Consider the following 72,089-nt stretch of genomic DNA (forward strand, 5'->3'; position numbering starts at 1 on the left):
ATTTTAAATCACAAAATAGACTGCAGTAGTTTCACATCAAGATTCAAAATTTTATTTGTCAGGAGAGGGTAGGTGTCACAAGGCAAGATACAATATGAAAGCTAGACATGACTATAATCCTAACACTCAGGAGCCTGAAGCAGGAGGATTTCCAAGTTAAAGGCAGCCCTATGCTACATAGTGAGACACAGGAAAGAAGTGAGAGAGGGAGGGAAGGAGGGAGGGAGGGAGGGAGGGAGGAAGGGAGGGAGGGGAGAAGGAAGAAGGGAGGACTCCCAAAGTCTGTTAAAAAGTAGCTTAAGAATAAGCCTTTGTCGACAGCAACAAGGGGTTCACATGTTCAGCCTCTGTCCTCCTCCATTTCTGCTGTGTTGGTGGAGTCCAAACCTGAGTGTGAGCCCATTCTCAACAACTGTGCTGTGTCATCACTGGAGTTTCTACCTGTCCCCACGTAAACATGGCTGTAAACATAAACATGGTCAGCAGTCATCAGGAATGTCACTGTACAAGATCAGGTAAAGGAATTCCAGAAGGAATATCTGCTCAGCCAGTGCTCACTGAGGTCTGCTTGGAATGCTGGGAACTGCGTGCAGCCTTCTACCCTGACAGCACAACTGCCGTCATTTGTCTGATCCATGTAGTTCATCTCGTGCTGTTTCAGCTCTGGCGCTAATGTTACTCATAAGAGTCAACGGGGTTGCAGCCAAAACCATGGCAATCTCACATCTCACTTTGTAGAGACGGGTTTGTGGTTGAAGATCTCTTCTGACAGCCAAGGTCATATTTTCAACTTATTTCACAATATTTCAAAGCCACTTCAGATTCTGTATGAATATATGTTTCTCCAGGAAACATTATTTATCCAGTCTTTTTGAACTGAAATTCGAAATCTATGCAGCATTGATAATTTAGTATGAATAGAAGGAAAACATTTGAGAATCTTATGGATTATTAAACACTAAAATTGTCTTTGGATGAATATTAAAGAATATCCCTGTGCCAAGTTCCTTGGCTCTTTGGAGCCAAGAATAGAGAATATTTGCTATGGTGCTTCCAGACATGAGATTCTATGATGAAGTCATAAAATAAGTACACTGAGTTGAGAAAAATTACATCTCAGCAGTCTGTGACGATGACAAAACCCAAAACATTCCAGATAAGCATTTATTGTTCACCTAAGAAATAATGCTGCGGAGGAAAGAGACTGACAGTTTCATTGATTGCAAAGATGCCAACATTGTAGCAAACGGGGGTCATTTTAACACAGAGAGCACTTAATGCAGCATTTAATGTGCAAAGATGGAGAAAGCTTTCTCGAAGAGTGGATCCCATCAGATCCCAAGAGGAACTTCAGTGTTGCCCTGGCTTACCAACAAACATTCAGTTTCGAAGATTAGGGAAAGAATCCAAGTAGGCTGACTCCAGAATCTTCATGATTAAGAAAGCACATCTTTCCATTTCTCTATTGCATCCATGTTTATGCAGCTCTAATATGTCATTCCCTTGATTAAAAGGCCAAGCCTATCTGTGTTTTCCTAACAATTTCATGAAAAAAGTCTTAACTTTTAATCATAAAAAAAATACAGCTTTGGAAAACACTCGAAGATAGTGCCAAGTTACTAAATACGAACTATACAGAAGAATATGAATACATAAACAAAGTAGCAAGATGCCACATTGAAACCTTCTGTGCTGTCTTCTAAATGACATACGGCATTTTAAAACTTTTCTTTATATTCATAATTAAAACACCAAAGCAATTTCCTACTTATATGTAACATTCCTGGGAACCTGCCTTGACTTATCAGCCTGGTTTCCATCCTGTGGATAATAAGTCAAAATTTGCTGTGTTTCCACAACAGATAGTCTGAGCTACCTTTGAGATACAGTTGGAGGGTTTGATCCTAAATGGTCTTCTCTAATCTCAGAATTGCAAGAAGGAACATCTGCTCTGTAGGACTCGTTCAAACCCCACAGCTCCAAGTTGTCTATGAAAACTGCATGGACAGACTGTATCTATTACCTTCTTGTTGCTGTTATGAAATACCCAAGGCAGGCTGCTTTATAAAGAAAATGCTTTCATTTTTTTCTCACACTAGAGGTCTGATGCCTAGGGCCCAACGTCATGATAACCTTTCTGGATAATTTCCAAGACATCACAGAATTGCAAGACCAGAGACAGGCACCACACAATTGTGTCTGTCACTCTGATTTCTCATCCTTTTGAATAAATCCACCAAGATTTAATCATGGAGGTTCTATATAATGATTTTATTTAAACCTCATCATTTCACAGAGGCCCCATCAGGAAATACTGCAATAGGACTGATATTTCAAAATGAAGTTAATGTTCCAATACATTAAGTCTTTGGGCTCTCTCTCTCTCTCTCTCTCTCTCTCTCTCTCTCTCTCTCTCTCTCTCTCTCTCTCTCTCTCTCTCTCTCTCTCTCTCTCTCTCTCTCTCTCTCTCTCTCTCTCTCTCTGTGTGTGTGTGTGTGTGTGTGTGTGTGTGTGTGTGTGTGTGTACCTAGTGCTCATCTGTCAGGTGTCCACCAGCACCCTACGAAATAATTCTGCAACTACATTATATTTTCTGCTAATGCTGTAAATTTATGAGAGAACAGGATGGCATATCCACTGGTCTATTGGATAGTTTCTTACAAAGAACAGGTCAGTTTTTCAAAATTGTGTGGTAATCCTCACAATTATCTAAAGGGAAAGAATGTTTACAACCATGATTGTACTTGACTTTCTAACACACTATCTTATCAAAGAGATTTCACTTAGAAGAAGAAGCTTTATTCTCTGATGCCATGTCCCTGAAACTTCGAGTGTCTACCTTCTTAGAAACATCGAACCCAACACCTCATCATTCTCACCCTGATTTAATATAACTTAGCTCTCTCTGTGTCCATAGGTACTCCCCCTTTCTCGTTTTTAAAGGTCCCTGTGCTGTGAAAGCAGGATTGTTTACCTTGCACTCTCTGCCTTCTGGTCATCTTTAATACCATTTACAGCAGCTCCCTCTGCAGAATCATTTTAGCTCCTACTTTCAGGTCTGTTCTCAACCTCTCATTTAGTTTGTTCTGTTTTCAATAGAAGAGTATCTCCAATTCAGCAGCATCCCAGTGATAATAGGTCCTTGGCCCAGGGCGTGTGACTAAGGACCTTCATCCACAGTAGTCCGTACAGATAGCTGGATTCTCTGTGGAACAGAATCATTCAGTAAAGAAAGAATAAGTTGCAGTGCTGTAAAAGGCAGGATCTAAATAGACCATGTTGGTTTTCTACCACTATACATTGCTTTTCTCATAATGCCTAGAGAACAAAACACAGACAGAGCTGTAGCTGAATCCTATGCAGATTGCAAGCCAGGTATTTCCAGTATTTAGATTCCAGTAGGAGGAAAAGTCTAGTTGAAAGTTCATTTGGCTTCTGAACACAGTTCATTTCCGTACAGCCTTAGGATTCATGATATTTGTTCTTTAAAACCTGCAAGGATTCAAACCTATCTAATAAAAAGGAGTCTTACATAACAATGTAATTATAGGGGTGTCAATTCACTAAATTTGTCATTCTGTATTAGTTAAGTGCATATCTGTCTTAATTAGGGTTTTTATTGCTGTGAAGAGACACCAGGACTACAGCAGCTCTTACAAAGAAAACATTTAATTGAGGTGATGTCTTAGAGTTTCAGAGGTTCAGTTCATTATCATCATGATGGGGAGCATGGCAGTGTGCAGGCAGATATGGTGCTGGCTACATCTTGACCAGAAAACAGCAGGAAGTCGACTGACTGTCACACTGAGTGTAGTTTGAGAAAAGAGACCTCAAAGTCCAGCCCCCACAGTGACACACTTCCTCCAATAAGACCACACCTACTCCAAAAGGCCACACCTCCTAATAGTGCCACTCCTTTTGGGAGTCATTTTCTTTCAAACTGCCATATTACACTCCCTGGCCCCCAAAGGCTTGTAGCCATATCATAATGCAAAAATGCATTCAGTCCAACTTCAAAAGTCCCTGTAGAATGTAACAGTCCCAAACTTGTTTCAGAGTCCAAAGTCTCTTCTGAGACTCTGAAATCTCTTAATTGTAATCCCCTGTAAAATTAAAATCGAAAAGCAGATCACATATTTCCAACATATAATGGCACAGGATACATTACCATTCCAAAACTCAGAGAAGAGAACATAGCAAGGAAATGCTGGACCACAGCAAGACCGAAAACCAGCTGGGTAAACTCCAAACTCTGCATCTCCTTATCTTATGTCAAAATGCTCTTCAGGTTTCCAATTCCATACAGATTTGTTTACTGAAATTCACTTCTTTCTCTTGGGCTGGTTCCCCTCCCTGTCAGCAGCTCTTCTCAGCAGGTATCCCACGACTCGGGCATCTCTAATATCTTGAGTTTTCCAAGACAATACAGGCTGCAACTTTACAGCTTCACACAATGGCCTCTCTACTAGGCCTCCACTCAGGGATACCCCTGAAATATTCCTGGCCTCATAGGCTGTCCTTAGGCGTGGAGGCAAATTCTGTAACCCATTTCTTCTATCCTTAACCTTAAAGCCAGAACCACATGGCCAAAGCTGCCAAGTTCTGCTGCTTACTGGAACTGGATCATGGTCCTCTTGTTTAATTACATATTCACCAGCTTTCTGTTTTCCTTTACTGCCTAAGCTTGGCTGTCCTTGAACTTGATCTTTAGACCAGGCTGGGCTCAAACTCAGAGATCTACCACCCTCTGCCTTCCCATGCAGTGTCTAGATCTAAGCTTTTCTTTAGTTCCTTTTCACAAGTCGGAAACTTCGCTGGGTAGGATTTTGCCCATTTATCTCCTTGAACACAGGATTTAGCTCCATTACACTTCCTGGTGCTCTTTTTCTCCTCAAAATGTACTTTTTGTAATTTACCATGTTCAGCTTGCTACTTTTCATTATAAATTGTCATTAGAGTTACGACTAATATCCACATGACAGAGACTATACTAGGTTGCTTTGAGATTTCTTCTGCCAATGAAATTAATCCAAAATTTAGCCTCAGGAAGACTCTTTGGACAAGGGCAAAAGGCAGCCACGTTCTTCACCAAACTATCACAAGAATGATCTCTAGGCAACATACTACAATTCTTCTCTGAAACCTCTGGAGTGAACCCCCAACAGTTCGAATAACTCTTAGCACTTCAGTCTTCCATGTTCTTATTGCTTTCATAACCCAAAGTACCAAAGTCCAAATGCCTCCAAACAAACACACAGTCCAGCCTATCACAGCAATACCCCACTCCCAGTACAACTTCTATCTTAGGGTTTTTTATTGCTGTGAAGAGACATCATGACCATGGCAACTCTTACAAAGGAAACATTTAACTGAGGTGATGACTTACAGTTGCAGAGGTTTAGTCCTTTATCATCATGATGGGGAGCATGTAGCATGGCAGCATGCAGGCATAATGGTGCTGGCTACATCTTGACCAGAAAGCAGCAGGAAGTCAACTGACTGTCACATTGAGTGTAGTTTGAGAAAAGAGACCTCAAAGCCCGCCCCCACAGTGACACATTTCCTCCAACAAGACCACACCTCCTAATAGTGCCACTCCCTTTGGGGGCCATTTTCTTTCAAATCACCATAACATCATAGATCCATATTGATGTGTATGTCCTACGGGTGCTTTTTCTCTGATTCAATTGAATTTGGCATAGCCACCACTCATATTGTAAATGGAAATGTTTGGCAATGCCAAAGTCCTAACCATAGTTTACTGCTTGGTTAATTCAATTTGGTCAGGATTAAGATAATGAGCCAACACGCTAATCTGAGTGGCCTGCACTGCCACCTGGGGCCATGGTGTCATCCAGGCCTGGGCTGCTGCTAAGAGCCATGTCTGGGTCCATGGCCATGCATGAGCCAGGGTCTGAGTTGATGTCCACAGCTTCTGTTACCACAGAGGGACGTGAAGATGCCCTGGGTCTGGTCAGCCACCTAAGACCATGTTGGTGTCCGAGCAACATGCTGCCACTAGGGTCATACTGATCTGAGAGTGGCCTCTGCTGCCACCGGGGCCATGGTGATAGCCCAGCCAGAGCTACCACAGTGGGTCATGTCTGGGTCTGTGGTCTTGCTGCAGCTGGAGTCTATGTTGATGTCCATGGCCACTGTTAGCACAGGGAGCCATAGGAACCATGCATGTTGAAATCTGAGGGCAGTGCTGAGCTGGCCCTGCCCTTCACTGGCCCTGGGATAGCTGGCATTGCCCCTCACTGGACATTGCAGCAGGAGAGCTGGCCTTACTCCTCATAGGAAAGCTACCCCACACACACACATTTGGGAGAGATGGCCCCACCCTCACCACGGGCATGGGAGTGCTAGCCCTGATGTCATGGGCTTAGGAGAGCTGGCTCTACCCCTCACCTGAGTGAGGAAGTCCCAGTGGCCCAGCCTGACCAGCTCAGCTACCACCTGGACCCATATCCTGGGCCTTGTGTTGGCCCATCCTAACATCTACCCCATCTATGACCTGCTGGAGTACTTGATGGGGCAGGTCCTATGAAAAAAGAGCCGTGGGATCCCCATGACTCTGGGCAATAGCACAATATCTGAGAGGAGTTTCTTCCATGAGGACCCAGTGACGATGGTGTGCCAGAGGCCGGGGGCCTTGAATCAGACCATTGACAGATGCGACTGCCTAGCTTGCTGATGCAGCAACATTACATATTTACATTAAATTATAAACTGCTCATTCATGAGAGGGAACCAGGGAGGTTTCCCATGTGAATGTCTTTGTCCCTGAAAATTGCCTCAGGAATATGGACCAAAATAAATAAATAAACAGTCCATTCAAGTACACACAACTATTTTCCAGATGAATAAGTTGAAGCTCCTCAATATGTGGAGGTGATGACTAGAATAATAAGGTTGTTCTTATTATCCTAGGATTTATTGCAAGTAAGATGAAACCATGAACATTTGAGGGCAAGGCTGATTGGACAAAAGGGTATTCTGCATGACACACTGCAGCTCCCAATACCGCTAAAATGAATGAGGAGGTGTTGGAGAGATGGGGAAAATGGAGGAACAAGGTGGATTTTGGTTTTGTTTTGTTTTGTTTTTAATTCATTTGGGGGGGTTATTTGGGAGAGGGGTGCTGCATGGGTGAGGGGTGGATATGAAAGGATGAGAGATGAGTGGGATTGGGGTGCATGATGTGAAATTCCAAAAAAATAAATAAAGAATTATGATATATATATATATATATATATATATATATACACAAAAGATAATGAGCCAAATGTAAATGTTTTATGTCCCTACTTAGGAATACTCCACTAAAGATAACAACCAACATTCATAGCTTTATTCCCAGAACAACTGTTTTAACATCATGCTTGTGATAAGAGATCCTGTCTCAAAAAAATTACAATAACAATATAAGTAACAATACAAGAAGATACCCAACACTGACTTCTGGCCTCCCCATGCAAACATATAGTTTGGTACACACATACACACACACACACACACACACACACACACACACACACACACAAACACACACACACACAGAGCACTGCAACAAACATAAATGACTCCACATGCACACTCCAGTAACTTTGGCAAATTCTGGAAAAATAGAATTACAAGTTTAAATTCATTATGGAAGGTAGTAAGAACAGGGTCTCACTACATGGCTCAGGTTATCCAAGAACTCACTTTGTAGCCTGCCTGGCTTCCAACTGATGATGCTCTGCCTTCAGCAGGACTGCAGTCGGAGGAATGGATAGCCACCGTTGGCCTTTAGTTATCTTTTTAAAGAGTGTATATATTTGGCATAAATTTTTACAACAACTTACCTTGACACTTTTCACCATTTTCTATTTTTTAGTTTAGAGTTTTTGTGCATTTCATACACAAATACTATATTTACATCCTTTCCACCCTCCCTCCTCAACATCAGACTCTTCCTGTGCCCCCCAAATTCATGACCTCTTCTTTAATTATTATTGTTACACACACACACACACACACACACACACACACACACACACACACACCACCCTATTAAGCCAGATGTACATGTATTTAGGGATGACCACTTGGGATTAGATAACCTATCATTGTCCTCATCCCTGGAGAAGACTGAAACTCCCTTTGCTAGCAGCCATTACTTTCCTCTGGCTTTTCACTCAAGGACAGGGTATTGTGAGATTTCTGCCATCCATAATGGCATGTCAACTGGTGCAGTCATTTTCCAGGTCTTGTTTAGGTCATCTTATTTTATATACTTTTTATTAATATTTCATAGTGCAAACAATATTTTAATGTGGGAATCCTGATCCTCTGGCTCTTACAATCTTTCCTCACCTTCTGTGATGTTCTCTGACCCTTAGGCATAAGGTTATATTATAGTATCAGTTGGTAATGGGCTCCCCATAGTCTCATATTTCCTAGATTTTGACCAGTTGTGAGCTCTGTAATAGTCTCCATCTGTTGAAAAAAAAAGAAGCGTCTTTGATGAAGAATGAAAGCTACTCTTTTTTTTTGGGGGGGGGGTGTTTGAGACAGGGTTTCTCTGTGTAGCTTTGCGCCTTTCCTGGAACTCACTTGGTAGCCCAGGCTGGCCTCGAACTCACAGAGATCCGCCTGGCTCTGCCTCCCGAGTGCTGGGATTAAAGGCATGCGCCACCACCGCTCGGCCTGAAAGCTAGCTACTCTTATCAGCAGGCATAAGTGTAAGATTTACAATACAGTTAGGAATTATACCTTAGTAGACTCTCTTCTTATGTCTATGACTTTTCCAGTTGGCTAAGTTTCCAGTACCAGGCATGAATCCCTTCCTATTGAGTGGCTGTTGGTTACCTCTGAGACAAAAGTGTCGCTATTGCATCACTTGGGCTATCTTGTGCTTTCCTGATCATGTGCTATTAGGAGTTTCTGTGAAGCCTGAATGTACTTTGTGATTTTTGACTTCTCTAACCCTCTTCAGATTTTATTCAGGACTATGTTCATTTAGCATTAATTACATAAAGGGCAAGTGATCCAAGAAAGATGTACATTCCATGTTTATGTCCTTAAACCATGTTATCACATCATCTTTAGAACTGCTTGTTGAATAGCAGTATTTGACCACAGCTATTAAACTTCACTTCTTTTGCTTTGAGTGAAGTAATAGCTAGTAACTAACCTTCTCTGTTCATTATTCAAAAATTCAAAAATTCCCATTAAGCACCACCTACTTAGTTCCATGAGCCATTAAATTTAGTACCTAAACAGTTTTTCTTTGTTTCATCAAACCTCTTCAGCCATTTTCAGTATTTAAATATTTATTCTAACTATGGATGCTTCAATGAGAGATAGGAAGGATAGTACCATGTTAGCATACCAAGAGCACCCAAGAATCCATAGTGAGCCTTTCAACCATAGGGATGGACATGGTCTAAGAAAGTCTTTTGGCTTTACATGTCTGTTCTGAGGTAGGCAAGATCAAACCTATAGCAAACTAATTGGGCTCAAGGTCTCCAGCTCCATTTCTGTAATAGTGTTGGGGCCCAAACGTGGTCATTTAAATAGGAATGGCCTCCACAAATGTGTGTGTTTGAATGTTTCATCCACAGAGAATAGCACTATTAGAAGCTGTGGCCTTGTTGGAGTAGTTATGGCTTTGTTGGAGGAAGTGTGGCACTAGGGGATGGGCTTTGAAGTCTCAGAAACTCAAGCCCAGGCTCAGTGGCTCACTATCTCTTCCTGCTACCTGACAATCCAGATGTAGAATTCTCAACTCATTCTCCAGCACCTGTTGGCCTGCACACTGTCATGCTTCCTGCCATGATGATAATGATCAAAACCTCTGGAACTGTAAGCCAGCCCCAATTAAATGTTTTCCTTTATAAGAGTTACTGTCACACACACACACACACACACACACACACACACACACACACACACGCCCAAGTAAGAGGCCAAAAAAAAAAAAAAAAACCAGATGGGAACTCAGTGAGCAGGTGTTCTTACTAGAAGCTCCCAACTACACAAGATCAAATGGAGAATAGGAACAGGATGAAAAAGCAACACAGAAGAAGAGCCCAAGTAACTAAGATGGTAGGTGTGTGATCTCAAGGTGAGCCTGAAGCCAGATCCAGGACCCAAGCCTGGGCAGAGACCATAGTAGAATTGTCTCTATTCTTTACCTGCAGTAGCACATTCTGAGGTCAGTTCTTTTTGGTTTACCACAGTTAAATCCTCAAGAATAAACGTGGGTCTAAGAAGTTAGATGTGGAGAGAAAACACATACTCATAGATTTTAATGTAGTAATATACCTTTATGTAAAATATATTAATATATCTTTGTATTTATCATTTATTATAAATTACTGTTATTCAGTCCTTGTAGGCCTAAACTATAAGTTAAATTTGTTATATCAGGATGGATGGCGGTGACACAGAAATAAGGGAAGGACACAGGCCTCTCTAGAAGCAGATATCAGTCTCTCCATGGAAGTGACACTGTGCACATGGTGCAGGGGGAGTCAGGCTTTATAGGGTAGAAAAACAAGAACTGGGGATGGAAGCGTTCATCTGCAGGTCAGTCCTCCTGCAGTCTCAAGTGGTAGATACCAGCCATTGCGGGTTGGTATGCTGGTCTTACCAGAAGTTTCTGGATCTTAACTGCCTGCAGGTGTTATTAGCCAAGTCAACTTCCCTGTCCAGAGTTTCTCAGCCCACATGAGGCCTTCAGGTCATTAAGCCTTCAAATTTTACCACAGGTAAAACATAGACTATGGTTTATGTTTATGTTTATGGTGTTTAGCATTATCTATGGTTTCCAGAATCCCTGGGGATCTTAAAATGTATCTCCTGATTGTAAAGGAGTGAAATATAGTGTAAATGTGGGTTGTTGTAAGGGCTGGGATACTGAAAGCAGGTCAACATGAGTGAATGTCTATGTGCCTCATGTAGAAGACAGCAAGCTCATGTCCTGGAAACACAACTTCTCCATCAGGACTTTGACTTCAACTTCAATCAGAAGTGAGGAAACTGAGAGTGTGTGGGAGCGGGTCAAGGTAAAGTGGGATGAAAGGATGGGCTTGGTATAAGCTCAGAGAAGTTAAGAAGGGGACCAGGAAACATGGCAGTGGCAGAGTCTGCAGAGCTCAAAGTATCTCCAGAAAACTAAAGAAAAGGCAGGTGTAATGGGAAGACACGTTTAAAAAGTAGTTTCATGGAACTGGAAAAAAAAAATATGGTGAGTAGCAGAGCTGCTCACAGCCAATAGAAGCGGAAATAGAGACACACTGGTGTAGCAGCCATTGATGACAAAGGAGCATATTGTTTGTGAGTAAGGTCAGTAGGGTAGTGTGCCGCAGCTTGGAGCTCTCACAGGTCCTTCCCCCAAAGCACAATCACCCTGGCTCTGAGTAACAATAAGATATCCAAGATGAAGAATAGTTCATTTTCTAGATTAAGCCTCCTCAAAAGACCCCCATGGTCCATGCTGCCACTGGAGGCCATGTTAGTGTCCATGGTCCATGCTGCCACCAGGGATCATGTTAAGGTCTGTGTTCCAAGCTGTCACTAGCTGTTATGGGCAAGGATGCTACTTTTGCAGTAGTATCAATGATTGCAGACTCATAATTGAGAATGAGAGACATTTAAGGCTTCTGTGACACACGCGCGTGTGTGCACACACACACACACACACACACACACACACACACACACACACGCACAAAAGAAAGAAACAGTCCAGATAGGAAACTGTTGAACAGAGTCCTTTAAAATTGTGATAAATCGATGTTAACGCTTGTGCTCTGCAGTAGGTAGAAGCCAGGCTGGGGCTCGCCGGTCAGGACAGCAAAGGTCAGTGGGAGCAGCTGTTTGATGGTGGGTTTGATATTGTTGCTAGAGTTACAGGCTGGAGTGTGCAGCAGTAACGTCAGTAGCCCTAAGGTTATTGTGACCTTCCTGTGCTTGGGGATTTTAGTGGTTTCCTTTCTCTTGTCAGAGGTAGTTGGAGCCCTGGAGTGAGTGAGGAAGCTGAGACTTGGGGTGCAAGGAAAGCCCCACCACCTCTGTCCTGGAGTCTCCCTAGCCGTAGGGGCGAGTCACTGTGGATGTGGTGCTCAGTTCTCATGTTTGTGTTTTTAGAAGAACAACCGTTAATAAATAGTGGATGTTTTACAATAAAGTCATTTGATGTTTTCCTAAAGCCTCAAAAAAAAATTGTGATAAAGATACTGGAGAGTATCTCTTCACAGATGATGGCTTCTGGGAGGTGGGGGAGAAGGACTCAGTTTTCTTTAAGGGGCTGGCCACTCTAGTGAGTATATGGGCAACACAAATCGGACTTAGCATATTTTTTCTTTGGTGGAGGAGGCATAAGGATGGGAGGGTAGACCTGGGAGGAATAGGAAGCAAGAGTGTGTGCACTGCTTGAAATTCCCAAATAATTAATATAAATATTATGTTGACAGGGAGACCAGACCTGAGGCTACAATGGAAGTCAGATGCAAAGAGCTGGCAAGGCAGGGCCAGTATTAAAAATGGGACTGGGAAGGCTCATCTGTGGACTTTTCTTTTGTCTTCCAGTCCAACACCCTAGTCTTCTTACACACTTTTCTACTCCTGTGATTTGGACAGATTACCCTCCTTGTAGTCCTGCTGCTCAGTGTTTGGGGAGAGGCTAGTCATAGTGCCTCAGACCTGACTGAAAACCTGTTCTCCAAAAGATATCACAGCAGATGCTATGACAGAACTTCACAACATACCTTTTCTAAAGCTGAGACATATTCCCACTGATGGAAGGAGAGCACAGGTAATATCTCAGACTTCCCTTACCATTTGGGGCAATCGGTTTTAAGCCCTCCCAAGTACCAAATTCAAATTCGGTACTGTAAAATATTATGGTATTACTATATAACTTACATTCCACCTCTCAGATACTTTATAAACAATCTCTATATTTATAATGCCCAATTCAATGTAAATGTTATGAAAATGGTTTTTAAAACCATATTGTTCAGGGAATAATAGCAAGAAAATAATTGTACTTAATTTTTTAATGTTCTTGATCTGACATTGGTTGGATATGTGGTTACAGTGGACCAACTGTATAGTACAGATCAGTTTAGAAAGTCTTTCAAGTCTAAACTTGATTTATGAATTTGACCACATGTGTGCTAATCAGATTCCAGGACAAACACTCCTCCCAACACAGCCTGGACATGGAGATGTCAATGGTAAGTCCAGAAGCAACTATGTTCATTGTCAAGTCAACTTGTCTTGTCAACATTGTCAAGACAACACTAACATGGTAGAAAGAGATTCTGCCCAACAATTAAGGTAGTTGTACTATCTTAGAGGGATGCCACTGGGGCTGGCACAACAGATTATCACAGAAGTCCATTGTCAAGTGGCAGCAATGTTGGTTCGTTCTGGAATGCCTATGGGAGCAGTTCTCCCAAGCTCTCTCCTAGCAGAGTTTATGCTAGCAGTCCTTGAGATTGCCTGGTTTACAGACTCATCACTCCACTCCTTCCCCCTTTCTTCATAAAGCCTTCTCTGCCATTTGTTCCATGTCTATTCTCCTTCTCTTATAAAGATTCTTATCACTGGAGTTATGGTATACCATATCTAAGATCATTATATTGGTATTCTCAGCCTAATAACATCTATAAAGACCCAAAGGGTTATATTTATAGGCAATGTCAGATCTTCTGGAATCACAATAGTCAGGCCCCTTTACCTCAACCATATATGTTCTCACAGGACACAGATAAGACCTAATGCTATAAGGACAAAGCTGCTCTATGTTCTAATTCTGAATGGCACTTTTTTATGATCCATGCCTTCCCTGAGGCAGCTGCCTCCAGAGATTTAGAGAGAGAAGTTTAACAATCCTTCCAGGTAAATCTAAGAGGCCAACGTCTAATCAGAAATAAAAGTGAAAGCAAGTGTCTTATCCCGTTACTAGACTGGAGGGGGAGTTCAGTGCTACAAGTATGGCAAATGTATTTGAAAATGTTCAGTAGTTTAGAATTATGAGCTTGTCATTGGGAAGAAGGAGGAGGAGGAAGAGGAGGAGAAGAAAAAAAGGAAGAGGAAGAAAAAGGAGGAAAAAGAAGAAAGGAAAAAGGAAGAGGATGAGGAAAAGGAGGAGGAAGAAGAAGTGTTATTTCCAGAAACAAAAACACATGAGCGTCTCTCACTATTGGATTAAGAGACAGAGAAGAAATTTCTACTCCACCCTAGGATTTTCATCCCCACCTCTGAACTCTGAGAAGAGTCACCATTCTCAATAGAAGAAGATGTACTCTACTTTGGAAAAATACCAGAACTAGTGAGGTAGAGAAGTAAATTTAAAGATATCAAGCAGACAGATCATTTAAAGAATGGTATAAACAACAAAAAATAATGCAGTCAATTGCTGTCTGGCAGCTGATTCTACTGTCCCTCTTCGAGACATGGGACAGTTAGAGTGTTGCCAGAGCAGCAAGCTTGGTGGGGGAAGGAGAGATTCTTCTGGGCTGACTGTAATACCAAGAACCATGGGAGAAATATCTTCCCTCTGGAATGCCTTAACCCTTGTTTCTCAATGATTCCCCCAGGAAACCAGTCTCTTATTTTGGAAATGGTTGTTTGGAAAATCAAGAATATTTTCTTGATGAAGTCTTTCTTTGGTGGGGAGTTAGACGTCTTTCAGATATTCATGTCTGTGGTGTGGTATTGGGTGAAGTATAAAATGACTTGACTGTTCTCCAGAATTTATAAGTTAGTTTAAAGGGTAAAAAATGCATGTTCTTTTTAAAGGGAACAGAGATGCTACATATTTTTTACTCAGTCTAGAACACTGTGTACCACAGTCCCATGTGATCCTGTATAACTGAATGTGTGGACTGTGAAAAATTTAGCAAGAGTAAAAGATATATATTTCTGAATATGTAAGAACCAAAAAATAATTCAAAATTCAGTGCATAATGAATCCAAGGTATTTCTGACAGTGTTTACCCACATTGCATCAGGTGACCTGCAGTGTTAGTTAACTGTGCTCTCTGCAAGCCTTCAGCCTACACAACATAATGCTGACTGATACACCTTGTCTCAAATCTCTGACTACTGTTTGTTTTGATCTGTGAGTTGAGAAGGAAAAAGGATTAGGCTATTGACACAAGGAAGGTACAGTGTTTACTTAGGTAAAGGAAATGAAGATGGTTAGTGATTATAACATTAATAGTTGGACTTCCCAAAATGCTATGCAGGCTGCTGGGGAGAAAAGATAATAAACCCTGTTTGTTATATTAACCTACCAGGCAAGATGTACCCGTTGGTAATAGTGACAAGTTTGTTACTGGAGTGAGCAACCACTCTGGGCTGGAGAGATGGCTCAGCCATTAAAGGCTAGGCTCACAACCACTCTCTGATTGAATTTGAGGCCTGCTCTACAGGAGGGAATTTATTCTTGGTACTGTAAACCTAGTCAAAAGCCCATAACTGGAGGACAAGGGAGAGTGTAAGCCATAAGAAAGAACTACAACTGTTGTTTTTGCCAAATAGTCATGTTATCAGACTGCCTCCTAAATGTTAATATTTATACCCATAGATTAGTGCTGCTCTAAACCTTGGTCAGAGAAGCTTCTGTTTGCAGTGGACAGTAGTCAATGCAGTGGTTCAACTGATCATAGTACTGATGTCTGTTGAGTTCTCAGCCATAAATGGTGCATGTCTATCACCTCCACTAAGGCTCAGGAAACATCTTGGGTGGGGTAGAGATAATATAAGAACTAGAAGGAGAGAAGTATAGTAGAAAGCTGTCTTAACACAGCCACTACATTCATGAACTCAGCAGCTGTGGCTACCTACAGAACATATGCACAAGACTGAGTCCATCCACATTCTTTCCAGGAGAGTGGAAAGGCTCATGAGGCCCCACCATTCCCTGGGGATCTAAAGTCAATTAATAGTTGCTAAGGGAGAAACATTTTCCTTTAGTGATGTAGCCAAGATAGAGAGCCCACATCCCTGTAAATGATTCCTTCACATATGTTCATATAAACAACCCAAGTTTAACTCATTGATCACAAAGAACAGGAGAAGGAAGAGGGAAAAAAGGAGAGTACATTTGAAAGCAGAAGGAGAAATGATTGGGACAAGGAAGGAGATCAGCAGGAGTCAACCTGGAACAGGAGAGTAATGAGGATTGTATATGAGCAAATACTTCATGTTCATGTGTCAAAATGTCATAATGAAACCCCTTATCATACATAATTTATTCCAAAAATTACAACTGAAAACTGACTTCTCAAAAAATTATTTGCATCATGTGTCATTATTAGGAAAAACTTTGACATTCATTGTGAATAGTATACTTCTTATGAATTTAGATTTTAAACTTTGGGGAAGGGCTTTTTATTATGAAAATATTTTGAATGTATATTAAAGAAAAAAAGTGACATGGAAATAATCCTATAAAGATATCTCATTATACCCACAGTCCTGGGTTGTTTTTACAGCAAAGCAAAGGCGACTCCACTTTGGGCTCCTTTGAAAACACGGCTATTCTTTGCCTGCCCCCTAGTGTTCACATCAAGTAAGCGGAGGCCTGAAAATACCAAGGAAAGAATAAGAGCTGTTTCAAGTTCAGCCTCCACTCCTGTTTTCTGGGCCCTCGGGGGCCACATGCCGTTCTCCCTTCACTGATCTAAAGTCATTTCCACATGTGTTGAAAGATAACCTTTTATTTTCAGATGCTTCCACAACTATCGCCTGAGCAGCATTCACCACCATCACCAGGAAAACTACCCCCACTCACCGTGACCACCTGACGAAGTGAACAAACACGGATTTTCTCTCTTCTGAGGATGTAAGAACTGTGACAAAATGCTCAAGGAGATAAGCCTTTAAAAAGAGAAGTTTGTTTTGGTTTGTAGTTTTCTTGATTTAAGTCAGTTACCAGCAGCGGTTGGAGACCAGGGATGAGGCAGGACCATAATGGCAGAAAAAGCTGGCAAACAACGAGAGACAGAAGTGGTGAGGGTCCTACTGCTGCCTTCAAGGTCCCACTGCTGAGAGCTAACTTCCTTCCGTTAGGTCTCCTAAAGGTCTGCTACCTGTCGATAGCACCACAGCATGGCCTAACCGTTCGTCACACAGGCTTTTGAGAACACTCCAGACTCAAACTAAAGCAAAAGATACTCACGCAAAATGCTAGACTACGGCAGACATAGGCACAGAATTCCACAGTTACCACCAAACCCTCGAGTTCACGTTTCTGCTCTCCTTAGCACGCACTAAAGCAATCTTGAGTAACTTGCTGGCTCCCAGCACAGTGACAGGGCTTCCCTGTTGCAGACAGCACTGCTCACGATTCAGTCCCTTGCGCGCAGCTCACCATTTTCTCTGTGGATAATATCTCGTAGTCTGAAGCCCTCTGAGGGTTTGAATGGAACGCCATACTAGGTGGCATTAGCAAATGTTGGGTTACATTTTCCTCCAGGGCTCTGGAAACCAGTGATAGAAAAGGACTCTGTTGTTTTTGCTTGCTTGCTTATTCAGGAATTCTTGTTGTTTGTCCCAGTAAGATAAGCAGCATCTGCTCATTTGAGTATCCCGCTCTTCTCCATGTCATGCTACCGACAATGACATTATAATAAATTCCTCTTTTTGCTAAATGATTATTTTTGTTATTTGTACCCAACAATCTCATCTGATACAGAAATTACATCATTTCACTTCATCCCCTAAAACTTAATTCTTAGAATATTTACTCAAATCACTAGGTACAGAAGAACTCAGTCAGATCAGTGTTTGCTTAGTTTTAAACATTCAGATAATCTAGCTTTATTTCTGAACTAAAATGAACATCTGTGATAATTTCTCTAAGAACAAGCCGAAGAATTGTCCCTCTGGTGTTCTAAGATACTTTAGATCAGACATAACCTTCTAGGGCGATTATTTAATTGAGTATCTAAATATCTAATTAGTCTCAATCTGTTCATTGACAATATTGATCAAGCATGGAGGTGTTTATTATTAATCTCTCTTCTCTCATGCTTCTGCCTAATGGGTTTTGTAGTTAAAAATCTGTTTTTGCAGACAGCCTCTTGGTAGTCCTCTTAGTTGCATACCAGATAAGACCCCATTGCTGAATGAAAATACTACACATCTGGATTGCAAGTTGTAGAGAAAACTAGCTGGACCTGAGCTAGAAGCGTCTCCCCTGTTGGCTAGCTTCCATAGAGCCAGAAAGTGCTATGCAGACTGATGGAGGAGAAAAGCAACAAGTATTTTGCCCAGCTGTGAACCCTTTGAACTTCAGTAGCAAAATTCTTCCAGGCAAAATGCAAAAAAACTAGCAAAAATTTAAATTGATAAGAAAAAAAATGACATTTTACTAACTTAATGTGACATTATTCCTCTGTTGCTAATATTTACTCTGCATTTTCAGATGAATATAAAGTTATGTGACAGTGAAGGAAACCAGACGTGCCCACTGGCACAGCAGTGGCATAATTGCTACAGGGGTAGCCAACCGCACTCTGGTTGGATTTGAGGCTCCCTCCATAGGAGGAAATTTATGCCTGGTACTGGAAACCCAGTTAAAAACCCATGGATGGGAAGGTCTTAGGCCCCAGGGTAAATCTAATTGGTATTGTTAAATTGACATGGCACCAAACTGCCTTTTAAATAGTTAGTTTATGCCCATAGAAAATTATACTCTCCATCTTAATGGGAAAAACTTCTCTCTGCAATGAGCAGTAAGGAATGCAGAGACTCATGATTGCTCAAAGTGCCGAGAATAAGGGGCAGTAGAGTGCTCAGCCCTGAACAGAATATCTATATCACCCCCTCTAAGGCTCAGTGAACATGTCGGAAGAGGAGGCAGAAAGAATGTAAGAGCCAGAAGACAGAGAGAAGGGCTATGAAATGCTTTCATCTGAGCTGACACAGCCACTGTAATCATGATCTTGCAGCAGCTATGGTTGCCTGCACTGACCCAAGATGGAAATCAGCCTCATGTGGAGGGGCTCATGGAGGAGCCCCACTCCACCCTACAGAATTATCAGCTACTGATGGATTCTTGGAAAGAAATAGTAAAATGTCTTTGGTTGTTACCTGCTGGTGAGTCCAATGGACAGTTTCAAACACAGACAGCGCTTGTTCATCTCAGTGGGAAAAAAAAATGACACTGATGTGGGAAATGGATTTGTTGAAGGTGTTGACAGGAGTGAGTGAGTGAGAGTAATCATAATGTTTTATACATATGTATGAAATCCTCAGAAAAAAAATTTAATAAGAGCTATAAAATGCTGTTTTCATAAAACTCTCCAAATACCTTGTAGAAATACATACATTGAAGTTTGTTTACTTATAAGTCTGATTGTCTTTAAAAGTCTATCAGGACCAAAAAGAAAAATATTAAGAACAATCCTTTCTGAAAGCGGACCATTTTCTCAAACCACAGATCATAGGGGATCCACACACCTCTGTGCTTGCCTCAACAACTAAGGCTCCTCTTCCTTAACCCTGAGGGCTTCCTGAACCCAACCTGCTTTCCACATCCCTCATCCAGATCCCCATCAATTTAGTGAGTTCCTGTGGTAGTGTTCTAGGAAAATTCTCAACATTGGCTAACAAATTGTCTCTGCTATGGCATTTATCAGCTCACCTGATATACACATTGATTCTCTACTGAGTTGTTGCTGTGAGATGTTCTGTATGGCAAATGTGTTGCTAATTAGTCAATAAATAAAACACTGATTGGCCATTGGCTAGGCAGAAAGTGTAGGCGGGAAAAGGAGGAGAATAAAGCTAGGAAGTGGAAGGCTGAGTCAGAGAGACACTGCCAGCCGCCACCATGACAACCAGCATGTGAAGATGCCGGTAAGCCACGAGCCATGTGGCAAGGCATAGATTAATGGAAATGGATTGATTTAAGCTGTAAGAACAGTTAGCAAGAAGCCTGCCACGGCCATACAGTTTGTAAGCAATATAAGTCTCTGTGTTTGCTTGGTTGGGTCTGAGGCTGTGGGACTGGCAGGTGATAGAGATTTGTCCTGACTGTGGGCCAGGCAGGAAAACTCTAGCTACAAATGGCGTCCAACGTGGTGGCAAGAGTTTCCACCTAAAACCTGAGAAAAAAGATTCTAAAACGGAGCTAAAAACAGTTCCTAATTGTCTCTCTCAGATGAGTGGCAGCTGCTGGTTTGAGCTACTGGCGGGTTCCTAGCATGTGTGCTCCATCTGCAGTTTGGCGGGAATGAGACCTCTGCAGGTGGCACATTAAGCTGCGTGGTGGATTTAGTCTTTGCTAGTACAAAGCAGAAGAGGTTTCTGGGCTGCACGCTGCTTGGATAAAAGCATAGACCCATCATAGCTCCCAGAGCTGGCGGTAAACTTACTGTACCATACCACCATGTTGTGAAGCTGAGGTGGGCGGAGCCAGCAGCCACAGCTGCTGCAGTTTAAGGCAATAGATTCACGATAAGACAGATTCAGATGTAATAGTTTACAATGTGTGTAAAAATGTACGTAGGCTTGAAAGAGAGAGAAAAAGGAATATATACAGTTATATAAAGAAATAGAGTTTTTAAAAATAAAGTCTTTAAAGAGACAGTAAAGGTAGTATATAAAATAAGCCACGTAAAGATGGATATTACACAGAGAATCTGGATTGTGTTGTCTTTGGGATTTTTAACTGCAGAAAAACATTTGATTGTAAAAGCTGTTGAGTTATGCCAAAATGTATATTTTAAAGATACCTTGACTTCAAAATTTGGATGTAAGGATATGTTACTTTGGAAAGGAGACTCTGCTTTTCTTCCCACAGAAAGCCAAAGGCTATGGAATTGTTCCAGATTAAGATACATCAGGTTTGACCAGCCAAGACCCCCTGAAAGGTCTCTGATGACACCATGCCCCAGATGATCCAACATCCAGAACCATTTGAAGGCAACTGGCTCAGACAATACAGCCTCATGGACTATTCCATAATCCTAAAATTTTCTTTGTGTCCCCATAAGATACAGCGCCCCCCTCCAACAGGAAGTAGTAAGAGAAGCTACGCCCAAATTCCCAAATTATATGTAATTTTACTTTGTTAAGGTTAAAATCTTCCTTTTTGAAAAAAAAAGGGGGGGGGAGTGCTGTGAGATGTTCTGTATGGCAAATGTGTTGCTAATTAGTCAATAAATAAAACACTGATTGGCCATTGGCTAGGCAGAAAGTGTAGGCGGGAAAAGGAGGAGAATAAAGCTAGGAAGTGGAAGGCTGAGTCAGAGAGACACTGCCAGCCGCCACCATGACAACCAGCATGTGAAGATGCCGGTAAGCCACGAGCCATGTGGCAAGGCATAGATTAATGGAAATGGATTGATTTAAGCTGTAAGAACAGTTAGCAAGAAGCCTGCCACGGCCATACAGTTTGTAACCAATATAAGTCTCTGTGTTTGCTTGGTTGGGTCTGAGGCTGTGGGACTGGCAGGTGATAGAGATTTGTCCTGACTGTGGGCCAGGCAGGAAAACTCTAGCTACAAGTTGTAGTTAATCTGATTTCAAGAAAGTAAGGGAATTTAGAGCTAGTCATTTGTCTAAGATAAAGCCCAAGACAGTGAAAGGATATCATAAGGCAGATATAAAAACTAATTAAAATATTCATCTATGGCTACCCAAAAGCAATGGGTCACTGCTTTTGAATGGTTGGGTCACTGCTGACATGAAGAATCCAATAGACTCAAAGACCTCAGAGCATACAAACCCAAAGAGAAAAATGGAGACCAGCCATTATTATCTCAGTAAGTGCCAGGCAGCCACGGGGTAGTCCTATGTTCTGAATCACACAGTAACGTAATTCTTATCTAAACAGGACTGTCCTGGAGTAATATAGTTAAGCAACCCAATAAGGCTGTGTCTGTTTGTATAGGGGACAGAAGGGGACTAGAGATAGGAAATAGAAAGCGCTCTTCAGCCACCACAATGGAGTATTGTTCTCTTGAATAAAGAGGAAGCTGGCTACTCCAACAAAAACTCTTCAGTCAGTGAATTTGGAATCTTCCCCACATCCCTTTAGGCAACCTGGCATCTGCAAAATAGCAGATACCTTCTTATGCCATTATGGCGGTGCTCACAGCATTCATTGTCCCTAGGAACTCCACTTGATGATAGAAAAAACAAGGCATTGCTTAATGTCTGTTAAATTTGAATGTATCCTTATTAACTAGATGTAGCTAGCTTTGTCAATGTCTGAAACCTTCACAGTACATGCTGTAATTTTAAGTATTGGGCCCTCTCTTGTAGAGAGTTATCTGAACTAGTAAATACTGTATAACATTATAATGCCTTCTCCCACATCCCAAATGTCCTGAACCCGGAAGCTGAGGCTTGGAAAGGAAATGTGCAATCTCCACCATTTAATCTAATATAAAGTCTATAAAAACACTTGCCTTGTATCCCAGAGGCTCCAGACACTGCTTTTAGAGATTATAGTATTTACTCCGCTGATCTGGCTCAATATGTAGGGGCTTTTTGAAAGGTTAGGAACATTTACTTTCCCATGAATATGTAGTTTAGATGAGGCTTGGTGGGAAGAGCATCAACCCAAGGGGCCAAAAGAAATCACTTGAAGGCCCACTCATTCACATCTGAAATCCTGACTGTGAAGACTCAAGCCAGGATCCTGATGGGATCTCTGCTGACTCTGCACAAACTCACTAGTAACATCTTTAGAAACAGATTAGACTTCAGTCAGATGTGGCCAACTTATATGTTGTAGGCTGTGTGCATCCAAACATAACTATGAATGCATTGTAGGTGATGTCATGTTGGAATATCAAAAGATTACACATTCCTGCTGCATGACTCATTTTGAAAAGATGTAAAATTAATACTTCACCCTGGTAGGGACGGCATCAGCATTCAAAGAAGACCTTATTCTTGAGAAGCAAAATGAGTTTATCAGGGCTTACTTCAGAAACAATAGTCAACTACATAGAGCTTCATTTTCCTAAAGTCATAAACCCTCCACACACAATTACAAATTTCCCATTTCACCTGGCCCTGAGTCTGCCACAGGATTCATGCAAACCTGGATTCAGAGTAATATACAGTAGTAAAGCATTAAACATGCCTTTGCTTAGGCACTAGAACAGACAAATAACACCAAACCTTGAGAAAGGCTTAGATGGACTCCATCCTTGGCCTTTGCTGATTCTGTTGGTCTGGAAAACCACCATTACACTAAGGAAATGATGGCTTCTTTGCCTGCGGTTTGACATGTGGAAAAATTAAAGTGTGGCTTGCTGAAAAGTGGAGTTGCTCTGGTGAGTATTCAGAGCACTGGTCTCACTATGTGTGCTTCACTATAGAAAAATATCTCACTCCATTAGGCAGAAGTAAGTTATATTTTGAAGGACAAATATGTGAAGATGGGGGCATGGATTTTTCACTGGCAAATGTGAGGTCAACAAGAATTACTGATCAGTTTCTGCCTCCCCATCCACCCACTTCTGCCAGCATCTCAAATCATCTGAGGAATCTCCCACGGTGGGATTCTGGTTGAGAATGTGGTCACTTCCCATGTGGAAGCCAATGCTGTGAACCGTATCCTCTGGGTATGATTTAAATGGCTGAGGGAGGAAGCAGTGGGAGGTCTAATCCTGTAGGCGTGTGCAGTAAACTCAAGAGTGTACTCTCTGTTCCTCCATAGCTCCCGGTGCTTTGTCCAGGACATCGCTCTCAGCCTGAGTCTCTGGTCCCTAATAATTTCAGAATCCTTAGCTTATAAAACTCAGAGCTCATATTTCACATTTGCAGCAAAGAACACTCGCTAATATACAAGTCCCTATTTAGAGTAGGAATAAATTATATTTACACTTAAATGATCTGAAAATAGTCATTTTTTTTATTTTCACACATTTTTTAAATCGCTTTTTAATCTTTGTCCATTCTTGCAGCTCAGGTTTTAATTGAAAAAAATTTTTTTTTTTTTACACAGTGTCATACAGCCAAGTATAACACTAAATTCCCGATCCTTCTGTCTCCACCTCTAGGTACTGATATTACAAGCATGTGTCTCCACCCCTAGTTTATGTGGTGTTGGGGATCAAATCAATGGCTTAAAACAAACTAGGCAAGTACTCTGCCAACTGAGTTACATGCCCAGCCCAGCATTTTTTATCATAAACAGAACTTTTAAAGATCTGACAGCAGAATGTCATTAGGAGTCATTTTCTTGCTGTGTGTGTTCCTTTAGCAGAACAATAATATTTGGTTTTCCTTTTTCCCTAGATCCATGGTCTATCCAGTCTCAGATTCTTGGCCACCCTAACAGTATCAAGTATGAGTTCTATCTCATGGAGTTGACCTTAAATCCAATCAGAGAGTAGTTGGTTACTCCCACAACATTTGCACCACAGTTGTACCAGCGTATCTTGCAGGGAAGTCATGGTTGTAAATCACAGGGTTTGTAGCTGGCTTGATAGTTACCTTTTTCCTCTGGTGACATTCAGAGTACCTCCCCATACCATGAATATTAGTCAGGAGAGGTAAAGCCTCTACTTAGGCACCAGCTCAACTTCTCAGTGTTCAGTAAGATATATAGCTATGTCTTACCATCAGTATGTGGAAAGAAATCAACAGCTTTGGCAATAGCTGGAGATGTTTGGGGTTTCCATGGGGGTCTCTTTGGCTAATAACTCAACTAGATCTGACCCATTCCTGGCACTGGAGGTTTCACTTTGTGGCAAAAGATGTCTAGTTGGGGCATTGTCTTCCCCATTATTTGTTGACTCCTTTTAAATTCCTTTCATATATGTTTATTTATTAGGAAGCTTCAACAGTAGTAGGTTTCTATATGGCCCCTCAAATGGCCCTTAGTGTTAGTTGTCCCTCCCCATACTCTCTCCTTTTCTCCTTCTCTTTAATCTCCCTCTCCATTTCATCCTCCCATTCCAGTCTCCCCCCTATCTCTCCATACCTGTATAATCTAGTTCCCCTTCCTTTGAAGGTCCTCCCCTTCAAGCTACTTACTCTCTACCTATCCTCTTATACAGATTGTAGCACGTATATCAAAGGCTTAAACATAAGAGAAAATATACAATATTTGTCTTTGAGGGTCTGAGTTACCTTACTCAGGATGATTTTTTTTTCTGGTTTCATTCTGTTACCTGCAAATTTTGTGATTCATTTTTTAACAGCTGAATAATGTTCTATTGTGTAAATTTATCACATTTTCCTGATTTGTTCTTCTGTTGGTGGACATCTAGGTTGTTCCCAGTTTCTTGCTATTGAGAATAGAGCAGCAATGAACATGGATAAGCAAATGTCTCTGAAGTAGATGTAGAATCCTTCAGGTATGTGCTCAAGAGTTCCCAGTTTCCTGAGAAACCACCATACTGATTTCCACAGTGGCTGTACAAGTTTGCACTTCTACAAGCATCAGATAAGTGTTCTTCTTACTCCATATCCTCTCCAGTACAAGCTGTCACTTGTTCTTCTGATCTTGGCCATTCTAAGTGGTGTAAGATGAAACCTGAAAGTAGTTTTGATTTGCATTTGCCTGATGGTTGAAGATTTTGAACAATTCTTTAAGTGTTTCTCAACCATTTTGCTTTTTTTAAACATAATTTCTTTATTGATTCTTTGGTAATGTCACATCATGCACTCCAATTCCACTCACTTCCCAGTCCCCCAATATCCTCCCATCACCCCTGCAGCAACCCTCAAAAGAAAATTACTAAAAAAAATTTATAAAAATTAAAAAAACAAAACAAAATAAGCAAACAAAAACCTCTTCATTTCTCCAATGCCTCCTCATTCATCCAGGGGGCATTGGGAGCCACAGTGTGTCACATAGTATACCCTTTAGTCCAATCAGCTTTATTTGCAAATGTTCATTGCAGCCAGTCATTGGTCTGGTTCAAGGCCTCTGGTTTCTGGTAAACCATCATCACTGGATCCTCATTGGAACTCCTCTGGGGTATCCTGCGGCTACCCCAAGCCATGGAGATCCTGCAGGTATCATTCCACAGGACTAGTCCCTTCATGAGTTCCAGCAAGCCAACCTAAGGCCCAGCTCTGGGCCTGGGTGGTAACTGAGTTGGTCAGTCTGTGCCATTGGGGCTGCTTGCCTCAGTCAAGGGGGCAGAGCATATACAGACCTCAAATACAGGGACCAGCTCTTCCATGAGGGCAGGGACCAACTCTCTTGCCACAATATCCAGCAAGAGGCAGGGCCAGCTTTCCAAGGGCTAGCATGGCTGTTTCATTTCATTGAGTATGGTTCCCATGGTCCTCTGAGGTGACATAGGCCACAGACATCAATACAGACCCAGCTGCAACTGGACCACAGACCCAGATGTGGCTCTTGGCAGCAGCTCCAGCCTGGCAAACGTCCTGGTTCCTGGTGGAAACACCAGCCACTCATATCAGGATGGCTCTGGCAGCTGCATGGCCCCATGACACCAACAAGGTCACAGGTTGCAGCCCCAACCCCAGGCTTCCATGTGACCTTTGGTGGCAACACAGGCCTCAGACTTCAACAAGAACCCAGCTGCAGTAGGGCCATGGATCCAGACATGATCCTCAGTAGCAGCCAGGTCTGGATGTCACCATTGTCCCAGGTGGCAGTGCAGGCCACTCAGATCAGCAGAGCCCTAGTGGCAGTGTGACCCTCAGACACTAACATGGCTCCAGACTTTGGGCATCCTCATGTCCTTCAATGGTAACAGGAACCTTGGACATCAACACAGATCCTGACTGTAGTAGGTCCATGGACCCAGACATGGCCCTCAGCTGCAGCTCTGGCCCAGACATCACCATGGCATCCGGTAGCAGCACAGGCCACTCAGATCTATATGACCCTGGTTGCCCCATGGCTCTTGAACACCAACATGTACTCAGGTAGCTGACCTGACCCCAGGCATCCACATGGCCCTCTGTAGCAAGAGGAGCTGTGGACATCAACCGAGATGCTAGCTGCTATAGGGCCACAAACCCAGACACGGCCCTAGACTGCAGTTCTGGCCTAGACATCACCATTGCATCCGGTAGCAGAGCAGGCCACTCAGATATGTATGGGCCCAGCTGCAGCATGCCCCGAAGACACCAACAAGGCCAGAGGTTGCAGCCCAGACCCTGGATTGGCCTTTGATGGCAACACAAGCCATGGACATTAACACAGACCTACATGCTGTAAGGCCATAGACCCACACATGGCCCTGGGTAGCAGCTTGGGCCTGGATGACACCATTGCCTCATTCTGTTTTCTGGAGCTCTTAGCTAACAAATCCTTATGGTCAGCATCCTTGTAAAGCTAGATATCTTTCACTGTTCCACGTTGTTACTAGAGTTGTTAGGGCCAGAGTCTGTGCCTTGGCAGCCTGAACAAACAAATCGAGGGTCAGCCATCGATTCTCAGGAGGCCAATTAAACAGAGAATCACATGGAAAACAAAGAAAGGAGATTTATTCAATGTAGCCACAGTGGTAAGAGGAATAAATAAAAATGTCCAGTACCTCTACTTTCCTGCACCCCAAGACCATTCTCTGTCACGAGGTTCAGATTTAAGTAGAGGGCAGGCAGTATACATAACCAAATATCCTGGTCAAGGTTTGGCTCCACCCATCACTTACTCTCAGCTCTTCTTTCCTGAAAGGTGGTCTGACAAACTGTCAGAATGGGGTGAAATCTCTTCCTGAGAGACAGAGTTCTCCCAGGGCTGCTACCTGACTTCAGCCTTCTCCTCCCAGCATGAGACTGGTTTCTTGAGGGTTGTTGTTTCAATAGTCTTGAGAGTCTAATGGAGGGGGTACAGATGTAATTGTCCTTGCTGGCAGGCAGTGACAAAGTTACCACAGTTTTCATTTTATATTTAGAAATAATTTGAAGCCTTGGATAAGACATCTTCTTCTAGAATATTTTTTATTCCCTCACTAGCAACCAAGTAGTGTTACAGTCTGGAGTACTTTAGTTTAAAAGTTAAAGATTGGAGGTTCTTTTGTACTGAAAATAAAGATGGCAAGTCAGAGTGTGAGCTGTTTTATTTCTGGCTCAGTTTCGCACCTGGGTACGCGTCTTCAGAATCTCAGCCTAGTATGTGCTTGTTTGCTTTGGAAAAGGAGACGATGCACCATCGGACTTCCGTGATTTCAGCCCCTTAAATTATCTTCCACTCTTCTTACAGTCAAAACTGTTTCTGTAAATCCTTGCTCAGTTTTAGCTTGTCTTTCCCTTTTTGAAGCATTCACTCTCCATCTGCTTAGATGTTATAATACCACAAGTAAATACTTTTCATACTTTTCTGCTATTTCAGAGGTTTCTCCAGGTGAGTTGATCCAAAGAACCAATCCTTCCTTCCATAACTTTTATTTGATTTATTTGGTAACAGAGTACTGGAGCCCAAACCTGGGTCCTTACATAGGCCAGAAAAGTGATCTTCCACTAAGACATTTCCCCAATCTGCTTTCTATTTTTAATTTTGAGACAAGATCCTATGAAGTTTCCCAGACAGGTCCTTAACTTGCTCTGCAACCCAAATTGGACTTCCTGTGGTCTTCTTATTGACCCTTAAAACTGAGACCACAGGCTTCCCCACCAGCTCTGCCCTTCTCTATTTTTGGACTCTACAATGACATACTGTTAATATCTGCTCAATCTTTAATCATTTTATATTTTAAAGTCCTCATGAGAGAAAGAAAATTTTACTTTTTTGTTTTTTGTTTGTTTTGGGGGTTTTTTTTTGGTTTTTTTGTTTGTTTTTAGAGACAGAGTTTCTTTCTGTGTAGCTCTGGCTGTCCTGAAACTTGCTCTGCAGACCAGGCTGGCCTCAAGCTCACAGAGGTCCTCCTGCCTCAGCTTCTCGAGAACTTTACTTTTGTTTTGCTGTTTAACACATCAAGTCAAAGGACTGGAGAGATGGCTCAGTACTTCAGAGCACTTTCTGCTCTTCCAGAGAACCCGAGTTCAGTTCCCAGCTCCCACATTAGGCAGTCTACAAACTCCTGTAACTCCAGCTCCAGGGGATTCTACACTCTCTTCTGACTTCCATCAACACTTACACTCATGTGCTCACACTCACACACAGACAAATACATGTAACACATAATTTAGAAATAAAAATAAATATTTTTAAAAGATCCAGTCAAATGAAACAGGTAGTTGAGTATCCTAAACACTTCATTATCAGTAATATAATAGAGTGTTTTTCTCCATTTGTCCATGTACTAAATATTATCAGACTGAAATCAAGCATTATTTAATGTAAAATTCAACTCTTGAATTAGTGTAAAATCCTTAAAATAGAAAGAAATTAATTTTCTTATCCCTATACAGAAGACAGGAAGATAGAAACCTAGATTTATACATGTATAGATAGACAGAAACAGGAAGAAAATTTGGATTATATCACATGTATACACACATAAGAGATCTGGAATAAAAATGACTTTCTGTTCTATTTTGAGACTGAGAATCAATAAAAATTTGTCCAAAGATTTTTTACTGCTCACTCAATGCATTTTATTTCAGTGCTTTGAAATTATGGCAGAGAAAAGTTTATTCTTAGCCTCTGAGTAATCAATCAATATTATCAACTTGGACATAAAAGTATTTTATTGCTAGTAATGAAATTACAAATGACTGCATTACATATATGACTATATAATATAATACGGAGGAAGTTCATGTGTTTATGCTGTGATTTTCTTATGCAGATCAATGGCAAGTCTCCAGGTTCTGATGTATGGCTACTTCTTCACCAAAAATATTTGTATATTTATAATTTGCTGAAACACTTTTGATAGTTAAATTTTTAAATTATTATTATTTGAGAAAACCCTAACTTTATTTCATTATTTCTCCTCAAAACAAAAATAATATGAGTTCAACAAATCCAAATTTTTTTGTGAAACAACTTAGAACCTCACTGTAAAGAGTACTTTTGTGAAAATGGAAAGGGACCTTCTGGATCAACCAACAGCAAACCGGCGTTGTGCACACAGGCTGATGTTCATCATATTTAGAGGTTTCCAGCCCCACAAGCTCTGGCCAACAAGAAGTGCCTCTTAGTGCTTGGTGAGTAATGAGTTCACATCTAGGGCAGTGACAAAGATAGATGGCCACCATGATTATTATGAAAAGTAGGGGAAACTGGTCATTCCCTCAATTTCCTCACTCTTCTCAAAGCAATAAATATACTGTCTAAAAATCTGTGCATTTTAAACTTACATCATTAACATACTGATAGACCCCAGACCCAGGGTACTACCTTCTCGAGGGGGCGCCCCAAGAACCCAGACTCCAGTCCAGTTGATGCAACAGTATGAGGTTTTTATTGAAGCGGCTGTACAGACGGGCAAACTCTGCTCCTAAGAGCAAGAGCCGCATCTTACTGCAGCCCCATGGGAGCTTTTAAAGGAAAAACCCACAAAAGCCATAAGATTACAATTCCCATACAATTTCGTTTGACAAGACCATGGTCTGATCACAGAGTGGGTACAGTCATGTCCGCATGTACATTTTTCTTGAAACCTCAAGGGGCGTATCAGGGCGGGAGTCGAGTTTACACAAAGGTCACAGTGGTCCTTCCTGGAACACTTGCAACTATCCCAGTCACAGTTGAGCACATATCTTAACAGAAATCTTTTTACATTGTTACATTGTTACAGGTTGAATAATGGCTGAGTCAGGTGGCCCTTGGAACTAGTTTTCTTTTTAGTTCCTTATTTCCTGGGGCTTGGGGTTGTAAGCCTGAAGGGTTAGGGTCTTTCAATACAACTTACATTCAATAAAATGGAGCAACTTTCTTACTGCAATTCAAAGACCTTTAAAAACAGTGTTTACATGGCCCAGTGTCTTAGGTTGCTTTTTATTGCTGTGATAAATATGATGGTAAAAGGCAACTTGTTTATTTAATCTTACAGTTTACATTAAGAGATGTCATGGCAGGAACCCAAGGCAGAAATCTGGAGGCAGGAACTGAAATAGAGACCATGGAGGAAAACTACTTATGGACTTGCTCTCCATGACTGTTTTTTATACAACTCAGGACCACTTGCCCAGGGCATGGCACTTCCCACAGTGGCCTGGGCTGACTCACATCAGTCATTAAGCAAGAAAACTTCCCACAAACTTACCTACATTTAAGTATTTCTCAATTGAGGTTCTCTGAGGGACTCCCAGATGGCCCTAGCTTGTGTTGATTTGGCAAAACAAACTAACAAGCAGCTGGTGAGATACTTCAGCAGGTCAAGCACTGCCAACAAGCCAGCCTGCCTGACTCCAATCTAAGTCCATTCTAAGGACCCATGTGACAGAAAGAGAAAAGCAATTTCTACAAGTTGATCTCAGCCCTATACTTGAGCCCTGAGGTGTATGTACACACACACACACACACACACACACACACACACACACACATACACACACTAAATAAAATTTCATAAAAACATTTTAATGTTTCTATCAATGAATTTACCAGTGTAAAAAAAATGCAAAATGTTCCAATACTTGAAAAAGTTTCTTCAGACCTCTTGGCATCAACACTTTACAACATGGGATGCAGCAAATACTGAATTGTTTTCTGTTACTGGGAATTCTGTTAGAATGTAAACATGAATGAGGAATAGGTATGTTTATAAAGAAATTGGTGAAGACTAGTAGAAATGTCTTACCACCCATCTAGGGAATCAGGTGTTCATTTCTGAATGCATTTTGTGTCTGTGCTACTCACTGTAGGGAAAAGGGGCCAGCCAAAGAAACTCATCCTGGCCCTGAAACCAGAGCTAGTGAAAGAAACCCACCATGGCCCTGGAACCCAGAACCAGTGAAAGAAGCACAACCTGGATCTGGAACCCGAGTTAGTGAAAGAAACATTTTAGCCCTGAACCCAGAACCTAGGAATCACACCTTGACCCTGAAGCCAGTGCCAAAGAAACACACTAGAGCTGGTGAAAGAAATATGCTCTGGCCCTAAAATTAGAGCCAAAAAGCTAAAAGGGGCCAGTGAGAGAAACACAGTTTGACCCTGAAATCAGAGCCAACTCTGCCTCTGACCAACAAAAGCAACCAATCCCTGAGCAGAAAGTCTTCTCACTGGTGAAATTCTGCCCCTAAGAAGTCCTATTTTAAAAAAATCCCTTTTCCTGTTCAGTTGAGGGCTGTCCTTTTCCACCCTGGCAGAGGTAGCCACTCTCCTGGACTCCTCCTCCTTCCAAAATAAATCTTTCTTAAAAGAGTCTTAGGTGAAGATTTTCATTGGCCAGCTCAGAACAGATGAACCTGGCTGAGATGCTCATTTAGAGGGACTAAGCAGAAAAGCCTCGCTGGGCTGCAGGGTTTCCCCTTTAGCAGAGTGAAGCAGAGGAAGAAACGTCTTGGACCTCTGAGAGAAGAAGCAGAGCTCTGCTAGGAAGCCTCCTTAAGGGGGGGGGGGGTCGAAGCTCAGCTACAACGGCTCTCTCTAGGAGAGGAGCAGGATTGCTATATCCTGTGGGGAGACCATCCCCCACCACATCCCAGCTTCAGTTATAGCCTGGCTTCCGGACAGGATATCTTTCCCTCCAGAGCTGAGCTGTCCTGTTACAGGTCTACCCTCCAGAGCTGAGCTGTCTTATTGTGGCTCCACCCTCCAGAGCTGTCCTATTACAACTCTACCCTGTGGTGATGTATTGTGTCCCCCAATATACTGTGTCTCCCAATAAAATTCACCTGGGGATCAGAGGAAAAAGCCAGCCACTACATTCACATAGAAGTCAGGTAATGGTAGCACATGCCTTTAATCCTATCACTTGGGAGGCAGGGATCTGTCTGGATCTCTGTGAGTTCAAGGCCACACTGGGAACAGAGCCAGGCATGGTGATACACACCTTTAATCCCAGCACTAACTATACAGGTCTAGAGGTCTGTACAGACAGACAGGAAGTGACAGAGCTGGGCAGGAAGAGGAAGTGATGTAGCTGGGCTGAAAGAGCAAATGAGAAAACAGAACAGAAAGGCATATAGGTGTAGGTAGACAGGAAATAGTTCGCTTTGGAAGCTGCGGAGTTGGTGAGGTGAGGTTAGCTGTGGCTTTCCCTATTCCTCTGGCCCCTCTCAGGCTTTAACCCCAATTTCTGGCTCCAAGTTTTTTGTTTTTGTTTTTGTTTTGTTTTGTTTTTTGTTTGGGTTTTTTGGGGGGTTTTTTAGTTTTGGGGGTTTTTTGTTGTTGTTTTGGTTTGGTTTGGTTTGGTTTTTGGTTTTTTGAGACAGGGTTCCTCTGTGTAGTCTTGGTGCCTATCCTGGATCTCGCTCTGTAGACCAGACTGGCCTTGAACTCACAGAGGTCTTGCTGGCCACCCCGAGTTTTTTATTAATAAGACCGTTTAGCAATTTGTCTACACTACCCTCCAGAGCTGTCCTATTGCAGCTCCAGGTATAGCCTAACTTCCCAACAAGTCAGGATTCCTTTCCCTCCAGAGCTGTAACACTCACACTCAGCATACCAGACCACAAAATATTTGTTCTCTGCTTATTTAAGAAATATACTCATGATGTACAAGAAAGTCTCCTAGCCAATATATACTCTTCTGGCATCTAACCTCACAATTTGCTTCTCTTAGAAGATTAGTCTTGCTGTATTTCACAATGGTGTGTATCAAGACTAGGGTGCAAAGAGAAAAGACAAAGAAAACCCTGAGCTTCACCACAAACAGGAAACTGTCCACATGTGCGCTGCTCCTCCACTAACCTCCAGCAGTGTGCTTTTCCTTCCTCTGTTCTGTAAATAATGACTTTGAAAGCATGTGCTTAGCTGAAAACAGGAAACACAGAGGAGTATTGTTTCTGTATTGATTAGAATTTTATCTATGTACACAATTTCCACTACAACTCACCCATATCCCTAAAATGCACCCCATCCAAAATTCCTGTCTTTCTCTTTTTCATAACCTACTAAGTCAGAAAGTATTCCTCCATGACTCATGTAACTTTAAACCAAAACAAGAATGCAAGCAGGAAAGATGTCAAACATAAAAAAGGCCACAATTCCATTTGTGCTCACTGGTTGACTTAAGCTACTGGTGCAAGAAACATCAGCTTGACTGATGGATGGGAAGGGACACTGATAACTGAGGCATTGAAATCACCCTGGACACTTTCATCACAGAAAAGACTCAGAGATAAAGATGGTAATAAGTTTTGTTTTAATTAATGCTGTACAGATCATTAAAATGGAAGCAAGATACAGGAATAATTTTTAACAGTAATAACTAATAAATTATTCTTAAAGTTGATAGTTTTTCCCATCTTATTAAATAATGTACTAATATCAATACTGAGAAACACACATAAGACTTCTCCATTGAAAGACCCCGCTTATAGCAAGCTTTTACTTAGCCTAAGAAACGCCATTCTGCAAGGCAAGTACCAGAAAAACAGGAGTTCATAACTGTGGTCGGCCACCCAGCCTTGGGAGAAAAACAGGAGTTCATAACTGTGGTCAGCCACCCGGCCTTGGGAGAGAAACCGTTGAGTCAAAATAAGATATCTGTGGTTGGCCACCTGGCCTTGGGGAATAAACAGTTGGTCTGGGAAAACACCCTCAAGGCCAAGTCAGCCACACACATCAAATTTCCGAGAATTAAAAATATGTCCCCAAGTTCACCCTGGCCTTATTTGAATCAACCAATGGGAACCCTGTAACTATGCTTCTCGCTTCTGTAACCGCGCTTCTGCCCCTGGGATCCTATAAAAAGTCCCCCTTACCCTAGGAAGGCGCGCAAGTCCTCCGAGAGACTTTGTCGCCCCAGGTACCTGTGTATCTGAATAAACCCTCTTGCTGTTTGCATCTGATCCGTGGTTTCAGCGTGTTCCTCGGGTTTGGGGTCTCTCCTGAGGGAAGATCTCCTCCGGGGGTCTTTCATTTGGAGGTCCCACCGAGATCGAGACCCCTCCCTGGGACCACCAACCCACCGTCAGGAGGTAAGCCGGCCGGCCTCGGTATATGTCATCCCTGTCCTGTCTGAGTGTTGTCTGTCTGTCTGCGCGCATCTGGTAATCTGTCTGTGGCGGTGGGGGCTGAAGGAGCTGACGAGCTCGGACTTCGCCCACCGTAACCCTGGAAGACGTTCCACGGGTGTCTGAAGTCCCCTCAGGGGCACCGTTTTTCAGGGCCACTCATGTATCCGAGGGATACGTGGTGTTGGTCGGAGACGAGGGGTCCGGACCCTCGCAGTCTCCTTCTGAGTTTTTGCTTTCGGTTTGGAACCGAAGCCGCGCAGCGCGTGTTAGTCTTATTTGTGTTTGTCTGTCGTTCTTCGTTTTCTGTTTAACCATTCTCCTCCTAGAAACAGCCATGGGACAGACTGTCACCACCCCCTTGAGCCTCACGCTTGACCACTGGTCGGACGTGAAGGCACGAGCCAACAACGAGGGAGTTGTAGTCAAGAAAAATGAATGGATCACCCTTTGCGAGGCCGAATGGGTCATGATGGATGTAGGATGGCCTCGTGAGGGAACCTTTAACCTCAGTCTTATTTCACAGGTGGAGGGAAAAGTTTTCGCTCCAAGTCCCCATGGCCACCCGGACCAGGTCCCATACATCGCCATATGGAAACTCCTGGCAACCGAACCCCCCCCCCCCGGGTTAGGCCGTTCCTCTCCCCTCCAGCGCCCCAGGCCTGCCCCCCGACGGCACCGCCGCCCCCTCTTGCCCCTCCTGCCTCCTCCCTTTACCCTGTTCTCCCATGAAAGGATCCCCCTAAGACCCCTGTCCTTCCCCCGGACCCCAGTACACCTCTTATTGACCTCCTGACAGAGGACCCACCGCCATACCCGGGGAATCGGGCACCAGAGGGACTGGCGGCCCCCGTGGCGGCATCAGAACCGCCGGCGGCCCCCGAACATCCTCTACAGAAAGAGCAGGAGGATGAGGCTCCGGCCCCCTCCCCAATTGCAGATGAGGCTCCGGCCCCCTCCCCAATTGTCGGTCACCTCTGAGGAAGGCACGACGAACCAGCCAAAGAATCCAAGGCCTTCCCCCTCCGGCCATTTTCGGCCTCTGATCTTTACAACTGGAAACAGCATAATCCTCCTTTCTCTAAGGACCCTGTTGCCTTGACTAACCTGATTGAGTCCATTTTAGCGACCCACCAGCCCACGTGGGACGACTGTCAGCAGCTGTTGCAGACCCTCCTGACAGTGGAGGAGAAGCAGCGAGTCTTCTTGGAGGCTCGGAAGCAGATTCCTGGAGACTATGGAAGACCCACCCAATTGCCTAATATCATTGATGCAGCCTTTCCCCTCACCCGCCCGAACTGGGACTTCATGACCCCAGAAGGTAGGGAGCACCTACGTCTCTATCGCCAGTTGCTCTTAGCGGGTCTCCGGGGAGCTGCTAGACGCCCTACCAATTTGGCTCAGGTTAGAAATGTGATCCAGGGAAAGGATGAGATGCCAGCAGCATTCTTGGAAAGACTTAAAGAGGCCTATAGGATGTATACCCCGTACGATCCAGAAGATCCAGGACAGGCACTGGGCGTCATCTTGTCTTTCATCTATCAGTCAAGTCCAGATATAAGGGCCAAGTTACAGAGACTAGAGGGATTGCATTCGTTCAGTTTGTCAGATTTATTGAGAGAGGCAGAGAAAGTGTTTAATAAGAGAGAAACTCCCGAAGAGCGGGAGGAGAGGATGTGGCAGAAACAGGAAGAAAGGGATAAGAAACGTCATAGAGAAATAAGTAAAGTCCTGGTCGCTGTAATATCTCAGGGACAGGGCAGAGAGGGAGTTAGGACGGGAGATCAAAGAAGGATACTGCTTGACAAAGACCAGTGTGCTTACTGCAAAGATAGAGGACATTGGGCTCGTGATTGCCCAAGGAAACCTCAAGGGTCTTGGAAAACTAAGCCAAGGGCCACGGACCTCCTCAATCTGGAGGATTAGGGAAGTCAAGGCCAGGAGCCCCCCCTGAGCCTAGGATAACTCTCAAGATCGGGGGGCAGCCAGTAACCTTCTTAGTGGACACCGGGGTTCAATATTCAGTCCTGACTCATACCGAAGGCTCTCTCAGTGACCGCACAGCTTTGGTCCAGGGGGCCATGGGTAGCAGAAGGTATCGATGGACCACCGAGAGAAAGGTTCAGCTGGCATCTGGACAGGTAACCCACTCTTTTTTGCATATACCTGATTGCCCTCACCCATTATTGGGCCGAGACCTGTTGACTAAGCTCAAGGCTCAGATCTATTTTGATGACAAGGGGTCGACTGTTACGGGACCCAAAGGGACCCCCCTACAAGTCCTAGCCCTAAAATTGGAAGAAGAATACCGCCTGTTTGAATCCGAGCCCTCTAAGGGGCCACCACAAGAGATGCAGGACTGGTTGAGAGAATTTCCCTCGGCATGGGCCGAGACTGGCGGCTTGGGGCTGGCTCACGACCAACCCCCACTTGTTATTCAGTTAAAAGCCTCCGCCACTCCCGTTTCAATCAAACAGTATCCCATGTCCCGGGAAGCCCACGAGGGCATTAAACCACACATCCAGAGGCTCTTGGACCAGGGGGTACTTATGCCCTGTCGATCCCCTTGGGATACCCCCCTCCTGCCTGTAAAAAAGCCTGGGACAGGGGATTACAGACCGGTTCAAGACTTGAGGGAGGTTAATAAACGAGTTGAAGATATACACCCCACGGTGCCAAACCCTTACAACCTCCTCAGCACTCTTCCACCAACCCACATTTGGTATACGATACTGGACTTAAAGGATGCCTTCTTCTGTCTGAGATTGCATCCCCAGAGCCAACTGCTATTTGCTTTTGAATGGAGAGACCCAGAGATGGGACTTTCAGGACAGTTGACCTGGACTCGGCTCCCCCAGGGGTTTAAGAACAGCCCGACCCTCTTTGATGAAGCCCTACACTCAGACCTGGCCGAGTTCCGGGTCGAACACCCAGCCTTAATCTTGCTCCAATATGTGGATGACCTCCTCCTAGCGGCCAGAACCCAGGCTGAATGTTTAAGAGGCACTCGGGCCCTTTTGGCTAAACTGGGACAGAAGGGCTATCGGGCTTCGGCCAGGAAGGCCCAGATTTGCCAAAGCAAGGTCATTTACCTGGGTTACACCCTGGAGGGAGGACAGAGATGGCTCATGGAAGCAAGGAAGGAGGTCATAATCTCCATACCCCCTCCAAGGAACCCCCGCCAGGTGCGGGAGTTCCTGGGTACAGCCGGCTACTGCCGCCTCTGGATCCCGGGTTTTGCTGAGATGGCTGCCCCTCTGTATCCTCTCACCAAGCCCGGGGTCCTGTTCCACTGGGGAGAGGAACAACAACAGGCCTTTCAACGAATTGAGAGAACTTTACTCAAGTCACCAGCCCTTGGCCTACCAGATCTGACTAAGCCCTTTGAACTGTTCGTGGACGAGAACTCAGGTTTTGCAAAAGGAGTGTTGGTACAGAGACTGGGGCCATGGAAGAGACCTGTAGCCTATCTATCCAAGAAATTAGACCCGGTAGCTGCAGGTTGGCCCCCTTGCCTGCGCATGGTAGCCGCCATTGCTGTCTTGCTCAAGGACGCAGGGAAACTGACTTTGGGACAGCCATTAACTGTGTTATCCTCCCATGCGGTGGAAGCTCTGGTCCGGCAGCCCCCAGATAAATGGCTCTCAAATTCCAGGATGACCCACTACCAGGCTCTATTGTTAGACACAGACCGAGTGGTGTTCGGACCAGTTGTCTCCCTCAACCCCGCAACCCTGATGCCCTTGCCAGACCCATCCGAGGAGCATAACTGCCTCCAGATTTTGGAGGAGGCCCATGGCACCCGCTCCGACCTAACAGATCAACCGCTGTCGAAACCAGATTTCATCTGGTTCACAGATGGGAGCAGCTTCCTCCAAGAAGGAGAATGGAGGGCTGGAGCAGCCGTCACCACTGAATCAGAGGTAATTTGGGCCTCACCGCTGCCGCCCGGAACATCGGCCCAAAAGGCAGAGCTGGTTGCGCTGACCTAGGCCCTCCGGATGGCGGAAGGTAAGAGACTCACGGTCTATACCGATAGCAGATATGCCTTCGCCACCGCCCATGTTCATGGAGAAATCTACAGAAGGAGAGGCCTCCTGACCTCGGAGGGCAAGGAAATTAAAAACAAAAAAGAAATTTTAGACCTCTTAAGGGCATTGTTCCTCCCACACCAGCTCAGCATTATACATTGTCCCGGGCACCAAAAGGGTGACTCTGTCGTAGCTCGGGGAAATCGGCTGGCCAATCTGACGGCCCGGACAGTCGCCTTACAAACCCCCAGGGGCGGCCAGCTGCTGGTCGTGCAGGACCAACAGCCAAGCAGGGACCCCATGCCCTACAGCCCAGAGGACCAGGAACTAGCAAAGAAAATGGGGGCGGAATGGAGCCCCGAGCGACAAGCTTATATCATGGATGGCAAGTTAGTTATGCCAACATCCCACACCAAATACTTGCTCAAGTTCCTTCACGCGCTAACCCATTTAAGCAAAAACAAGATGAAAGCCCTTCTGGCTGATGAGGCTTCGGACACTGTATTACTGAATCAAGAACAGGTCCTCCAACAGGTGACTTCCAGCTGCCCTGCTTGTGCTCAAGTTAATCCAGGAAAAGCCTGTCTGAGCGGAGGGAGCCATCTGTGAGGCCACCGCCCTGGAGTCCATTGGGAAATTGACTTCACTGAGGTAAAACCTGGACTGTATGGATACAGATACCTTCTGGTTTTTGTAGACACCTTTTCAGGATGGACAGAGGCCTTCCCTACCAAGAAGGAGACCGCTAACGTGGTAACCAAGAAACTCCTAGATGACATCTTTCCCAGGTATGGAATGCCCCAGATATTGGGGTCAGACAATGGGCCCGCCTTTGTCTCCCAGGTAAGTCAGAAGGTGGCCAGGCTATTGGGGATCGATTGGAAACTCCATTGTGCATACCGCCCCCAGAGCTCAGGACAGGTAGAACGCACGAATAAAACCATTAAGGAGACTAACCAAATTAACGCTTGCAACTGGCACTAGAGATTGGGTGCTCCTACTCCCACTAGCCCTTTACCGAGCCCGGAATACTCCTGGGCCTCACGGCCTAACCCCGTTTGAGATTCTATATGGGGCTCCCCCACCAATTGTAAATTTCCTTCACCCTGATAGCTCCTCTTTTGCCACTAGCCCTACCCTGGAGGCGCACCTCCAAGCCCTCCAACTGGTACAGAAGACGGTGTGGAAACCCCTGGCTGATGCCTACCGGGAGCAACTGAACCGCCCGGTGGTGCCTCACCCATTCAAGATTGGAGACTCTGTCTGGGTTCGACGCCATCAAACCAAGAACCTAGAGCCAAGATGGAAAGGACCGTACACCGTCTTGTTAACAACTCCCACCACACTCAAGGTTGACGGGATAGCGGCTTGGGTCCACGCGTCGCATGTGAAGGCCGCCAAAGAACCCGACGAAGCGGAGAACACCGAGACGTCTACATGGAAGGTTCAACGCTCTCCAAACCCACTAAAGATAAGACTTATCAGAGGGGAGGGACCCTAATCCTGGTATGGATACTCCTGGTCATGGAGCAGGGGCTAGCAGAGAATAGCCCCCATCTTGTAAAAACTCTCACTTGGCAGGTTATCTCGCAGACAGGGGAGACAGTTTGGCAAACGACTGCCAACCATGCTCCTAACACTTGGTGGCCATCCCTTACCCCTGATTTTTGCGAGCTTGCAGCTGGACTTGACACCTGGGATATACCTGAAGCCGAACATACTCTTGTTGGCCCAGCCCCTAAACCCGCTTTTGGAAACCCCCCCACTCAAGGACCCGGATGTGCCACCCCTGCCACTCGCTGTTTACTGTCCTTGTATGATTTTTATGTTTGCCCTAAAGACGGCAGAAGTCGTGCCCTCGCGGCAAGATGTGGGGGATATGAAGAATTTTTTTGCAAAGCCTGGTCCTGCGAGACTACTGGGGCAGCTTACTGGAAGCCTTCCTCCTCATGGAACCTTATAATGGTTTCCCGGTGCTATGTAAAAAGGGGCCAATGCTATGCTACCCAAAAGGAACTACAACCACAGTACGGCAAGTCCTTGCCATTAAACATTTCATTCACTCCAAAAGGCAAGGGCTTCACAGGCTGGCCCGCAGGAAGGACATGGTGCCTTCGCTGGTATTTAGATGGCTGGGATGCAAGGGTTACATTCAAAATATGATTAAAAATAGAAAATACCCACGCCACACCTATTGGACCCAGTCGGGTCCTCCCCGACCAGAAACCTCCCTCATTGCCTGCTCTAAGACCTGCCCAAGCTAGACCCCTGGTCACCCCCTCTCCTGGCCCTGATAATAATGCTGGTGAAGTGACCACTTCCCCTCCACCCTCACAGGCCCCCGCCACAGAGATTTCCCCCTACCCAGGAACCGGAGATAGGCTGCTCAATCTGGTCAAGGGTGCTTTCCTACCTTTAAACTTTACCGACCCAGATAAAACCCAGGAATGCTGGCTGTGCCTAATCTCCATTCCACCTTACTATGAAGGGATAGCAGTGACTGGCAACTATACTAACCAGACTTCTCCTCCCGCGAGCTGCATCTCCGCCCCCCAGCACAAGCTAACTCTCTCCAAGGTCTCCGGACAAGGGCTCTGCTTAGGGGTCGTTCCCTCCTCCCATCAGAGTCTTTGCAAATCCACCCAGACCCTTCCATCGGGAACTTACTATCTTGCAGCCCCTAACGGGACATATTGGGCATGTAACACGGGACTCACTCCCTGTGTTTCTGCCACGGTGCTGAACCAGACCTCTGATTATTGCGTGCTGATAGAATTATGGCCCAAGGTTACTTATCATGAACCTGAATATATTTATAGTCACTTTGAAATGAGAAACACCCGATTTAAAAAAGAGCCTGTTTCCCTAACTCTAGCCCTGTTGTTGGGAGGGATCACCATGGGGGGAATAGCTACGGGGGTAGGTACGGGGACTGCAGCCCTCATGGAGACCAGTCAATTTAGACAACTTCAAACAGCCATGCATACTGATATCCAGGCCCTAGAAGAATCTATAAGTGCCCTAGAAAAATCCCTTACATCTCTATCTGAGGTTGTTTTACAAAACAGGAGGGGGTTAGACATCCTCTTCCTACAAGAAGGTGGCCTATGTGCGTCCCTTAAAGAAGAATGTTGCTTCTATGCAGATCATACTGGAGTAGTCAGGGATAACATGGCTAAATTGAGAGAGAGATTGAAACAGAAACAACAACTATTCGAGTCGCAACAGGGATGGTTTGAAGGATGGTTCCAAAAGTCACCCTGGTTCACCACCCTTGTCTCCACCATTATGGGCCCCCTAATCATCCTCCTGCTCATTTTAATGTTTGGGCCATGCATCTTCAATAGATTGGTACAATTCGTCAAGGACAGGGTTTCTGTTGTCCAGACTTTGGTCCTGACCCAACAATATCAGAGACTAAGACAGTCAGAGATGGAGATGACCCCTTATTCTCCATCCTAAAATGAAAGATTCCATTTTGGGACCATAAGAAAATGGGGGAATGAAAGACCCCGCTTATAGCAAGCTTTTACTTAGCCTAAGAAACGCCATTCTGCAAGCAAGTACCAGAAAAACAGGAGTTCATAACTGTGGTCGGCCACCCGGCCTTGGGAGAAAAACAGGAGTTCATAACTGTGGTCAGCCACCCGGCCTTGGGAGAGAAACCGTTGAGTCAAAATAAGATATTTGTGGTTGGCCACCTGGCCTTGGGGAATAAACAGTTGGTCTGGGAAAACACCCTCAAGGCCAAGTCAGCCACACACATCAAATTTCCGAGAATTAAAAATATGTCCCCAAGTTCACCCTGGCCTTATTTGAATCAACCAATGGGAACCCTGTAACTATGCTTCTCGCTTCTGTAACCGCGCTTCTGCCCCTGGGATCCTATAAAAAAGTCCCCCTTACCCTAGGAAGGCGCGCAAGTCCTCCGAGAGACTTTGTCGCCCCAGGTACCTGTGTATCTGAATAAACCCTCTTGCTGTTTGCATCTGATCCGTGTTTTCGGCGTGTTCCTCGGGTTTGGGGTCTCTCCTGAGGGAAGATCTCCTCCGGGGGTCTTTCACCATGAACCACTCAAACTGGCACATATGTTTGAAAATTATACCTTTACCACAGAAGGCATTAGATGATGGAGTTAGCAGGGGGAAAAAATGTCAGTGCTGCACCCAGGGTATTTTCCTATGAATTTGTGATATCATTTATTAAGTTAAACCATCAAACAATAAATTATTTTTCTTTCCTAGAATATTTTCTCAGTGGTATTTGGCAATCGTGTTAGAATTGCATAATGTTGTAAGAATTGACTGAAGTCTAAAGGAAAAAAATAAACTTTGAAATAAGGCTAAAGGTCTATTTTTACATTCAAATAACCATCCACTTTGAGTGTCATTTAAGTCCATTTGCTTTGATGATGGCATGGAGTTTATCTAGCCAGATTGCTGGTGTTATCCTGCACTTCTGAAGGGGCAAGACTCCTGTCCTCTGCACTCTTCTCATTTATAAATGATTAGGGTTTGTTTATGTCGTATCAGGTTAATACAAAAGTGCTTTGAATTTTACATGCCATAGCAATTCTAAAACTTGAATTTTTAAGTCAAATTCTTAAGGGCTTTAGAAAATTCAAAGGTTACCATACGTCCACTGACATGGTACTTACTACTTCGTCAAGGAAACTGTATGGTTTGAGTGTGGAATGTCTCTCACAGGATCATATATTTAAATACTTGGACCCCAGCATGTGGCACTATTTTAGGAAGTTATGGAAGCCTTGTGACATATAGTCAACCTTGCAAAAGTGGGCAGACATTGATGGATCAATATCTACCTCTAGGGTTTGTTTCACCTTCCAAATTATAGTTTATCCTCAAAGGAAGCCAAAGCACAAGCTCAAGGCAGGAACCTGAAGACATAAACTGAAGAAGAGGCTATGGGAGAATGGCACATACTGGCTTGCTCCTCATGGTTTGCTCAGACAGCTTTCTTATACAACCCAGGACCACATTCCCAGGGACAGCACCACCTACAATATGCTGGGCCTTCCCATCCCAATCATTAATCAAAAAAATTACCAGAGACATGTGTGGTGGTATGATGTTCCCCAAACTATTGTACACCCTAATAAACTTATCTGGGGTCAGAGAACAGAACAGCCACTAGATACAGAGGCTAGAAAATGGTGGCACTCACACCTTTAATCCTAGCCTTCTGGAGGCATGGATCTCTGTGAGTTCAAGGCTACACTGGAAATAGCCAAGCATGGTGACTCATGCCTTTATTCCCAGAAAGTGAGCCTTTAATCCCAAGGAGTGATGGCAGAAAGCAGAAAGGTACATAAGGCATGAAAACCAGGAACTGGAAGCATTTGGCTGGTTAAGCTTTTAGGCTTTGAGCAGCACAGTTCAACTGAGATTCATTCTGGATGAGGACTCAGAAGCTTCCAGTCTGAGGAAACAGAATCAGCTGAGGAACTGGCGAGGTGAGGTAGCTGTGGCTTATTCTGCTTCTCTGAACTTCCAGCATTCACCCCAATAACTGGCCTCAGGTTTGATCTTATTAATAAGACCATTTAACAATTTGTGCTACAGACATGCCCACGGGCCAATCTTATGGAGGCAAATCCTCAACTGAACCTTCTTCTTCCCAGGGGTCTCTAGTTTATGTCAAGTTGCCAAAAACTAGCCAACACAACATCCCCAATGAAAAGAAAGCAGATGCAGATTTTTGAATTATAAAGAAAATAAACTCAGAGGTTACAAAGCAAAATCTGAAAGGCCCATTAATTTCAATTGAAAACGAACCTAAGACAGACTGTGCAATGATAAAGGCATAGTACCATTTTCCACACATGTTTTCCATTTAGATGATTGCAAAACATCAGGTGTAAATGTCAAAACATTTCCCTCTGAAGATGTGATGCCTATTCTTGACAAAGACATCAGAGATATCTATACAAAAGGTTAGCAACAAGCTAGTCCTGTAAATATCTTTCTGTGACAGCTAAAACTTTCAGTTACCAGCTGAGCATCTTGATGTTTGCAAGGGAGCAATTTTTCCACAATGCACAGAATACCTCATGGAAACAAGGGATGTTGCATGAGAGATGATGTAGAGAGGGTCAGAAGTTCACAGCATCACATGTACTACTGCCTCCTGTACTCAGTTGATGTCTTATAGAAATGATAAAAGCACATTATCACCTACTGCTGTTAACACCAGCATGAAAGCATTAAGATGTTTAAGCATTTCTTAAGAGAAAAATCAACCACAGCCTTTCTTTAAATGATTTCCCCACCTCTGAATTTATCTCTGTGTATCTGTTGGTCAGTATGGTGTATCAATGCTACTAGCTTATTTTATATAAAACAAAGCACAAGACAATGCTAGTCAGTAGGCATAGGCAAGACTAACACTTATATGGTTTATAAGCATCTACCTGCATATATAGTGTAGTATTAAATGCTCTTAAGAAAGCATCTTTGCCCTGAGACAGAGCCTGCCAGCACTGATTGGACTAAGAGGTGAGTCTTTGTCCTTATAGCCAAACACCCCAGCCTCTAGGCTTTGGGCTGAGAGGCACAAACCTGTGTCCCCACACCACCCATTGCAGTCCCAATTTCAGGCCAGTAGGCAGGCTTCCTGCAGACAGGTCAGACTACCACCATCCCCCACCAGATCCTGTATCCCATAAGCCCTACCTCCCCCAATCCCCATCCACTCTCCATGACTGCAACTGCCCCTTGAGACAGAGCCTGCCAGCACCAATTAGACTAAGAGCTGCCCCTGAGACAAAGAGTCTATCAGCAGCAATTAGACGAAGAGCCTCAACTGGATCAAGAACTCACAATGGATCAAGAGTATCGATCAGACCAAAAGAGACTCGCTCAGACACAGACACTGCTTGCACCAAGTGGAGAAAGAGATGGGTAGACACCAGTACAAAAATACAGTCAACAACATAAAGACTAATATATCACCAGCAGAACCTAGTGGTTCTACATCAGCAAGACCTGAAGATCCTAACACAGAAGAAGCAGAAGAAATTGACCTTAAAAATGACTTTAAGATGATAGAGACCTTTAAAGAGGAAATGAAAAAATCCCTTAAAGAAATCAAAAAGACAAACAAAAAATTGGAAGAACTCAATAAAGAAATTGAAGAAAAGACAAACAAAAAATTGGAAGAAATCAATAAATTCCTTAAAGAAAGCCAAGAAAAAGCAATTAAAAAAGTGAAGGAAACATTCCAAGGTTTGAAAACTGAAATAGAGGCAATAAAGAAGACACAAATTGAGGTAATGCTGGAAATGGAAAAATCTGGGTAAACAAACATGAACTACAGATGCAAGCATAATCAACAGAATGCAAGAGATGGAAGAGAGAATCTCTGGCATTAAAGATACAATAGAGGAAATAGATTCATCAGTCAAAGAAAACACTAAAGCCAAAAAAGCCATAACATAAAATGTCCAAGAAATTTGGGACGCCATGAAAAGACCAAACCTAAGAATAATAGGGATAGAAGAAGGAGAAGAATACCAACTCAAAGGCACAGAAAATATATTCAACAAAATCACAGAAGAAAACTTTCCCAACCTGAAGAAGGAAATGCCTATAAAGATACAAGAAGCTTACAGAATGCCAAATAGACTGGATCCAAAAAAAAAGTCCCCTTACCACATAATAATCAAACTACTAAACATACATAATAAAAAAAATATTAAGAGCTACAAAGGAAAAAGGCCAAATAACATAAAGGCAGACCCATTAGAATAACACCTGACTTCTCAGTGGGGACTCTGAAAGCCAGAAGGTCCTGGACAGACATTATGCAGACACTAAGAGACCATGGATGCCAAGCCAGACTATTATATCCAGCACAACTCTCAATCGCCATAGACAGAGTAAACAAAATATTCCATAATAAAACCAGATTTAAACAATATCTCTCCACAAATCCAGCTCTACAGAAAGCACTAGAAGGAAAAATCCAACCTAAGGAAATTAGATACACCCATGAAAACAAAGGCAATAGATACTTCCACACCAACAAGTACCAAAGAAGAGAAACACACAATACTACCAATAAAAAATAACAGGAATTAACAATCACTGATCATTAATATCCCTTAATATCAATGGACTCAATTCACCTATAAAAAAGACACAGGCTAATAGAATGGATATGAAAACAAGATCCATCCATTTGCTGCATACAAGAAACACACCTCAACTTCAAAGACAGACACTACCTCAGAGTAAAAGATTAGGAAAAGACTTTCCAATCAAATGAACTTAAGAAGCAAGCTGGTGTAGCTATCCTAATATGTAATGAAATAGACTTCAAACTAAGATCAATCAAAAGACATCAGAAAGGACATTACATATTTATCACAGGGAAAATCCACCAAGATAAAGTCTCATTTCTGAACATTTATGCCCCAAATACAAGGGCATCCACATTTGTAAAAGAAACATTACTAAAGCTAAAATCAACAAGAAACCCCACACACTAGTAGTGGGAGATTTCAACACCTCACTCTTGTCACTGGATAGATCTGCCAGACGGAAACTTAATAGAGAGATAAGGGACCTAACAAGTTATGACTCAAATGGACTTAATAGATATCTATAGAACATTCCATCCTAACACAAAATAATATACCTACTTCTCAGCATCCCATGGAACCTTGTCTAAAATCAACCGCATACTCAATCACAAAGCAAATCTCAGCAGATACAAAAAAAAAAATGGAATAACCTCCTGTATTTTATTGGACCACCATGGCTTAAAGTTAGATTTCAACAACAACAAAAATTACAGAAAGCCTACAATCTAATGGAAATTGAACAATGCCCAAATGAATCACCAATGGGTCATGGAAGAAATAAAGAAAGAAATTAAAGATTTCCTAGAATTAAATGAAAATGAAAGTACAACATACTCACATTTATGGGAAACTATGAAAGCAGTGCTAAGAGGAAAATTCATAGCACTAAATTCCCACATAAAGAATATGGAGAAATCTCACACTAGTGACTTAACAGCACACCTGAAAGCCCTAGAACAAAAAGCAGCAAACTCACCCAGGAGGAATAGACACCAGGAAATAATCAAATTGAGGGCTGAAATCAATGAAATAGAAACAAAAAGAACAATACAAAGAATCAATGAAACAAAGAGTTGGTTCTTTGAAAAAAATCAACAAGATAGACAAGCCTTTATCCAAATTAACCAAAAGGCAGAAAGAGGGCATCCAAATTAACAAAATCAAAAATGAAAAGAGAGACATGAAACAGACAATGGAGAAATCCAGAGATCATCGAGTCATATATCAAAAATCTGTATTCCACAAAATTAGAAAATCTGAAAGATATGGACAATTTTCTGGATAGATACCCCATACCAAAGTTAAATCAAGATCAGGTAAACTATTTAAATAGACCAATAAACCCTAAGAAAATAGAACATTCATTAAAATTCTCCCAACCAAAAAAAAAACCCAGGACCAGATGGTTTCAGCACAGAATTCTACCAGATCTTCAAAGAAGAGATAATTCCAATACTCTTCAAATTGTTCCACACAATAGAAACATAAGGAACATTACCAAACTCTTTTTATGAGACTACAGTTACCCTGATACCCAAACCACACAAAGATGCAACAAAGAAAGAGAATTACAGACCAATCTCCCTCATGAACATTGATACAAAAATACTCAATAAAATACTTGTAAACAGAATCCAAGAACACATCAAAAAAATTAATCCACCATGATAAAGTAAGCTTCATCCCAGAGATGCAAGGTTGGTTCAACATATGAAAATCTGCCAATGTAATACACCATATAAACAAACTGAAAGGAAAAAAACACATGATCATCTCATTAGATGCTAAAAAAGCCTTTGAAAAAATCCAACACCCCTTCATGATAAAGGTTCTAGAGAGATCAGGAATACAGGGAACATACCTAAATATAATGAAGGCTGTTTACAGCAAGCCGACAGCCAACATCAAATTAAATGGAGAGAAACTCAAAGTGATTCCACTAAAATCAGGAACAAGACAAGGTTGTCCACTCTCTCCATATTTATTCAATATAATACTTGAAGTTCTATCTAGAGTAATAAGACAACATAAGGAGATCAAGGGGATACAAATTGGAAAGGAAGAAGTCAAACGTTCATTATTTGCAAATGATATGAGAGTATACATAAGTGACCCCAAAAATTATACCAAGAAACTCCTACAGCTGATAAACTCCTTCAGTAAGGTGGCAGGATACAAGATTAACTCAAAAAAATCATTAACCCTCCTATATATAAATGTTAAATGGGCTGAGAAAGAAATCAGAGAAACATCACCCTTTACAATAGACACAAATAATATAAAATGCCTTGGGGTAACTGTAACTAAGCAAGTGAAAGATCTGTATGATAAGAACCTTAAGTCTCTGAAGAAAGAAATCAGAGAAGATATCAGAAAATGGAAAGATCTCCCATGCTCATGGATAGGTGGGATTAACACAGTAAGAATGCCAATCTTACCAAAAAGCAATCTACAGATTCAATGCAATCCCCATCAAAATCGCAACACAATTTCTCACAGACTTGAAAAGAACAATACTCAACTTTATATGAAAAAAAAAAAAACAGGATAGCTAAAAGAATCCTGTATAATAAAGCAACCTCTGGAGATATCATGATCCCTGACTACAAGCTCTACTATAAACCTACAGTAATAAAAACAGCTTGGTACTGGCATAAAAACTGACATGTGGACCAATGGAATTGAATTGAAGATCCTGACATTAACCCACACACCTATAAACATCTGATTTTTTACAAAGAAGCCAAAACTGTACAATGGAAAAAAAACATCTTCAACAAATGGTGCTGGCATAACTGGATGTCAACATGTAGATTATTGCAAATAGATCCATATCTGTCACCATGCACAAAACTCAAGTCCAAGTGGATCAAAGACCTCAACATAAATCCAGTTACACTGAACTTCATAGAAGAGAAAGTAGGAAGTAGTCTGGAACACATTGACACAGGAGACTACTTCCTGAAAATACCACCAGTAGCACAGACACTGAGAGAAACAATTAATAAATAGAACCTCCTGAAATTGAGAAGCTTTTGTAGAGCAAAGGACACGGTCAATGAGACAAAACGACAGCCTATAGAATGGGAAAAGATATCCACCAACCCCACATCTGACAGAGGGCTGATCTCCAAAATATATAAAGAATTCAAGAAGCTAGACATCAAAATACCAAACAATCCCATTTAAAAATGGGCTACAGAGCTTAACAGAGAACTCTCAACAGAAGAATCTCAAATGGTAAACACATTTAAGGAATTGCTCAACATCCTTAGTCATCAAGGAAATGCAAATCAAAATGACTCTGAGACACCATCTTACACCTGTCAGAATGGCTATGATCAAAAACACTGAAGACAGCTTATGTTGGAGAGGATGTGGAGCAAGGGAAACACTCCCCCACTGTTGGTGGGAATGCAAACTTGTACAGTCACTTTGGAAATCAATATGGTGGTTTCTCAGAAAATTGGGAATCAATCTACCTCAGGACCCAGCTATACTATTGTTGGGCATATACCCAAGGAATGCTCAATCTAACAAGGACACATACTCAACTATGTTCATAGCAGCACAATTCATAATAGCCAGAACCTGAAAACAACCTAGATGCCCCTCAACCAAAGAATGAATAAAGAAAATGTGGCACATATACACAATGGAATACTACTCAGCAGTAAAAAACGATATCATGAAATTTGCAGGCAAATGGATGGGCCTAGAAAATATCATCCTGAGTGATGTAACCCAGACTCAGAAGGACAATCATGGTATGTATTCACTCATAAGTGGATACTAGATGTAAGGCAAAGAATAACCAGACTACAACCCACAGCTCCAAAGAAGCTAGCTAACAAGGAGGACCCTAAGAGGGACACATAGATAGCCCAGTGAAGGAGAAATAGATGAGAGCTACATAAGCAAACTGGGTGTGAGAGGGGGTAATGGAGGGCAAAGAATGGGGGATGAGAACATAAGGAAATGGGAGGTTCAAGCTAGAACAGTGACAGAGTGGAAAAGCAAGGAAAGAGATACCATGATAACTGAAGACATCATGGGAATAGGAAGAGGCAGGGTGCTGGGGAAGTTCCCAGGAATCCACAAGGATGACTCACCTTGGACTAATGGCAATGGTCGAGAGGGTGCCTGGACTCGTCTATTCCTGTGACCGGATTAGTGAATATCCTAACTGTCGTCAAAGAGCCTTCATCCAGTTACTGATGGAAGCAGATGCAGAGATCCATGGCCAGGCACCAGGCCAAACTCCGTAATCCAATCGATGAGAGAGAGGAGGGATTCTGAGGGCAGGGGACGTCAAGATCATGATGAGAAAACATGCAAAGGCGACCAGCCACAGTAGGGGAAACCCATGAACTGTAGACAAACAGCTGTGGAGCCGCCATAGGACTGGACTAGGCCCTCTGCATATGTGAGACAGTTGTTTAGCTTGAACTCTTTGGGGGCTCCCAGGCAGGGGGATCCGGATCTGTCCTTGGTGCATGGGTAGGTTTTTTGGAGCCTAGTGCCTAGGGGCCTAGGGTGTGACACCTTGCACAGCGTTGGTGCAGCGGGGGGGGGGGGGGGGGGGGGGGGGGGGGGCGCCTTGGACCAGCTTCAGTTGAGTGTTCCAGCCTCTGCTGACTGCACATGGGAGACCTTGACTTGGGGGAGGTGAGAGTGAGGGGTGGGTTGTGGGGCGTAGGCTGGTGAGTGGAAGAGGGAGGGGATCTGTGGTTGGTATGTAAAGTGAATAGAAAAATTCTTAATAATAAAAAAAGAAAGAAAAAGAAAGCATCTTTGTAGAAATAGGACAAAAAGACCAAAGATATGTTTTTAAATTGTAAAATTAAAGATACCATTGTTATCATTATTCACATTAATATAAATTAATTAAACTTGTGAGGCAGTCAGAAGTAGAGATTGAAAGAATGGACTTATGGTAATGCTTTAGCCACATATTCTGCATAAGAAGTGCATGTGTAGATCCTGAAAGCAAAAAGCTGGAAAAGTACATATCATCAAAATAGTACTCGAGTGGATATAATGTCAAAATAGCAGCCAAATGAAAACTAGAGTAGCTGTAACCATATTAAACAAATAAACACACACACACACACACACACACACACACACACACACACACACACACTGTTTCCTGGAGATTAAGGAAGACATTTTGTGGCTGTATCTATCAAGAAGACAATATTATGACAGATGAATAAAATAAAAGTAAAATCTGTACAATGGAAGAAAATGTTTGCAAATCATACCCAGAAGATACAAAATGTTTACAACTCCACAGTAAACAAATATCAGTTTGAAAAAGACAAAAACATTTTAATAGACATTTCTCCAAAAGGAAAAAAAGGGTGCACACAAATCTGCAAATTTACATGCCAAATGATGCTTAGCAGTTGTCGTTATAGACGTGTGAATCAAAACCATCAAAAGTTATATAACTAGAATCATAAATATAAAAAAGACAGGTTTTATAGCATTACTATATAACCCAGAAAGTTCTACTTTTGATATATGCACAAAAGCATTAAAAACAGATATTTCAAATAAAATTATGCAAGTGCCAGCAGTACTCATAATAACTAAAAGACGAGAACAACTATATCTATGAACTGATAAATGGAATAAGCAAACCATGATATATTTATATGGTGAAACATCATGCAGTTACAAAAAGGAATGAAATACAGATTGATGCTGCAACCTGGATATATCTTGAAAGACTTATGAAAGAAACTAAACACACAAAAAACTGCCCATTGCATTAATATTTGTAATCTCATGTTCAAGGATAGCCCATATCTCTATGCGATGCACTTGGTTCAAGTTAGTCCTGAAAAGAAATAAACAGATTAAAAATACAAGCTGGGCATGGTCCTCTATACCTGTAATCCCAGCTTGCAAGAGGCAGAAGCCGGAGGGTCTAACAAGTTCAAAATGAACTTGGTCTACACAATGAGTCCCAGGGTCAGGTAAGATCCTTACGTAAACAATAAATACCTTCAATGAAAACGTCCTAGCAATGAAAAGATGGAACCTTGGCAGACAGAAAAATATAATAGGTAACAAATTTTTAACAATTTTAACAAACTCCTTGCGGAATAATATATGTCAAGAACCATTTGCTGTTGTTATACATTGACTTATTACTAAGGAGATGGCTCAGTGGTTAGGAGTGCATACTGCTCTTTCAGAGGACCTGAGTTCGGTTCCCAACACCCACATCACTACCTTACAATTTCCTGTAACTTCAGCCCTAGGGAAATCTGTGGCGGTCTGAATGAGAATGTCCCTCATAGGTTTCAGGATTTGAATATTTGATCACAGGTTGGTGGAACTGTTTGGGGAGGTTTAGAAGGTGTGGCCTTACCAAAGGAAGTATGTTACTGAGGACAGGCTTTGAGAGTAAAAGAAACCTCATACTACTTTCGGTTCTCTCTCTCTCTCTCTCTCTCTCTCTCTCTCTCTCTCTCTCTCTCTCTCTCTCTCTCTCTGATTTGTGCTTGAGGTTCAAGGTCTGAGCTCTCAGTTTCATGCTGCTACTACCATGTCTGCCATCACCACCATGCTTCCCTGCCATGATGGACTCTGACCCCTCTGCAACAATAAGCCAAAATAAACTCCTCATACACATTGCAGTGGACATAGAAATTTATCACAGCAACAGGGAATAGCTAATGTAGGATCTGATGTCCTCTTCCAATCTCTGGAGCCCTCTGCATTCACACATGCACACACACTTCCAAGTAACAACAATACATCTTCAGGATCGGGGAAAACATGAGGTGATAGCATTAACAGTAAGTTGTTGCCTGGCAAGTATGAGGACCTGAGATAGGTTCCCAGAAATAACAAGCCAGGTACAGTAGCATCTATTTGTTATCTTAAGCCTGGAGAGGTGGATACAGGCATGCCCCTGGGGTTCACTTGCCAGGCAGTAGAACATCTAGCTTACCCAAAGACTTCCTGACATCACCAGAGGATCAGATGGACACACAATCTGATCACCAGAGAGGGTTAGAAGTGGAGCCTCCATCTTCAACTTTCCACAAAAGAGGAGCCTCTACCTCCTATGTTCCACCTTTCATGAGGGATAAAGTAGCTCCTGAATACACATACTCTGCCCCCAGGACAGCACTTTTTATGTATATGAAATGCTTAAACCCACCACTTTCTTTCCCCTTGGTCAGTCTGAACTGGAACCCCTGGTCCCCAGTCACCCCTCGCTTATCTTTTAGCCGCTTATCTCTCAGAGACTCTGAATTGATTGTTTTCTTTTTTCTTTTCCCAACTCCCTTCATATCTATTTCCAGGAATCCTTCTGTGTGCCCGTTGGAGCTCACCATCCATCATTACAAACATCATTCGAAGTCTTCACCTTATCTCTAAGTGTTCATTCGCCACTATAAGGAATAAAGCTTAGCTCTCCATGAAGACACTACTTCCCTGAAATCCTCTCTCTCTCTCTCTCTCTCTCTCTCTCTCTCTCTCTCTCTCTCTCTCTCTCTCTCTCTCTCTCTCATTTCCTTCATTTCTCCTTATGTGTTCTTGCCCATCTCTGTAGCTCAACTTCTTCTCCCACAATAATTCACAAATCTTTACTTACTGGGTACCATAGACCAAGACTGCAGCCTCTGCTCAGACTTCTGTCTGGAGTCCCAGGTATGGGAGAAGATAGCTGCTCTAGTCCTGAGCAGAAGCTCCTATGGTACTTTCTGTTATTGTTACAAAATATCTGACAAAAGCAACTTAAGGAAAATACTGGCTTACAGTTCAGAAGGATACAGTCTAGCATGGCTGGGAAGGCAGTGTCCAGGACAGGAGGCAACTGATCACATTGCACATGTAGTCAAGAACCAGAGGCAAATACTTCTGCTCGGCTACCATTCTCCTTTCTGTGGAGTCCAAGACTCCAGCCCAGGCTTAAGAGGGGTCTCCCACCCCAATTAACCTCATCTAGAAAAATCCCTCACAGATATGCCAGAAGTTTGTTTCCATGGTGATTCCAAATGCCATCAAAGTGGCAATCAAGATTATTAACCACATGTGGTCAAACCTAGTAATAAGTATCCAAGTACTCTGAGGTGCTAGTGTGTCCAATTCTAATTTCTCCTACTTGAAAAACAAACAAAAAATGGAAGAGCTTTCTGTTCCACATACTGAAGTCCACAAAAAGATCACCATCTGGGCTTGACCATATTCCTCTTAAGCAAAATGTGTCTCCTGCCATAATCCCCCAAGAACTTTTTAAACAAGTAAACAAATATAAAACTGTAAATAAATAACCAGAAGCTTCCAGAGACAACAGTATGAAAAGCAGAAGAAGTGGAAGTTCATTCCATAAGGTCAACTCTACCACACCATGGTTTTTAATAATTGTTTAATAGTCCATGAGATTGACCTTCTATGCTGAGGTAGAACTATCATTTCTCTAGCTTAGCTTAACTTCAGTTTTAAATACATGCCATTAACAAAACATAAAGGATTTAGTTCGCTCCAGCAAAATAGCATTGTTTGCTAAATATAGGCTTAGTGTTAAATGAAGTCTTGCTTCTCCACAGTCATCAGATTTGGAACCATGTCTTTATTAAGTATCTACAGCAGGATTGCCTAATTACACCAGGGTTCATTGGGTAGCCTTGGCAGGTGTTCTGGACAGCTCTGGGACAACCAGTTAAGGCTTTATAGGGCATGGACATCCACTCAGGATCATCTTGGTTTCAATGTGGGAGACCTCATAGCTCATAAATATCCACGTATATAAATACATGCTAGGAGTTTTTCATCTAACTCCCAACAAGGAGCCCCAGCACCTGCAAGGAAGGTATTTGATCAGATTCTGTCTCAGGAAAATACTGCAAAGGTTCACACAGAACTCCATGACTAGGGGTACAGCTTAGTTGGTAAAGCTCTTGCCACACAAGCATGAGGACCTGAGTTCAGTTCCCAGGATCAGTGACATAAAAAGCTGAACATGGTGATACCCAGTGCTGGGAAGATGGAGACAGAAGGATCCCTGAGGCTCACTGATCGGCCAATCCAGCCTACTTGGCAAATACCATGCCAGTAAGAGACCCTGTCTCAAAAAACAAGGTCAATTGCTTTGGAAGAATAACACTATAGATTGTTATCTGTCTCTACATGCATGCACTCACACTTGCACACACATCTATCTATACACACATGTGCACCCTGGTGAATATGTACATGCATGCACACATACATACACAAACACACACACACACACACACACACACACACACACACACACACACACACACACAAATCCTAGACAATTTTGAGGTTTCTGAAGTTTACTGTCATGAAAGCAGAAAGTTACCTGTATGACCACAATCAGTGTTTTCATCTCATTTAAAAAGTAATTAGCTTGGTTTTTTCTTCATTATGTCACTTGAAATTATATTTTGCAGGATTGTTTATACTACATAACATATGAGAACTGAGAAATGACAAGTTCCCTCTTATATCAAGACCTGGTTGTTCATAATTGAGCAAGTGGCACCCTGACAGCCATTTCTGTGTATCAAAGGAGAAAAAAGAGCGGAGCTTTGTCTTCTGAAGTTTGTCCTGAACTGGCATACTTGAAGGGATAACTGTGTGGCAGACAATTGACAGATGGCATGTTTGCACCAATCTGATTTGTTAGTGCAGATCCCTCCGTTCTTCCCATGCCCAGGGCATACAAAACAGTTCCACACATACATGGATTGCTCCAAGGTTCAGATGGGGCACAGTGTTGGAATGAGCAGGTCTAGTCTTAACTCTGTATTTGGAACCAACGTTTGGCTTAGCATAGTCTGTATCATCACTAGACATGTCCTTCAGAGCTATGGCTGTAGCTCAGTGGTAGAATGCTTGCCTGGCATTCTTGAGACCATAAGTTAAGTTCCTAGTCAATCCAAGGAAAAAAAGGAAAGCTAAATTTCCTTTCAGAAGATCCAGAAGCAGTCCTGTGAGTCAGCTGTAGCCCCTGTCACCTGCAGCCTAAGAGCAAGCAGTTCTGCTACCCAGGGATCTGGAAGAAACCATTCCTACCTGGGACTCTTGTAGCTAAAGAACTCGATGTTGGCTGTCGACCTTGTGGGAATGCATCAACCCCCCTCAACAGAGAGAAGGGGGGGGTGTTAATAGATCTCTTCCCATCATTCTGACAAGACAACAGGAAAGTAGAAAGAAATACCAAGCCCAGAGATGAAACTCATTGGTGTGGCTCCTGCCTATCATGTGTAAGACCCTGCATTTGGCTTTAACTCTGAAAGTTCACACAACAAACACAAATAGTTTTCAAAAAAATATTTTACATCAACAAAGACATCAATTAACAAAGTGTATAGGTAGCTCTCAAGTGAAGGCACACAAATAGCCAGCAAGCCGGGCAGCAGTGGCGCAGGCCTTTAATCCTAGCCTCAGGAGGCAGAGCCAGGCAGATCTTTATGAGTTCGAGGCCAGCCTGGTCTACAGAGTGAGATCCAGGACAGGCACCAAAACTACACGGAGAAACCCTGTCTCAAAAAAATAAATAAATAAACTAACAGACAAATAGCCAGCAAGTGTATTTTTAAATGCTTTACATCTGAGTGTATACTTTCGACTTGTCAGTCATTTTTTAAAAACTCTTTTTCCTAGAACAAAGAGCTTCTAATATTAATTTTCTCTTCTTTGAAGTTGAATTATTCCTGAAAAATAGTGTGTGTGGAAATCTAAGAAATTTCATGTTTTGGGCTGCAAAATTTAGAGAATATGGCCTTATTTCCCTTCCACTCCTTTTCTCATGTTACTGTCCTTCCCACCATTTCCCCATTGTGCTTTAGCCTGTCGGCTCCCCTCCCCCTCATGCCCCACTCACATACTACTCCTCTGAGTAAAGATTCTTTGAAGAAAGTACTGGGGTTCAGTCACCGTGAACTCCTCTTATCCAGCATAACACAAAGAACATGAAAGTGTCTAATATGTGCTTACTAATAAATTGTGAAGGGACCATCTGATATCAAGTAAATAAAGAAGCTCTGTCTTTATAACAGAATTCATATCCTCAAAAGAGATAAGCTATGTTCATATAAAAAGTTCCATGTGTTGGGTTGTTAGGATCCCCAATAAACTACCCTCCCTGTGCAATGTTGCTGCTGGTCTTCCCAGCAAAAGGCTGGGTCAATTCTATTCCCCACAATCTATACTGACATTATAGAGTATTTGAGAGATGGAACCTGCCCCCTCCTGCTGCTCTGAAATGTGTCATGACAGGAACATCCTCTACCACATTTATGCCATTGTGACTAACGTGACTCATGATCTGATATGCCCTGCCTTCACGTTTGGATGTGACATGCCTTCACCACCATAACGAAATAAGCCCTCTGAAACTGTGAACTAAATAAATCTTTCCTCTGCTTCTGCCAGGCATTCTGCCATGATGGTGCATGATGGCTCTGTTATGTGTTGACTTGAATAGTAATCTGCTAAGTACTCATTTTAAAACTTCTGATGGGGGCTGGAGAGATGGCTCAGGGGTTAAGAGGGCTTACTACTCCTTCAGAGAACCAAAGTTCAGTCATGAGCACCCACATAACAATCATGTTACAATAAAGGCTCTGGTCTGTAACATTTTTCACTCTCCACCATTGGTCATTTGACTTTGCAGAGTATTAACACAGGTCAAGGCTTTTTCCTGTTCTGGGATTTTCAGTTTACAATGGAAATGCTTTCAGCTCAGTTTAGGGAACTGGGAGATGTAAGAGGGAGCATGCTACTGGCACTGCTGAAGGCCTTTGAGCTGTGTCATCTTATGGTGGAAGGCAAAAGGGCATGAAGAAAGAATGACAGATGCATGTTTACCACAGGCAGACTCTCACAGCAACTAACCCACTGCTTCAAGGGCTTCAGTTGACTATCCAGCGTGACTCCAAGCCTCAGAGCTAATCACCGCTTTTCCAGCCCCATTTCCCACTTTGCTGGATTGGAGGGTTATGTCTCCAACATAGTCCAACCATAATGAACATATACCAGCTTGTTACTAGATTATGTTTCTTAATTTTTAAACAATATCTCTTGGGAAATGTCAGGACTTGTTTAGAAATCGTTCTTATGAACACTATATAGGAACCAATCCAAATGTTCTCTTGTGCTTACCCCTAATCAACATCTGCTCTGGAATCAGCCCACACTGCTGTCGAGAAACACAGCTGCCTGCCTGGATTCTAAATTAACCAGGAAACAAAATGAAAAGAAAAATATATCGAGGCTAAAAAATTAGTAGTACCTTCAAGATATTATTTTATTATGAAAAAGCAAAAAAAAAGGAATAGGCCATTTTAATAAAACAAACACATTTTTAGAACCATTTAATAGAATACTAATGCCTAAAGTAAGAGTGAGAGAAAGTTACTCCCATCACAAACCTTCTGTACCTCTCACCTGGGATTTTGTCTTAATTGTGGGTCAAATATAGAACTGAATATAAAATGCAATTTGTATCCCAAAGGAACAAATCTAGTCTGGCAAAGCAAATCGGTGGTTTCTTGGGCTGGGGCGTGGTGGTGGAGGACAAGTGAGAGAGGCCAACAGAGCTTCTGGGGTGATGGAACCGGCATTTCAAGATGCACACATTTGACAAAACTCACTGGGTTCATCCCTTAGAAGAAGTGCATTTTATTGCATGTAAGTTATATTTCCCTGAAAATTACTAACAAAAAAAAAGAGATGTTCATTTCCTAAAACATATTTATTATTTAAAACAAGTTATATCTCTCAGTTACTTTTAGAAGTTATGCATGAAAAATCCCACTTTGTGGTTGAGTTCATTTTCACTGTTTTCATAGCTTACTCTTCCTTTACCACGTTCCAGTACTGACCTCTACTGAGCATTAAGTAGATTTTACAAGAAAATTTAAAGGCCTTTACAAGTTTCCTTCCTCCTAATTACTGACTCTGCACCAATATATGTTTATTAAGCTGTGACGTCTGAGCAGTTCATTTCTATGAGAACAGGCAGAAGAGGCACACACAGGATGTGGGCAGGCAGGCACGTCTGTTCAAGGTGCTCAGTAATCCCATGTGTCTTTGCTTTGAAGGAGAAGCCTGCGGAGACAATGCTGCCACCTACTGCCAGAGCCTTGAAATTCTTATTAGATTTGTAAATTCATTTCCTGTCTTCAAATAGATTGGACATTTTTCTCTTGCTGTTACAGCAATTTACTACATACTTCATAGCTCCAAATAATATGAATTTATAATATTGTAGTTCTGGTCATCAGCAGCTCTAAGGAGTTAAAAATCCACATGTTGATAGACTGCATTTTTCTGCGAAAGCTTCTAGAGGCTGCACCTGTGGCTCCTTCCTACATTACCAAGCCATATCCTTTTAGACATGTTTCCATTATTTCATTTCCTCCCTCTCTGACACTCTTGCCTCCACTCATGAAGACCTGTGCTATTGCTGTGGGCTCACACACATAATCCATGATAATCTTCCAACCTTCAGACACTTCCCAGACTTAATCACAGCTGCAGAATCCCTTCTAATAGGTAGGGGTTACACACACCAGCTATGGAGATACAGACATGAACAGCATTGGAAGGCCCAGTTCACTTACCTATTAGAAGGAATTCAAATATAATACCTATTAGAAGATCATTCAAAAATAACAGGCAAAAAAAATCTCCTTTAAAAAGTAAATGAAATCAACAACAAAAGACAAAAGATCCAAATGAAAACCAAGCAATTGATTGGAATATACATTGCTCCAATTATGATATATAAGTGATCAATAACACATAGAAAGATTCTCTGTACAATTAGTCAAGTTTGCTGCAGTAGAGTACATTTGTTTTTTGCAAATAAGCCATTGTGTGTTGTTTTAGTCATTTCTGTGTATGTTTTCTAAAGATACCACTGTATACTGTTGAAATTACAGATTCTTTTTTTTTTTTTTCAAGACAGAGCTTCTCTACATAGCCCTGGACTTCCTGGAACTCACTCTTTAGATCAGTGTTGTGGTGGTATTGTGTTCCCCAAAATATTGTGCATCCAAATAAACTTATCTGGGGTCAGAGACAGAACAGCCACTAGATACAAAGGCTAGAAAATGGTAGCACCCACACCTTTAATCCTAGCACTCCAGAGGTAGAAATCCCTCTGGATCTCTGCGAGTTCAAGGCCACATTGGAAACGGCCAGGCATGGTGACTCACGCCTTTAATCCCAGAAAGCGAGCCTTTAATGCCAAGGAGTGGTGGTAGAAAGCAGAAAGGTATATAAGGCGTGAGGACCAGAAACTAGACTGGTTAAGCTTTTAGGCTTCTAGCAGCAGTTTAGCTGAGATCCATTTGGATGAGGACACAGAGGCTTCCAGTCTGAGGAAACAGGATCAGCTGAGGAACTGGCAAGGTGAGGTAGCTGTGGCTTGTTCTGCTTCTCTGATCTTCCAGCATTCACCCCAATATCTGGCCTCAGGTTTGATTTAATTAGTAAGAACTGTTAAGATTCCTGCTACAGAGTGTAGCCTCAAACTCAGAGATATACCTGTCTCTGCCTCCTAAGAGCTGGTATTAAGAGTGCCTCTGGCTATGTTACAGATTCTTATGGTCTGCTCTCTTATTCCCTTCTTGTTCACTTAGTTTAACGATGTAAATGTTACAATAATCTAATGTGCTCTGCTTTCTTGTAAATCCATCACCACTTTTCTTACAGTACTTCTCTGTGATGTCGATTAGTACAGCAAAGTCCTTGCTATAGTAAAAGTTCTATCAACCTCACCGTGTTCTTAGAAACTCCTTTATCTGGGAAGACACATGTTGCTATTCTGATGCAAGGAATTTCTGAATTGTACAAACAAAAAAGTTCACTTCATTGTAAATGGTACTTAGATTTTTCCTGCAGTACACTCTATTTTGCAAATAGGTCACTGTGCAATGTTTTAGTCACTTGTGCCTAAGTTTGTCAAAGATGACACCGTACTGCCTCAGTGTCCTGCTGCAGTGGTACAATAATGCCATGATCTCTGTTCATTCACATCTCTCCAATGTCCATTGGAATAACAAAGGGCTTGCTTTTGTAAGACTAATACCATCTTCACTGTGTTCTTACAAAAACCCTTTACCTAGGAAAAATACTTGCTGCAGTTCTGATGCAGAAAACTTAGGAGAAGGACAAGCAAACTGGTCCTCTTGATTTTAAACAGGATTTAAGTATTGCTGCAGTAGAAGTACACTGGTTTTACCAATAGCCCACTGTGCTGTGGTTTAGTCACTTATACATGAGTTTTCCAAAGATGATATTGTGTACTGCTTAAGTTTCCTGGTGCATCAATTAAATACTCTCATGTGCTCTGCTTTGTTGTAAATCCGTCACAACTTCTGCTCCAGTACATCTCTGTGAGGTACATTGGTATAACTAAGTTCTTGTGTGTGTGTGTGTGTGTGTGTGTGTGTGTGTGTGTGTGTGTGTGTGTTGTTGTTGTTGTTGTTGTTGTTATTGTCGTTCTTAACAATCAGATTTTACCTTGAGGTGTATGCCCTGCTGTTCTAATGCAAGCAACTTCAGAGCTGTAGGAGGAAAGCCGTCCACTTCACTGTACACAGGCTTTAGTCTTTGCTGCTGTAGAAGTACATTGGTTTTTGCAATAGTCCACCATGTGATATTTCAGACACTTGTACGTGTGTTTTCTAAAACTATCACTGTGTGACACTAAAGTTACTGATTCTTTTTTGAGATAGGATTTCTCTGTGTAAAGAAATTTCCTGGCTTCCCTGAAACTCACTCTATAGACCAGGCTGGTCTCCAACTCAGAAATCAGCCTGCCTCAACCTCTTAACTGCTGTGATTTTAAAAAGTGCATCAAACTATGTTACAAATTCTATGATCTGGTCTCTTATTTTTTTTTCTTGTTCACTTAGTGTCCTGGTGCAGCAAAACAATAATATCACATGCTCTGGTTTCTTATACATCTATTCTCTTACAATCCATCCCTGTGATCAGTTGGTATAACAGTTCCTTTTTTTCTTTTAAGATTTATTTATTTACAACGTATAAAGTTTTCTGCCTGCTTATATACCTTCATGCCAGAATCGGGCACCAGATCTCATTATAGATCATAGATGGTTGTGACCACCATGTGGTTGCTGGGAATTGAACTCAGGACCTCTAGAAGAGCAGCCAGTGCTCTTAACCTCTGCGCTATCTCTCCAGCCCCCAATATAACAGTTCTTAATTTTGCCACAACCATCTTCACTGTGTTCTCTTTTTTTAATTTCATTTATTCTATGTGTCTTTTACATCGTGTATCTTGATCCCATTCATTTCCCTGTCCCTTTGCATCTGCCCTCCACCCCTACACACACCCCAAGTAAAACAAAATTTAGGTGAAGAAAGGAAAGAGAAAAAATAATAATAAAATACAATAAAAAGGGAAAGACTTAAAAATCTCATCATGGAACTGGCAGTGTCATACCATGAGTCCTGCCATGTACCCCTTTGTCCATAAATCTTTACTTGCAAGTGTTCATTGCAAAGAGTCATTGGTCTGGTTCGAGGTCTCTGGTTTTTATTGTCCTATTGATGCTGGGTACTCGCTTAGGCTCCTCCTGGATATCCTGTTGCTGCCTTGTGTTGTAAAGATCCTGCAGCTTTGGGTCAGCCAATCAGGTCCCTTCACATGCTCCAGCAGATCATAGATCAGGTGGATGATGGGGCGAGCCAAGTCATATCCTTTAGTCTGGGCCTGGGAAGCTGTAGAATTTGACTGCCACATGTGAAATGGGGACTGCTCTCCCATGCTTACAACTTTGGGGCTGACTCACCCCACACCTGCACTAACAGGGTTGGCTCTCCCACTTTTATGACCATTAGGGCCAGCTCTCCCACCTGCCAGATATTGATGAGGGGGAGCAATTCTCCCCTGCCCGTGCCACCAAAAGACAGAAGGGTAATGGGAACAGCTCTCCCATGTTCACAATTTCGAGGCTGGCTCACTCACACTTGCACTAACCAGGTTGGCTCTATTGTGCTTCCCTGGTGAGGTGTAGGACCTGCTTTCTCAAGTGATGCAGCTGGTGAGGGTCAGGGATAGTTCTCTCACTCTTATGATCACAGGGCCAGCTCTGTCATCTACCACAAACCATGCCACCACAAGACAGTTGAGAAATGGGAAGAGCTCTCCCATGCTCACAACTTCAAGCCCGGCTCATGCACAACTCCACTAGCAGGGTTGACTATTGTGTTGCTCTGGCAGGGCTTGTTCTCCTGCATCTTGCAGGTTGTGGGGAGCAGGGGCAGCTCTCCCACTCTTGTTACCTCAGGGTCAACTCTCCCACCTGCCTTAGATGTTGATGGGGCGGAGGGAGGACATCTCTCCTCAGCCCATGCTACCATGTGGGAGATGAGAGGTGAGGCTAGGTTTCCCATGGTCACTTCCTCAGGGTTGACTGACCAGTGTTCTCATCAACAGGGTGATCTCTGCTGTGCTGCCCATACAAAGTGCAAGGCAAGCTTTCCCTTGTATTGCTACTAGTGAAGAGTTCAGCTCCCTCACCATCTCAGCCTGCTCCCTTCCTCTCTCATCTCTTCAGATATGCCTCTGTTCACAGGACCTGAACCATTTTGTCTCTCTCTCTCTCTCTCTTAGAAAACCACCATACCATATTTCTACTCACACCAATAGTGTCTATCTGGCCTAAGGTACTACAAGGTACCAGGTGGGCCTGTGCTCTCCCCCTGGACCGAGAATGGACAGCCCCAGACCTGCACCAGCATGGAGGTCTCCTTGTCCCACTCATGTTACACTGGTGAAGTACTGGGCCATGCTTCCTCATCACAAACAGATCATCATAGCGTCCAACCACTCAGCACCATAGGTGTCAGGCAGGCTCCTGGTTGGTGCATTTGGCTGCATGGTGCAGGGTGGAATCTGGTAAGGGGCCAGAGGTTAGCGTGCCCCTGGCCCATGGCTGGCTGAACCCTATCCACCCTGGGACTCATGGTATGGCACGCAGAATGGGCATTTCTCTGGAATCTGGTCAGGGGCCGTGTTCTTTTTTTAAACATAATATTTTTTATTGATTATTTGGAAATTTCATATAATGCACCCCAGTCACCCCTACTTCCCAGTCCTTCCAGGCCCCACCTACCCTTGTGTCTTCCCTACCCCCTTCAAAAAAAAAAGATCAAAAGTCTAGTTTGTATTGTCCATATAGTCACTGGAGCACGGTCATGGTCAAACTTCAGGTGGCCAGCCCCTTCAAGGAAAGTGAGTCCTTCCTCACCCCTGCCAGAAGCCATCTACTGTGGAGAGCTGCAGTTCAGCATCCTTATCACAGTTTTTAAGAGTTCTCTTCCATGTCTAGAATAACAACTGTCTAGGTTGTTATTCTGGGTGGGTGGGAGGGTGTTACAGAAGTCTTCTATGTCTCTCTTTCTCAACTGTGAGTTTGCAGTCATTGATACCACTGCAGAAGAAGATTCCTTATCCTTTATGGTCAGCAGAAGTCCGGATCATGAACTTCCACATGGTATCTGGCAACAGCGTGGACCAGGGAATTCCACCTGGATGCAGGCTATTCACATCTGTATAGCCCTCAACAGCAGCACAAACCACAGATATACACACAGTCTTTGAATGGCCACAGACATCAATATAGCCCACAGCTGTAGCAGGACCATGGACAAAAACATGGCCCCTGGCAGCAACATGAACCACAGACATCAACACAGCCTCCAGTGACAGTACAGGCCATGTATATCAACTTAGCCTCAAGTAGCTCAGGCCTCTGATATCAACATGGTTCCACCTCTCTCCACCAAGTGTGCACTGCTTTGTTCCACCATCCTTCTCATCCCTCCATTGCAAATTCATCTGCCACAGTGGTGTTGGAAACTGCAGCACATCACTCAGGAACTCAGTATATTCTTTGCCCACACAGCTCTACATGCAAATACTCATTGCCATGAGTCATTGGTTTGCCTCAAGGCCTCTGATCTCTTAAGCATCGTAAATACCAGACCATTGCCAAGATTCCTTCATAGTCATGCTTCAGGTTTCCATCTTCGTTAGTGATGATGTACTTCCTAGATCTGCTTCTGCATCACCAGCTTCTCCTCGTGGTCCAGCAGATCATAGATAGGTGGGGTTGACCAACTCAAAGCACTGGATCTGGGCCCAGATGGCTGCCAAGTTGGTCAGCTGCCCCACCTGGTGGCAGGCACTTCCAGGCCTTCACTATGTTCTTAATAAAACTCCTTTACCTAGGAACCTATGGACTGAAGTTCTGATGCAGACAATTTGACAGTTGGATGCATAAACTAGTCCTCTTCATTGAAAAAGGGATTTAGATATCACTACAATAGAAGTATATTGGTTCTTGCAAATAGGCCACTGTGTGGTGTTTTAGTCACTTGTGTGTGAGGTTAGGGTTAGGGTTAGGCTTAGGCTTAGGCTTAAGGTTAGGGGTTGGGGTTAGGGTCTCAAACAATATAAAATATCTTGGGGTATCTCTAACCAAGCAAATGAAAGACTTGTATAATAAAAACTTCAAGTCATTGAGGAAAGAAATTGAAGAAGATATCAGAAGGGGGGAAGATCTCCCATGGTCCTAGATAGATAGAATTTACATATTAAAATGTCCATCCTATCAAAAGCAATCTAAAAATTCAGTGCAATCCCCATCAAAATCTCCATCACAATTCTTCAAAGCTCTTGAAAGGACAACTTTCAGCTTCATATGGAAACACAGACAGACACACACAAAAATCCAGGATAGCTGAAACAATCTTGAATAATCAAAGAAATGTTGTAGGTATCACCATCTCTAACTTTAAGTTTTACTACAAAGCTATAGTAATAAAAATATTACGGTATTAGCACAAAAACAAACACATTTATCAATGGAACTGAAATGAAGACCCAGACATAAATCCACATGCCTATGGACACCTGATTTTTTATAAAGAGGCCAGAAATGCATATGAGGGGGAAAGTATCTTCAACAAATGGTACTGGTCAAACTGGATGGCTGCCTGTAGAATAATCCAAATAAATCCATATTTATCACCCTGCACAAAACTCAAATCCAAATGGATCGAAGACCTCAACATAAAATGAGATACACTAAACCTGATAGAAGAGAAAGTGGGGAATAGCCTTGAACTCATTGGCATGGGACAAGACTTTCTGAACAGAATACCATTAGTACAGGCACTGAGATCAATAATTAATAAATGGGACCTCATGAAACTGAGAAGCTTCTGTATGGCAAAGCACGCCATCATTCAGACAAAGTGGCAACCAATAGAATGCAATGTCTTATTTTCTCCATCTATGGTGATTGAGAGTTTTCTGGGCACAGTAGTTTTGCTGACATCTGTGAACACATCTTAGAATCTGTAGCACATCTTTCCAGGCCCTTCTCATTTTTAGAGTCTCCACTGAGTAGTCAGGTGTAATTCTAATAAATCTGTCTTTATATGTTACTTAACCTTTTTCCCTTGCAGCCTTTAATATTCTTTGTTTGTTCTGTATGTTTAGTGTTTTGATCATTATTTGTCAAGGGGACTTTCTGTTCTGTTCCAGTCTATTTGGAGTTTCTGTATGTTTCCTTGCCTCCTTCTTTAGGTTAGGAAAATTTTCTTCTAAGATTCTTCTAAAATCTTTTCTGTGCCTTTGAAATGTTTTTCCCCTTCATCTGCTTCTATTATTCTTAGATTTGGTCTTTTCATCACTTCCTACATTTCCTAGATGTTTTGTGGCCGAGTTTTTTAGATTTAACATTTTCTTTATATCCATTCCTTCTATCGTGTCTTCAATGCCTGAGATTCTTCAGTCTCTTGTATTCTGTTGATGAAATTTGCCTCTCTGGTTTCTTTTCAAGTTCCAAATTTTTTGTTTCCAGATTTCAGGTCTTGGATGGTTTTCTTCATTTCCTTCCAATGTTTATTTGTGTCTTCATAGACTTCTTTAAAAGATTTGTTCATTTTCTCTTTAGGGACTTCTGTCATATTCATAAAGGCTGTTTTAAGGTTGTGTGTGTGTGTGTGTGTGTGTGTGTGTGTGTGTGTGTGTGTGTGTTTTCAGTTATGTTGGCATATTCAGGGCCTGCTGTGGTAGAGTTGCTGGATCCTAGTGGAAACACATTGTCCTGGCTGCTATTGGTTGTGTTTTTGCACTGATGTCTTGGCATTCGGGATTGGGAGGATTGTAATTCTAGGTGCTGATATCTTGTAGGTGTAAGGTTTTCCTGTATCCTGCCTGGTCTTGTAGCCACTTAGACTCAAGTAAACACACAGAGGCTTATATTATTTTTTAAGCTATGGCCATGGCAGGCTTCTTGTTATCTAGTTCTTATATCTTAAATTAACCCATTTCTATTAATCTATGTTTTGCTATATGTTCTGTGGCTTTACTGGTCTGCTGGTATGTTGCTCCCTGGACGGCTGCAGCCTTCCAGCCTTCCCACAATTCTCCTTCTCTGCTTATTCTGCCTATACTTCCTGCCGGGCTACTGGCAAATCAGCATTTTATTTATTAACCAATCAGAGTAACACATTCACAGCATATAGAATGATATCCACAACAATATCCAGTCTCATTTTTGTTGCATGGTTGTTTGGTTCCTTGATTTCTGTTTCATCTCTATTTCTTAGGCAAGTGTGGTGGCTGTGTGTTGAGTTACTGGACATTGTTCTGGGGTCCTGATTAAGTATGACCACTGGAGGTTCCAGGTAAAATGTGTTTCTGGGTGTTAGGAGCTGACACTAACAATGGACATGGGCTGTGGGTGGAGGGGATTCACAGGAGGAAGGAAAGTGGAAAGCACGTTGTTCCACCAGGCTCTGCTTAGTTAATCTCCTGGGAATAGAGGCATAGAATGAGAAGAAGCCACAGCAGAAGGTCTGCTACAAAGCTGGGGTTGGAACTAGGAGACTGGACTTGGAGGAGAGGAGGGAGAGATGAAGATCTGCAGTTAGCCTTCTTGCTCTCCTACTCATAGTTGCCTGTGGGTTCCCAGGAAGTGTCTGCTAGAGTTGAGGGCTAGAATAAAGCGAGGAGTGAGGTGAGGGAGGTTAGGAGGGGAAGATCTGCCTGATCCGCTAGAGATGGGGTGGACAGGCTGCCATGGGTGTTCTGCTAAAGAGTTGGGCATGGGACTGGGGGGGTTTATCTGGACAAGAAGAAGGAGACATGAAGATCTGTAGTCAACCTACTTGCTTCTGTGGCAGCAGTAGCCTGTAGGTTCCCAGGAAGTGCCTGCTGTAGTTGGGTCTGGAATAAGCAACAGTGGGTGTATGGAGAAGAGGATCTGTGGGATCCACTAGAGATGTAGGTGAAAGGGAGTGCATTCAGGGGCTGTAGCAGGTGTTCTGATGCAGATGGGGATGAGACTGGAGGATTGAAGTTGGAAGAATGGAGGGTGAAGTGAAGAGCAGCAATTGCCCTGCTGCTTCGCTGGTAAGAATTGTATCTATGGATTTTTTTATTATATTTATCTGTGTATGTGTCTCCCCCTCATCTTCCTCCCTCCCCCCTCCCGTGTGCGTGTGCATGTGCATGTGTGTGGGGTGTGTGTGCGCACGCACATGCGCGGACAAAAGGATTTCTTGCAGCAGTCAGTTTTCTCCTGCCATCGTGTGGATCAAACAGATAAAACTCTGGCTGTCAGACTTTGTGATGAGCACCTTCCCACTGAGCCACCTCACCAGCCATATCTGTGGATTGTTTACACTGTTCAAGCTCTAGAATATTCAGTAGATGAAATTCAGTGAACATTCACACTCTCTTGCCAGATTTATTAGAATCTTAACTCCCAATGTTGTGATTATATGTTGAGAGTTAGATCCCTTTGGGGTGGGGTTTTATCCTTATAAAAAGGAACATCAGAAAGCTCTCTTGTCCTGGCTGCCATAAGAAGATACCAGGAGAAGTCCCTTACCAGAACCATCTTGGCACCCTGATCTCAGACTTGCAAACTCCAATGAAGATCATACAGATAGACATGACAAAATTAACATTTTTATATCACTTGGCATAAATTTCTTGGGGATTTGTTAACAGGGATAGATTAAAAGGTAATCTTCAGGGGTATATGCTAGAAAACTTGCCAAGCATGTACACCATAAATCATTGTCTTAAGGCTCAAAATAACAGTATCACCCTTGTTAGTTTTTGAGGAAATAAAATCATTGGATCGGTTGATGTTGCCTCATCCTGTTTCCTATTTATGCCACTTTAGTGTCTGAAACTTCAGCTTCTGTTACTTTTACCTTATATCATCTGAAATTGTAGAATGAAAGTAATTATTACTTCCTGAGGCTCAGTTATTTGCTATCATTTCACAGTAGTTTTGTATGGTTCAAATAATAAATCCTTCACTAAAATTATCAAGCCTTGTCTCAGGAGCTATTTGAAGTGATTTCTCCTAAATAGCATAAAGCTTAGCTATGACAACACCCGTAAATGGAACAAGAAAGGGCAGGTTGTCCTGCCAGCAACACACACAACAGCTGATTGGAGTGAGTGAATTAGTCTATTCTGCCATTTGCATTTATCCAAACTGTGACAGTGCCAGAGAGAGGCTGGTTTTGCTTTTTTTAGACATTTGCTGAGGAACTGAGCAGTAAGTACCCCAACACTGTATAAGAACAGGCCACAGTAATTTTCCATTATAGAAATAGATGTTTAATTCAGCTTTACAATTACTGAATTACTTTACACCAGGCACTGTGCTGGGATCTGGGAATAGCAAGGTTAGAACAAAGTCACTTCTTTCAAGAGATATCAGTCTCACAGGCAGACATTAAGGAAATTGCAGCACAGAAGATATAAAGCTGTGTGCTATATTAATGCCAGCAAAGATGACAGACTTCTAACTCTACCTTGAGAGAGAAAGAAGTCTACCAGAGGAGACTAAGTTGAGTCTTAAACATCAAACAAAAAGACATTTTAGAGATATAACTAAGTGATGGAGTACTTTCCTAGCACTCATGAGACCCTAAGTTTGATTTTCAGTCCTGAAGGGGAAAAAAGCCACAAGATGGGTAAGTATGGAATAGGCTAGGATTCCAGCCTAAGAAAACAGTGAAAATGAGGCTCAAACATCTGAAAGAGTTCAACCTATTCTGAGATCTCTAAATACACATGTATTTAGAAATATTAAGGAATACACAGGAAAAACAAGGGTCAAGATAGATAGAATGAAATGATACTGTGGCTTTAAGGTCTGCAGAAGCAAAACCATGAAAATTCTTGACAGCAAAGTTGAAGAACTTGCTTAGTCATAAAACTCATGAGAGGCCACTACAGAGTCCCTGTGGGGAAAGAGGACCAGGTTTGCTTTTAGAGATAATTCTAGCAGCAGTATAGACAGTGAACTAGAAGCACAGTCTAACAAGCATCAGAAAGAGCTAAATGAAATAATTCAACATTCAAAGCCCTGAGCTGAGAGCCTAACAGCACAGGAAAGAGGGAAGACATAGATGGAAATTTTGTAAATTACAATCAAAATGATTTAGTGACGGGTTGAACTTTGGAAATTAGATAAAAGAATTAATATACAAATTCCTACTTGAATTATTAGAATTTTTGACAAAGAAGCCAAAAGTATACAATGGAGAAAAGAAAACATTTTCAACAAATGGTGCTGCTACAACAGGATGTCTGTGTGGAGAAGAATGCAAATATGTTCATACCTATTACCCTGTACAAGACTCAGTTGGATCAAAGACCTCAACATAAAGCCAGATACACTGAACCTGATAGAAGAGAATGTAGTGAACAGCCTTGAAGGCATTGGCACAGGAGACAACTTCCTGAACAGAACACCAATTGCCCAGGCACGGAGATTGACAATTAACAAATAGGACCTTGTGAAACTGAAAAGCTTCTGTAAGGCAAAGGACATAGTCAATAGGACATAGTCAATAGGACAAAAAGGCAGCCCACAGGATGGGAAAAGATT

The 72,089-nt window shown here is 42.7% G+C and overlaps 1 protein-coding gene across 1 annotated transcript; it reads left to right on the forward strand.

The window, feature by feature from the left end:
• Nucleotides 1–35,314: 35,314 nt before the first annotated feature.
• Nucleotides 35,315–36,903, forward strand: LOC131904729 (uncharacterized). Its single transcript, XM_059255782.1, has 3 exons — nt 35,315–35,455; nt 35,713–35,879; nt 35,964–36,903. The coding sequence occupies exons 1-3, from the start codon at nt 35,315–35,317 to the stop codon at nt 36,901–36,903; spliced, it is 1,248 nt and encodes a 415-aa protein (XP_059111765.1).
• The last annotated feature ends 35,186 nt before the right edge of the window (nt 36,904–72,089 follow it).

This window comes from Peromyscus eremicus, chromosome 2 (genome assembly GCF_949786415.1).
Source record: "Peromyscus eremicus chromosome 2, PerEre_H2_v1, whole genome shotgun sequence".
In the NCBI taxonomy this organism is placed as follows: Eukaryota; Metazoa; Chordata; class Mammalia; order Rodentia; family Cricetidae; genus Peromyscus; species Peromyscus eremicus.

Excerpts from the sequence above, each read along its gene's own strand:
- LOC131904729 (XM_059255782.1), top strand. The coding sequence starts at position 35,315 with ATGGGACAGACTGTCACCACCCCCTTGAGCCTCACGCTTGACCACTGG. Across the intron at positions 35,456-35,712 it reads CCGAATGGGTCATGATGGAT|GATCCCCCTAAGACCCCTGT; the intron begins GTAGGATGGCCT and ends CTCCCATGAAAG. Across the intron at positions 35,880-35,963 it reads GAACATCCTCTACAGAAAGA|GCACGACGAACCAGCCAAAG; the intron begins GCAGGAGGATGA and ends CCTCTGAGGAAG.